Source organism: Gossypium raimondii, chromosome 5, assembly GCF_025698545.1.
Source record: "Gossypium raimondii isolate GPD5lz chromosome 5, ASM2569854v1, whole genome shotgun sequence".
NCBI lineage: Eukaryota > Viridiplantae > Streptophyta > Magnoliopsida > Malvales > Malvaceae > Gossypium > Gossypium raimondii.
This window is the reverse complement of record NC_068569.1, coordinates 33,213,978-33,286,066: the sequence shown is the minus strand read 5'-3', so window position 1 is coordinate 33,286,066 and position 72,089 is coordinate 33,213,978. Positions and strand designations below refer to the sequence as shown.

General features: G+C 31.9%; 4 protein-coding genes, 1 long non-coding RNA gene and 2 pseudogenes across 8 annotated transcripts in view; 4 read left to right on the top strand and 3 right to left on the bottom strand.

Annotated features, from left to right (window-relative positions):
• The window catches only part of LOC105771407 (protein S-acyltransferase 11), a 1,821-nt gene extending 1,408 nt beyond the window's left edge, over positions 1–413 (bottom strand). Inside the window, exon 1 of the mRNA XM_012592864.2 lies at positions 396–413. Within this exon, the coding sequence (XP_012448318.1) occupies positions 396–413 (18 nt within the window). The remainder of the gene's footprint in view (positions 1–395) is intronic.
• Positions 414–5,477: 5,064 nt separating this feature from the next.
• LOC128041281 (uncharacterized) lies at positions 5,478–6,451 on the top strand. The gene is made up of 2 exons (XR_008196020.1): positions 5,478–5,710; positions 6,036–6,451. It is a non-coding gene; the product is annotated as an uncharacterized LOC128041281 (long non-coding RNA).
• Positions 6,452–26,294: 19,843 nt separating this feature from the next.
• LOC105771405 (uncharacterized) lies at positions 26,295–28,291 on the top strand. 3 transcript variants are annotated; one of them, XM_052631570.1, is made up of 7 exons: positions 26,295–26,388; positions 26,483–26,616; positions 26,706–26,844; positions 27,027–27,214; positions 27,369–27,645; positions 27,723–27,919; positions 27,989–28,291. In XM_052631570.1, exons 2-7 carry the CDS (start codon positions 26,526–26,528, stop codon positions 28,168–28,170), a joined length of 1,074 nt encoding a protein of 357 aa, XP_052487530.1. In that variant the 5' UTR covers positions 26,295–26,388; positions 26,483–26,525; the 3' UTR covers positions 28,171–28,291. The 3 variants fall into 3 exon arrangements, with proteins under 3 accessions (XP_052487530.1, XP_012448315.1, XP_052487531.1); XM_012592861.2 differs by lacking the exon at positions 26,295–26,388 and having other exon boundaries at positions 26,395–26,616; XM_052631571.1 differs by lacking the exon at positions 26,295–26,388 and having other exon boundaries at positions 26,395–26,616; positions 27,972–28,124.
• A 59-nt stretch (positions 28,292–28,350) lies between these two features.
• On the bottom strand, positions 28,351–36,849 carry LOC105771404 (aconitate hydratase, cytoplasmic). The gene is made up of 20 exons (XM_012592860.2): positions 36,444–36,849; positions 35,936–36,040; positions 35,644–35,804; positions 35,427–35,519; positions 34,801–34,986; positions 34,426–34,587; positions 33,763–33,907; positions 33,522–33,664; positions 33,377–33,433; positions 33,154–33,233; positions 32,963–33,038; positions 32,131–32,316; positions 31,858–31,925; positions 31,624–31,742; positions 31,329–31,450; positions 30,902–31,000; positions 30,330–30,809; positions 30,001–30,099; positions 29,396–29,638; positions 28,351–28,731 (listed from the first exon to the last, which is right to left on the bottom strand). The coding sequence occupies exons 1-20, from the start codon at positions 36,721–36,723 to the stop codon at positions 28,663–28,665; spliced, it is 2,973 nt and encodes a 990-aa protein (XP_012448314.1). The 5' UTR covers positions 36,724–36,849; the 3' UTR covers positions 28,351–28,662.
• Positions 36,850–39,520: 2,671 nt separating this feature from the next.
• LOC128041036 (photosystem II D2 protein-like) lies at positions 39,521–48,222 on the bottom strand (annotated as a pseudogene).
• Positions 48,223–48,394: 172 nt separating this feature from the next.
• On the top strand, positions 48,395–59,043 carry LOC105771402 (choline/ethanolaminephosphotransferase 1). 2 transcript variants are annotated; one of them, XM_052631569.1, is made up of 20 exons: positions 48,395–48,541; positions 48,734–48,900; positions 49,124–49,133; positions 49,243–49,293; positions 49,462–49,539; positions 49,660–49,735; positions 49,836–49,858; positions 49,978–50,078; positions 50,661–50,755; positions 50,971–51,039; positions 56,340–56,409; positions 56,905–56,968; positions 57,058–57,098; positions 57,215–57,299; positions 57,569–57,631; positions 57,766–57,824; positions 58,026–58,078; positions 58,159–58,231; positions 58,609–58,641; positions 58,778–59,043. In XM_052631569.1, the coding sequence occupies exons 2-19, from the start codon at positions 48,764–48,766 to the stop codon at positions 58,628–58,630; spliced, it is 1,170 nt and encodes a 389-aa protein (XP_052487529.1). In that variant the 5' UTR covers positions 48,395–48,541; positions 48,734–48,763; the 3' UTR covers positions 58,631–58,641; positions 58,778–59,043. The 2 variants fall into 2 exon arrangements, with proteins under 2 accessions (XP_052487529.1, XP_052487528.1); XM_052631568.1 differs by lacking the exons at positions 48,395–48,541; positions 48,734–48,900; positions 49,124–49,133; positions 50,971–51,039 and having other exon boundaries at positions 49,152–49,293.
• Positions 59,044–69,840: 10,797 nt separating this feature from the next.
• On the top strand, positions 69,841–70,606 carry LOC105766977 (equilibrative nucleotide transporter 1-like; annotated as a pseudogene).
• The last annotated feature ends 1,483 nt before the right edge of the window (positions 70,607–72,089 follow it).

The following is a 72,089-nucleotide window of genomic DNA, read 5'->3' as shown; positions in this document are numbered from 1 at the left end:
TTCAACACAAATTTTTATGATCCATTTTACAACACAAAAAATTCTTGATTTATATAAGCCAAATCGGATGAATGTATCAAAATAGATGAAAAACATATCATGATTCTAACCTGATTATGTAATTTCTAGAAATAAAACAGATTCCTCAGTTTCTGCTTTTGTGAAATGTATATAACACACAATTAGGAATGTGTAATCCCAAAACAAAATCCCTGCCAGCTAAAATAAATCATAGTAGCTTAGCTTCTTTTTTATTAATGATTATATTATTTTTAACCTCATCAAATTCAAACCTAAATTAATAAGAATAAAAAAACAAACAAATAAATAAATACGATGAAAGGAAGACGAATGAGAAATAAAATAAAAAATGAAAAAGAAAGAATAAAACTCACCTTGCCCGATTCAGCCATCTTCTTCGGGCTTAATAATAATAATAATAATAATAATAATAATAATAATAATTATTATTATTATTATTATTATTATTATTATTATTATTAGACTCAATTTTAGCCGTGGGTATCCTTCATCTTACATTGAAACCTGAAATTTGAACCAGGAAAAATCGAAATTTTCGAAAAGGAAAATATTAGATTTGAATTTAGAATTCGAAGATTACAAAAAAAAAAAAAAAAACTAATAATTATTAAATTTTTATTTTCTAGTTTCAAGATCGGGTTTCTTTAGCCTTGGGCTTCACCCATATTATTTAGCATTGGCTCTTAAGCAACCAAATTTAATGTGTGTGTTTTCAGTGAAAATACAATATTAGAAATTTTGCTTGAGCGAAAATCACAAATTTAAAATATAATATGTGTATTTAAAATAATATATAATAAAAATAATGAAATATATAATTTTAAGTTATTTAATCATAATAACATATGAAATATGTACAATATTAAATATATAATTGATGAAACTAATAAAATGTACATAATAAAATAAAGTTTTACTTGAGTGTGTTAAAGTGTAAAGGACCTTAGCTGTTGAATTAGTTGTTAATCTGTTGCATTCAGGTGGTTATACTATTAGTAGAGTTGTTAGCAATAGCTAACTCATCTAATGTTTATAAATAGTTGTACAGATACTGAGTAAAGCAATAACAAGATTTCTCAATTTTCTCAGTTTATCTTTCTGTTTACCTCTATATTCTTGAGTGTTTATCATGGTATCAATCGCCTAATTCTTGGAGACCTGTCATCTTCCTGGCAAAGATCCCAAGTATGATCATCTACGAGTTTTTGGCTGCTGTTGTTTTCCGTATTTACGGCCGTTTTAGTCTCATAAGCTGGATTTTTTATCTCAGCCTTGCACGTTCTTGGGGTATAGTTCACAACATAAAGGGTATCAGCGTCTTACCCCTGATGGAAAAGTTATTCTATCTCGTCATGTTGTGTTTGATGAAAGTCGATTTTCTGAAGCTGTTGCAGAATCCTCGTTCAGGTCATATAACTCTACTTATGTGCCCGTTGTAAACAATTGGGTTGTTGTTTCATCACAGAAAAAGTTAGGCTTGTCGTCTGTTTTGGCTACATCTACAACTCCACCTGTTTCAGTTCCTTCTTCAGATAGTCCAAGGTCTTTGCCTCTGAGCACTGCTTCATCAACTTCAGTTACTTCTTTAGACAGTTCAGGACCTTTTCTCCGAGTCCTGTTCTTCAGCCATCTAATGTTTCTTCTATCTCTCCACCTGCTTCTTCTGCTATTTCGTCTGATTCTCTGCATCCGAGCAACTTGCATTCTATGGTTACTCGTTCCAAAGCTAGGATTTTCAAACCTAAAATTTTTTCTATTGAAGCTTCTAATTATGAGCTTCATGATATTGATGAAGCATTTGCCAGTATGGAATGACGTCAAGCTGCTCAAGCTGAATATGATGCTCTTCTTCAAAATTCTACTTGGGAACTCATTTCTTTGCCACCTGGTAGGAAGGTTATTGGTTGTAAGTGGATATTCAAAATTAAGAAAAATCCTGATGGGACTATTCCCGTCGAAAGGCCCGGTTAGTAGCAAAAGGTTGTTCTCAGGTTCCTAGATGTGGTTTTAAGGAGACGTTTAGCCCTATCGTCAAACTTGCGACTATTCGGGTCATACTGGCTCTAGCTGTCTCTAAAGGCTGGCGACTTCATCAAGTTGATATTAATAATGCATTTTTAAATGGAGATCTCACTGATGAGGTGTTTATGCGACAGCCTCCAGGATATGTTCAATATGGTCCTAATGGTGAACGGTTAGTGTGTCGCTTAACTAAAGCTTTATACGGTCTTCGTCAAGCTCCTCGTGCCTGGTTTGATAAATTGAAAGGTTTTCTTCTTTCGGTTGGCTTTGTCTTGTCTAAATCTGATGCTTCTTTGTTTGTCCGTGCTATATCTACTTCCATTTTGTATGTATCGGTTTATATGGATGATATTATTGTTACTGGAAGTGTGTCCAATGCTACTGATGATTTTGTTCAACAATTACATAGTGAATTTTTGCTGAAAGACATGGGTGATCTCCACTATTTTCTTGGAGTCGAAGTTACACGATCTTCCAATGGCAGTCTTCATTTATGTCAACGCAAGTACATTCGGGAGATTCTTACAAAAAGTGGCTTAGCTAATGGAAAAAAGTGTTCACACACCTATGGCCAGTTCTTCGATTTTATGAAAGGACGAGGGAGATCGTCTGAGTGATCCTACTAAATACAGGAGTCTTGCTGGGGCTTTACAGTATATAGTTCTGACTCGGCCTGATATTGCCTATGCTATAAAACTGAGTGTGTCAGTTTATGCATGCTCCGACTACCTTGCATATGGTTGCGTTAAAACGAATTTTGCGTTATCTACATGGCACTATTGATTTTGGAATAGTTTTTCGTCCTTCTGATTGGTTGTCTTTAGTGGGTTATGCCGATGCCAACTGGGGGTTAGATTTTGACAATCGATGGTCAACAACAGGGTATTGTGTGTATTTTAGATGTACGCCTGTCTCATTGTCCTCAAAGAAACAAAAAAAAGTGTCCCGGTCTACGGCTGAGGCTGAACATCGAAGCCTTGTCGCTGCTACCAGTGATGTCACTTGGTTAGTCTCGTTATTACAAGAACTACAGTTAAGGTCTATTGATCTACCTGCCATTTGGTGTGACAATTCTAGTGCAGTTGCTGTTGCAACCAATCCTGTTCTTCACTCCAAGTTCAAACATGTGGAACTCGATCTCTTCTTTGTTCGTGAAAAAGTTGCAAATGGGTCACTTATAGTTGGCGAAGTTTCGGCTTGTGATCAGGTGGCTGACATTTTCACCAAACCACTGTTTGCTTTGTCTTTTGTGCGCTTTAGAAATTGTCTTCAAGTCTTACTGATAGAGAAGTTGGGAGAATGTTAAGAGTGTAAAGGACCTTAGCTGTTGAATTAGTTGTTAATTTGTTACATTCAGGTGGTTATACTGTTAGTAGAGTTGTTAGCAATAGCTAACTCATCTAATGTTTATAAATAGTTGTACAGATACTCAGTAAAGCAATAACAAGATTTCTCAATTTTCTCAGTGTATCTTTCTGTTTACCTATATATTCTTGAGTGTTTATCAGAGTGGTAAATTAAAGATTTTACCAATGTAATTGGTTCAAGTTTAAATCCTATCATGTGCATATTTTTATTTGTTTTAAATAAAAAATTAAAGTACCCTCAAATGATATAATTTATTTTAATTATGAAAAAATATTTTCATATTTTTCTAACCGAATTAGTGATCCGGTCAAAAACGACACTAATTCAGAACTTAAATAATGATATAGATAATGTAATAATAAGAACATAATATTAGCTGATGTTGTAATCATAACCTCTGAATTTTTAATGATATGACTTGCTCGATACAGTATTCCATTCAATTTATTTTTGTTGAACTCTATTGATGCACAAATGTGGATTTGGTGGGTTCACTGAGTCGTATAAGTGGATGGAGGTCGGGAAAATCTCGAAGAAAGGGGGTTTATATAGCGTAAGTTTGGTTCAATGTAATGAATCACCCCAAATTTAATGAGCCTGTATCAAAACAAACGTTTGGTATGGTGTAATTGTTTATTGCAGGTCCTGTTGTCTCTTTATTCCATTAATCATCTAATAGGGGTTTAAACTTGAAATTAGATTTAATCATTGGTCGAGTCGAGTTTGATGTAAAATTTTAGGCCTATTTTTTAGGTTCGAGTCTAACTTGAAAAATAGGCATAAAATTTTACTCAAGTCTGCCCAGATAAAAAGATACTAAACTCGAGCTCGTCCTAACCCGTTAATATTAAATTTTTTTATATAAAAAAAATTAAAAAAATATAATATATCAAATACACTAAAAATATTAAAATAAATGTTTCCAACAAATTGTAAATACATTTTTAAAAAAGTTGTACAATATAAAAAAAATAACAACAAAATAGTAGCAATATATTAATAAAATGTCAGCAAAACAATAACAAAACAACAGTAGAAAAAAAAAATTTAGCCAAATTTCGGCCGGGACGAGCTAAACAATTCTTACCCGAGGCCTAACCTATTTGGAAAACGGATCTTATTCTATTTGGAAAACGGATCTTATTTTTTGTTCAATCTCATTTTTTGAACCTATATTTTTACTTAAACCGTTTAACTTTTCAGACAAACATTCGTACCTAAACAAGCGATCCATCCCATGATCACATCTAGTTGGAACCACTCTTCGGTTAGCTCATTCAGAGCAAAGTTTTACTTTCCATTTATTCATCATGTCTTGTTGTATTTTCCTATTCTCTTTTACACTTTGTTCTAATTTTCCCATTTCCTTTCATGTCTCCTCTTGAGAAAGGATTGTATGAAATTACGATATCATGTCATTTGTATCCCTTTCTAATAATTTAATGTTATTTTAGTATTTTCATCCTAAATTTCAGCACATTATGTTGGATTTAATTTTTTTTTCAAGATAAAAATGCTAAAATTTAGGATGAAAATGCTGAAATGGCATTAAATTATTGGAAAGAGATAGAAATGACATGGTACTCCAATTTCATATAATACTTTCTCCTCTTCCCTATCTGAGTTTGGGGGTGTTCAAATGGTTAATCGAACTAAATTAGTATTAATCAATTAATCGAATATTTTAATCATTTAATCATTAACCGAATCGAAATTTTTCTAAAAATAAAATTGAACAAGAATTTATATATTTTTGTTTGTTTCTGTTAAAATAAGTATAAAACATATCAAAAATAAATTGATAATATTTATTTGACCGAATTATTCAATTAAGCAAATTAAAATTACATATAATTTATATTATTAATTATTAAGTTCAGTTAATTACTTGATTGATAATTGAGCTTCAAAAAAATCATTAAGCAGCTTTCGATCGAATTAGATTGGTTAATAGACCGATTAACCAAATTAAATTGATTCAATCGATTAATTTAATTTTAACCGAAATTTGAATATCTCTTAGTTCCTTTGGTTTTTATGTCTTTTTATGCCCTGAATCCATTGTTGAGATATAATCTGCACTTTCAACTACAACCTTCGCATTCATTCCCTTCTCTATTTCCGAAGCCCTAAACACCAAATTCCCTTTCTTTCCTTAATGCATACACACTCATCGTTCTCACTGGCTCACCTTGAATAAGTATGCTTTTCTTTCTATTGCACCCAAAAAGAAAATGCGAGAAGAAGAAGAAAAAACAAAAGAGAACCCTTCCGACAAGTATGTCCTTCTTTCTATATTTCTTGCAGTATTCATTTTTTTTTATATATTTTGTTTAATTCGCTGCTCTCTCTAATTTTTATATCCAGTTAATTATATAGTTCCGGGGAGATTTGTTTATCATCTCTATTTTAACTTAAGATATATTGCTGTTCTTTAGTTTTCGTGTTCTTGGTTAACAGAAGAATTGGTAATGGTCAAGTTTTCAAAGGAAAATACCTTTTTCTCATGGGATTGGTTAACTTTCTGCCCTAACAAATGAATAATTGATTATGAATTGAATTTCTTATCTTAATTCTATTTGTTATTCGGTGTAAATTTGCAGGTTATTTGTAAGAAATACTAGTGGGAAGTCAAAATGCAGGCTTGCAATGGAGCTGCAATGATGGGTTCTCTACAACAGCTTATATGGGTCAAAGGGAATACAATTTTTCCTTTAAAGAGTACAATATTAAGCCTAACTTGTTAGAAAATATGACATCACATATTATTATTTATTATTATGATAGGTTAGCCTAAATTAAAAGTGATGTAATTTAGTTAAGGTTTATTGGGCTTTAATTATTAAATAAAGTATGAGTCAAATATGTGTATATACCTAGTAGCTAATTTCAAATTAATGATGGATTGATTAGGAATTAGGGTTAATGTGTCAAAGTTATATCCTAAATTACACACAATGTAACTTTTCTAATATCTCATTATGTGCTAATTTTGAATATCAAATCATTGACAATTTTTAGGAACTCATGGATTTAGGTACGCTTTTGCATCTAGTTCTGTTATCGTTTTATTCTTGATTATTTGGCATAATAGATCCTGATCTATGGTTCATTAAGTTTTATGTCATATCTTGATTTATGATTCTAACAAGTGACATTTGAGCCTCGTCATGTTAAATTATTGAGAATATATTGATGAATTTGATATTTTGATTTGGTATTCTAATTAAAGTATATGTTGAATTTTTTAAATTTATTTTTAAGTTTTTGGGTTTTGATTTTTATGAATTTGAAAATCAAAGGCGCAATAGATTCGACTTCTTCTGTTCTTTTTTGTTTTTGTTCCCTTTGCTGTTAATCTATTCTCAATTTAGGGTTTCATATGTTTCTTTTCATGTTGCAAATCTAACCTTTGTTCCCTGGTAGAGAAACAAGATAGGTGAACAGAAAGGGAAATCCTTCTTGTGTTGATAACTGATATCCTCTGGGTTTTGTTTTTTGTTTTTTTTTTTTTGAAAATTCAATTTTCTAATGCATTGGTGAACTAAAATTTCATTGATTCCCAGTGTTAATGTCAATGTTTATTGTTTAATTGGTCTTTTCAGTATGTAATTGCTAATTGCTTGCGTAATATCTGGAAATTAGCATAATTGGGTTGCACTTTCATGATTGAATTTTCATTATTTATTTATTTATCTATTATCATTTTTATTTTATTTCTTGCCATGCGGGATTATTGGTAATCATGGATTTAGAAGCTAGAGAATATTGAAAAACTACTGGTTGTCTCTTTTGCCAGTACTGTGAGAACAGAAGAAGATTTTATATTTATTAATTGTTGGCTATTTGAATGCTCGTATAGTCTCTTGTCTGTTCTATACCGAATGTTTTGATTAGTTTAATGTATAAATTGTCTGAATTAAACTCTATTGATTGAGTGTATGATTTATGAATTTTTATAGTTAAGATATGATGCATGTTATTTTGGAAAATTATATAAATATATATACACAATTATCTTTTATTTGATTGAAATATGAGATTGAGAGAAATATTTTGAAACAAATAAATTCAGATTTTGGCCTTTAATTAAGGATGTCTAATATTTTAAATAGATTAGTTGAATTAAAATGTTGTCAAAGTAACCTCTTTTGTATAGATTAGTTTATTTAAAATATTAAGATAATTATATGTTTTTATGATTCATGCGTTTATTAATTGACCTAAAGGTAAGTTAATATTTGGCAGAATTTCAACGACATCTGTGATGATAAATGTGTGACAATTTTAAGGTATTCTATGTGAGCAATAAGTTATTCCAAAGATTAATTAATTGTTTGACATAATTTATTGCCAATGTTTGATTGCTACAACAAGAATACCGCTTACTGTTAATATTACTCAAAGACTTAATATTAATGTTGTGTTTGGTATCTTGAGATGTGATTAGTCATTACCTTGAATTTATTGCTTACTTATGAATATTGATGTGAGCTTATTTTTATTTGCTATATATTCAGCTTGTTCATCTTCTGCTGCCACAATATCTGTTAATATAAATTCTATATCCATGCTTAATGAGACTAATTTTAAGAAATGGAAAAGACACTTACTTATAGTGATTGGTTGTATGGACATAGACCTTATATTAAGAGAAGAACAATCTGCACCTCTCATTGTGGAAAGCACCCTTGATGTTAAGAGGGATTTTGAGAGGTGGAATCGTTCAAATTGCATAAGTCTAATGATCATGAAACAAAACATTTCAGAAGCCTTTAGAGGCACAGAATCTGAAGAGATTACTCAGCCAATGGTTTCCTTAATGAAATTGAGAAACGTTTTGCTAAAAACGATAAGGTTGAGATGACATCACTTCTAACTTCTTTGATGTCTATAAAGTTTAAGGGTCAAGGAAACATAAGGGAGTACATTATGGAGATGTTCCATGTTGCTTCAAGATTTAAGGCACTTAAGATCAAGCTTTTTAAGGAATTGCTTGTTCTTATGGTTTTGGTATCACTTCCTGCACAATTCAATCAATTTAAATTTAGCTATAACTGTCAAAAGGAGAAATGGACTCTAAATGAGCTCATTTCTCATTTTGGGCATGAGGAAGAAAGGTTGAAGCGGATAAGTCTAAAAGTGCTCATTTGGCCAATACCCTTAAAGACAAGGGAAAGAAAAGAAAATATCATAATGAAGCTACTAAGAGTCCAGCTCAAAGGAAATAACAACAAGCTACAGATGGTTGTTTCTTTTGTAACAAGTCTGGACATATGAAGAAAGATTGTACCAAATATCATGTCTGGCGTGCAAAGAAAGGTGTTAGCTCTAGTTTTTCAAGTATTTTGATATAACAAAAAGTATATTAAAAATTCTCAACTTAAATTTGCAAAAATTGTTTATGAGTCCTTAAAAATATTTTCAAAGTGTTAGACAAGATAAATTTTTAAAAAGCCTTAAATTAACTTAATTTTTAACGAGTTTTGAAGTCTAAAGGATTTCTACTGATACTTAGGTGGAAAAATATCGGTAGAAATCAAGATGGAAAGACCTTGAAAGGGCTACAAAATTCTACCGGTAGAATTGAGAGTTCTACAATACAACTCTGGGTTCTACCGATACAACCTAGACTTTTATTGATAGCACGCGCTCTAATGTGCAAGGTAGTTTTGGCCTGGAATCTCTACCGATACCCTGGTCTGATCTACTAATACAACCAGAGTTCTACCGATACCTTGAGAACTTTTACCAAAACAAGTCAAGGTAGTAGCCAAAGTTTAGCCTTCTCTGTACTTCTACCGATACTCTGCTAGGTTCTACTGATACCAGTTGAAACCTTTAGAGTTCTACTGGTACAAGGGGACATCTACCGATACAACGAGCCCAACGATCATATTTTGAAAGGACTTTTACCGATACAAGTCCACTTCTATTGATACAACAAAGCTATAGACCGTATTTAATGCTAGTTTTTATGGCTGCAACGAATCTATTTTGTTTCTAATGGCTACAAATGTCCATAAGGTTGTTAGAGGACTTAAATACAAGGTCAATGTTTCTCATTAATATATAGAAACAAGTGCCTAAATTCCAAGAACTCAATTTTCCAATCTTTCTCAATCTTTTACTAAATATTTCTTGTACACACTTGTGAGTTAAGTTTTCTATCATTCTTTCAAGTGTTGTAACTTTGTGTGAGAGTGCTTAATTGTTGATTATCTATCTTTTAGAGGTATCATCTTAGCAATCGTTATATTATCTCATTTGTGAGGTGTTACTTAAGGTTTTGGGTAGAAAACCGTAAGGAGAAGTGGTTCTATCTTACCTTTGAAAAGATAAGAATTTGTAAGGTTAAACCTTGCTCTTAAAGGTTCAAATCTATTGGATTTGGGAAATCCTTAGTTGAGGAAAGTTAAGGTAGTGGAGGTAGGCAATTGTGGTCGAACCACTATAAATACTTGAGTCATTTTATTTTTTTCATTTCCCTAAAACGTTTTAATACACCAATTCAACCCCTCTTAGTGTATTTCGATCTCAGCAAAATGTATAACTCTTAATTTGGTCTATTTTGAGGTTAATTTAGCTTCAGTACCTAGAAACACTTGGTGGATAAATTTTGCTGCTACTACTCACATACTATGCAGGGTTGCCTGAGTTACCGAAAGCCAAGTGATGGTGAAAGGCACATATTCGTGGGCGATGGAAAATCGATAGAAGTAGAAGCGATTAGGCATTTTAGGTTGTTATTAGGAACTGGTTTTTATTTGGATTTAAAAGACACTTTTATTGTACTATCATTTAGATAGAATTTAGTTTATGTTTCTTCGTTGGACAAATTTGGATATCATTGCTCATTTAGAAACAATCAATTTAGTTTGTCTTTAAATTTGAATGTTGTTGGAACTGGTTATTTAAATACTTATGACTACCTTTATTTGCTAGAAACAGTTGCATCCTATAATGAAACCTTGCATGTGAAATCACGGGGTATTAAATGTAAATTAAATAAGAAAAATTTAGTATCATTATGGCATAAATGCTTAGGTCATATCTCAAAAGTTAGAGTTTAATGCCTTGTGCCTGATGGTATTTTAGGGTCCCTTGACTTCACAGACTTTAATGTCTATGTCGATTGCATTAAGGAAAACAGACAAAAACCTAGAGATTGGGTGTCAACAGATCTTCAAATGTCTTAGAATTAATTCATACAGAAATTTATGGGTAATTCCCTACAGCATCCTAGAATGGTCAACAATATTTCATAACATTCATAGACGACTACTCACGTTACGGGTACCTATATTTCATTCATGAAAAACCTCAATCTCTGGACGTGTTCAAAGCTTATAAATCTGAAGTTGAGAATCAACTCAACAAAAGGCTTAAAAACATCAGATCTGATCATGATGGTGAGTACTACGGTAGATATGATGGCTTAGGTGAACAATATTCAGGACCATTTGTGAAATTCCTAGAGGAATGCAGTATTGTCTCACAGTACACCATACCAGGATCACCTAGTATGAATGGTGTAGCTGAAAGACAAAACATGACTCTTAAAGATATGGTAAGGAGTATGATTGTTCATTCTATCTTACCTGAGTCCCTCTGGGGAGAAGCATTAAAGACATCAATTTACATTCTGAAAAGAGTACCCAATAAAGTAGTTGCAAAAACACCTTATGAGCTTTGGACAGGTTAAAAGCCTAGTCTAAAACACTTTTACATTTGAAGATGTTCAGCTGAAGTAAGGCCTTATAGGCCACATGAAAAGAAATTGGACTTCAAAACAGTGAGAAACTACTTTATTGGTTATTCAGAACAATCTAGGGGCTATAAGTTTTATGATCCCATAATTAGGAATATTTTTTAGACGAAAATTGCAACATTTTTTAAGAATGTTGAGTTTTGGGGAAGAGAAATAAGGTTAGAGACATTACTTTTGAGAAGGAATTAAATTCTAACTCAGTTCTTACTATCACTTTTGATGATATCCAATTTCTCATACCTTTCATTGATCAAGAAGTGAATCCAGAACCTCAACAAGACAATGTTGAACAACTTCCTAATCAAGATGAGGTAATTGTTTCAGAAGAACAAATTTATCAACCTCAAGAACAAGTGTCATTAAGGAGGTCCACAAGAGAAAGGAGAAATGTTATTCCAGACGATTATGTTGTATTTCTCCAAGAACACGAGGATGATAATAGAGATGGAAGATGATTCAATCAACTTTCATCAAGCCATGAAAAGTTCTAATTCTTAAAAGTGGATTTATGTCATGAAAGATGAGTATAAATCTATGCAAGATAATAAAGTTTGGAAACTTGTCCCATTACTTGAAGGTGCAAAACCAATTGGTTATAAATGGATATTTAAAACCAAGAGGGATGCAAATGGTAATATGGAGAGGTATAAGGTCCGTCTTGTAGCTAAAAGATATACTCAAAAAGAAAACATTGATTTTACAGATACTTTCTCTCTAGTTTCGTCGAAAGACTCTTTCAAGATAATCATGACGCTTGTTGCTCATTTTGATCTTGAGTTACATCAGATGAATGTCAAGACTATGTTTTTTAATAGCGACATTGAAGAAACAATTTATATGGTATAACCAGAAAACTTTGAAAGAAATATGGAGAGAATAAAGAACAAAGGAAATAAGAAAGCAATAGAGAATGTACTTTATTAATCAAAGGATTATTACAATGCTTCTATTTATAGGAATAAGAAGTATAAAAGAAGTAGAGATCTAATTCTAATAACTATTAGAATTTAAAGTACATTAAAACCTTATCTTGATCAGACTGACATCCACGTAATAAGATATTCATAACATCCCCCTTGGATGTCCATTGGAAGATAATATGCCTCATTAAAACCTTATTAGGAAAAACCTTGTGGGATAAAAACTTAATGAAGGAAAAATAGTACACAATCTATAATACGCATAATATGCTGCCTCATTAAAAACCTTACCAGGAAAACCCAATGGAACAAAACCTCAGTTAAGGGAAAAAGAGTGCAACGCGTGATACGAGTCACAAAGGCCCAACCCAAGCTCAAGAACGTGATGGGCTCAAATTACCACAAGGCCCAATAATGAGGTCAAAGGCCAGACAAATGTGTTCCAAACTAAATGGGACCATTCAGGAATTTGTTAGCAAGGCCTTAGATGCGTACACAAAAGAAAGAGAAAATCAAGATTCACTTTCTTGTTTTCAAGAAAATCAAGAAACCGAATCTTGGCCCAATTTTGCTGTTTGGAGCGATTTCAAGAATCAAGAAAATCAAGATTTCAAATCTTGGAAATCTTGGTCCAAGAAACTAAATCTTGCAGCCAAAGCGCACTGGATCTCTGTTACGAGCATCAAAGAACCAATTTCGGTAGGAGATGGACTACAAGCCCAAGTTCTTGAAGGCAAGGCCCAATAAGATGATTCCAAGCCCAACCAAGAAGTCAAACCATACTTAGTTGAAAATCAGGCCAAATTGTTAAAGTGGCCCAATTTATAAAAGATTTTAATTGTTTAAATATCTAGTTTAATTTTTAGACTTTAGGATTATTATTTGTCAAAATTCGGCCCAAGCAGCCCATTAAAATGCCTTGGCCGAATTTCCCTCTTAATTTATTAATTAGGTTTTTTTTTAAGTTTTCCTAATGAGATTAGAAAATAGATAGAAGGCCTATTAATAGGCATGGCCGGCCACCCTATTGGATACATTACAATTACATTGAAAATTTTAGATTTGCTTTGAGTGAAAATTCTCTTTGAGTTCTTTAAGAATTTTCTCTTGAGTTTTCTTTAGAAGTAGTTTTAACAATCTTTTTGATTGTGGGAGCCATCTTCAGCCTTCTTTTTGCCATTGTTCTTCATTTGAGGGCGGATTAGAGCCATTTGAAGGGATTTGTGAAATCTTTATCGATTTCAAGGCTTCTTAGGACTTTTTTTTATTCTTTTACTGTTCATTCTTCTTTATTAAATTCTGCTTGTGTCGTTTTGTTGAATAATTTGGGATTAATTGTTCTTGTTTAGTTTCAGCCATTCCAAACTTCAAGATCTGATTCGGCACTTCCTTGGACATAAAGAAAAGTTTTTGATTCACAAAAATCCCCCTTTTCTTGCCGTCCAATCCCTAGAACTAGTGTCCATTGATTTCGCAATCTGTTTTTATTTTAGTTGCTGTTTTGTGTTCTTTGATAGTTCCGGCTGATTGGAAGTTAATCTTGGGGCTTAATTTTGTGTTCTTGGCTTCCAAGAACATCTATTCATAAGTTTTTTGATTCTTGGTTGTTCTTTATTGATTTGGGAATTATTAGTTTCCAGATCTAATTGATTCTAATTAAGTTTTGTTGTTTCGTTTCAGATCCAAACGTTTAGAGTTTTAGTAGGAGTTTCCCGTGACCTGACAACTCGATCTTGGTCCGCACGCAACCCTCTATCATTTGGTATCAAATTTTGGGCGTTTTGGGTGTTCTTGGTTGATTTCTAAACTGATCTCTTTTTTTTAAACAACAAACAGCAGTTTTACCCAGAAAATTTTTTGGAAAAAAATTCATTCGAGTGGGTAAAAATTTTCAGAATAATCTTAAATTTTACATGCATATTTTTGGCACTGATATTGATTATAAAAAAATATTTCCCGCAAAAAAATCAGTCGAAAAAGTCAAAAAAATTGAAAAAGACAAAATCTAATAAAAATTAAAAAAATATTCAGCGGGTTGATTTTGGTGCCCAAAATTTCCAGATCAAAAATTAAATATTTAAGGACATTCCAGATTTAATTTCGTGATTTTTGGAGATCGGGAACACCTCAAACAAAGTTATCAAGTTACTCCGCAGTTTTTCGGGTTTTCGGGTTTCAGCAATTTTTATTGATTCTTAGCTGTAGGTTTTTTATTTGTTTTGCCTTTTATTATTCCTTTACACTATCTAACACCTTCTTGTTTCTTGTATTAGTAGGATTTAAAGTGTGCACAATTCTTCCTCGGTGCAACACAATTCAATTGGTGTCTCGTTAGTTTTTGAACTCCTAGTGCAAATTAGGATTCTTTGGTAGTTTCGGTTCATACACTTTATAATTGGTTGATATAGAATCTACTAAAGAACTCACGAGATTGAATTCTACCTCATTGAGAATTTGATTTTTCTTTTTGAGTGATTAACGATGAGGTTTGTTAATTTTCCTTTTTGAGTGTTGAGTGTTTGTTTTGTAGGTTTTTGAAAATGTTTAGGATTGGTCAAGGTGATAATGACCATAATGATGTCTATGACTCATTTACGAAATTCCAACAATAGTTAGAAGAACAGGCTGCCTTACTTCGAACATTAAGTGCTACTATCAATGAGGTGTGATTGAATCAAGAACCTCAGTATCGAGATCCAATTAAAGATGATGTGCATAACCAGCCTCGTGCTCATAGGCACGCTCCTAGACATGTCCCTAGAACTGACTATGACGTTCATGATCGCGGACAACCCTCTTTGGCAAAACCAAAGAGCGAGCAGCAACGAGAACATCTCTTTCATACTCGCTGCCATGTACAAGGTAAGGTTTGTAGAGTTATTATTGATGGTGAAAGTTGCTCGAACGTAGCCAGCACGACGATGGTGGAAAAGCTTTGCTTAACCACTACCAAGCATCCACGACCTTATCAACTACAAGGCCTTAGCAACGAAGGCCAATTTAAGGTTAGTCAACAAGTACGCATCGCCTTTTCTATCGACAAGTATCAAGACGAAGTCATGTGCGACGTAGTGCCTATTCAAGCCTGCCATTTGTTGCTAGGAGAACCATAGCAAAGGGATTGAAAGGTCACCCACGATGGTCGTACCAATAGGTATTATTTCAAGCATCAAGGAAGGAAAGTCACCTTAGTGCCGCTCACTCCGGAACAAGTCCATGAGGACCAAATCAAACTGAAAAATTCTGTTGTTAAAACAAGTGAAGAAAAAGAAAAAGGAGAAGAGAAAAATAAAAGTGAAAATGAAGAAAATGAAAATGAAAAAGGTGAAAAGGAAAGCGAGAGAGAAACAAAAGAAAATGTGAATGAAGTAAGTGAAAAAGAGAGAGAGCTTAAACAAGGAATGAGTGAAGAAGAAGAGAGTGCTCAAACACAAGGGAGGAATATTTTTGCTAACCCCCATTCGAAACTGCCTTGTGATTTCTCTTTGTTTCAGGTTTGTAAGATTCCACCCATGGATAGGTTCCAGCTTCATTACCCTTCTACCGAGAGACGTTTTCAATTGATTGAACAAGGTAAAACTGATCCTCGTTTTCCCACCTCTAATGGTAAGCAAGGTGAAGTTTCTTTATTCTCTAAACAACTTCATTCAACTCGTATTGATGACTTTGCTCATGACTTGAATTTTGAAAAGGTATTGTATGTTATTGTCGATAATTGCCATTCTTGGATTGATGACATTTTAATTTACTCAACAATATTAAATGATCATGTTTTCCATGTTAGAACGGGTTTAGACATTCTAAGAGCTGCAAAATTATTTGCCAACCTTTATAAATGCACATTTTGTTGTGATAAGCTAATATTTTTAGGTTTCATAATTAGTTCTCAAGGTATTCATGTCGATGAGGACAAAGTTAAGGCAATCAAGGAGTGGCCAACTCCTAAATCGATAACTGAGGTGAGATCTTTCCATGGTTTAGCTAGTTTTTATAGACTATTTGTGAAAGATTTCTCCACTATTGCTGAGTTGGTGAAATCCTTACAGGAGAAGGCTAGGCAGCAAATAGCCAAAACAGATGACATCAACACCAACAAAGCAAACAAGAGGCCCAAACGGGTTGTCTTTGAACCTGGAGATTGAGTTTGGGTCCATATGAGGAAAGAACGATTTCCTACAAAAAGAAAGACTAAGTTGGACCCAAGGGGCGATGGGCCTTTCCAAGTACTCGAGCGTATCAACGACAATGCCTATAAAATTGATCTACCTGGTGAGTACAATGTAAGTTCTACTTTTAATGTGGCTGACTTGTCCCCATTTGTTTTTTCAGATTTGAGGACGAACCTTTTTGAGGAAGGGGGAATGATACGAGTCACAAAGGCCCAACCCAAGCTCAAGAACGTGATAGGCTCAAATTACCACAAGGCCCAATAACGAGGTCAAAGGCCAGACAAATGCGTTCCAAACTAAATGGGACCATTCAGGAATTTGTTAGCAAGGCCTTAGATGCATACACAAAAGAAAGAGAAAATCAAGATTCACTTTCTTGTTTTCAAGAAAATCAAGAAACAGAATCTTGGCCCAATTTTGCTGTTTGGAGTGATTTCAAGAATCAAGAAAATCAAGATTTCAAATCTTGGAAATCTTGGTCCAAGAAACTGAATCTTGCAGCCAAAGCGCATTGGATCTCCGTTACGAGTATCAACGAACCAATTTCGGTAGGAGATGGACTACAAGCCCAAGTTCTTGAAGGCAAGGCCCAATAAGATGATTCCAAGCCCAACCAAGAAGTCAAACCATACTTAGTTGAAAATCAGGCCAAATTGTTAAAGTGGCCCAATTTGTAAAAGATTTTAATTGTTTAAATATCTAGTTTAATTTTTAGACTTTAGGTTTATTACTTGTCAAAATTCGGCCCAAGCAGCCCATTAAAATGCCTTGGCCGAATTTCCCTCTTAATTTATTAATTAGGTTTTTTTTAAGTTTTCCTAATGAGATTAGGAAATAGATAGAAGGCCTATTAATAGGCATGGCCGGCCACCCTATTGGATACATTACAATTACATTGAAAATTTCAGATTTGCTTTGAGTGAAAATTCTCTTTGAGTTCTTCAAGAATTTTCTCTTGAGTTTTCTTTAGAAGTAGTTTTAACAATCTTTTTTATTGTGGAAGCCATCTTCAGCCTTCTTCTTGCCATTTTTCTTTATTGGAGGGGAAATTAGAGCCGTTTGAAGGGATTTGTGGAATCTTTATCGATTTCAAGGCTTCTTAGGACTTTTTTTTATTCTTTTGATGTTCATTCTTCTTTATTAAATTCTGCTTGTGCCGTTTTGTTGAATAATTTGGGATTAATTGTTCTTGTTTCGTTTCAGCCATTCCAAACTTCAAGATCTGATTCGGCACTTCCTTAGACATAAAGAAACTTTTTTGATTGACAAAAATCCCCATTTTCTTGCCGTCCAATCCCTAGAACTAGTGTCCATTGATTTCGCAATCTGTTTTTATTTTAGTTGCTGTTTTGTGTTCTTTGATAGTTCTGGCTGATTGGAAGTTAATCTTGGGGCTTAATTTTGTGTTATTGGCTTCCAAGAACATCTATTCATAAGTGTTTTGATTCTTGGCTGTTCTTTATTGATTTGAGGATTTTTAGTTTCCAGATCTAATTGATTCTAATTAAGTTTTGCTGTTTCGTTTCAGATCCAAACGTTTAGAGTTTTCGTAGGAGTTTCCTGTGACTTGACAACTTGATCTTGGTCCGCGCACAACCTTCTATCAACACGTATTTACTCCCCCTCATGAAAACATCACATATTTTCTCATATTCTACGTAATCAATCTTGAATACTAGTTTTTTCAAATGACTATTTGAATGTATTTGATAAGCATTTATATTACTATTCTTTTAAAACTCATGAGTGGGGGAAAATTTTGGGGAAATATATTTTGATCTCTTCAAGAGTTTCAATAATAATCATAGCAAACTTTAAACACGATCCTTCTATAAAAATACAAATAGGTATTTTGGATCATTTTATAATCTTTTTTCAACTACTATTGACTAAGTCAAATTTACCACATATGTTTAATTATTTCAATTCATATAAATGAATAATTTCTTGAGAACTTCAATATACTTCTAGCATTCTAAATCCTTTAAGGATTTTAATATAAACTTTACTATTTAGTGATTTATAAAGGTTGTAACAACAACCATTAGACGCAAGTTAAATCTTTTATGAATTGTCAATTTAATAATATATCTAAATGTTATTGCATCCACCACAAAAGAATATTATATCTTTTCATAATCAATACCAGTACTTAGCGAAAAACTTTATATTTTTATTTCGCTTTTGTAAAACTACTTCATTTGCACCCTCACTAGCTTTATACCTTTAGATATTTGGACCAGTGGTCCAAAAACTCTACGAATTTAATTGTACTTTAGTTGCGTCTTTCTATTTTGATCAATTTATTCCATATCTATATTTCTCAATAGATTTATTCAAGATCCTTATTTTATTTCATTATTTCAATAACAATATTGCATGCAAAATCATTGTCGACCACTTTTATTATTCGGTTCCACATTTTCTCGAATTGACATAACTTATCGAGATCTCTTATTTTCATTATTTTAAAATTTAGTTTCAGGTACCTAAATCCCTTTTAGAGTTTTACTTATTAGTTATGTCTTGGGTTTCTTCTGGAACCCCCGCCTCCACTATATGATCATCTTGAATGTTTGCTCCTTTACTTTTACCAGAATTTTTATCTTTAGAACCGATCGGTCTTCCACGCTTCAAGCATGGATTACTTTCTTTTACACTAACAGTTTGCCCTATTAGGACATCAATTCGTATTGAAACATTTTCAACTGGTATGTGAGATTTAATGAATCTGGCAGTTGATTTGTAAAATGAATTATCTGTTGAACTTCTGGTTCACATTGTTTTGTACGAGGATTTTAGACATTGATAATTCATTTCAAGTACTTTATTAATCCAGTTTTTTATTCTCTCCCCCTAATGTTGAGAAAACTGACAACTCATGTCATAACTAAATATCAAATTAATAGCTCAAAAATATTATAAGGAGATTTATATAAATATACATTCTCAATCTCTTATTATGACCCATCTTTGTACATTGTGGTGGAGCAATTGGAACATATACCGCACATCCAAAAATTGTAAGATGGGAAATATTTGGTTCTTGACCAAAAATCAATTGTAATGGAGATTATTTATAATTTATTGGCTTGATGTGTACAACATGTAAATCAATACAATCTCATGCTGAAATAGAAAGTTTTTGTCTCATAAGTAATGATTTAGCTATTAGTTGGAGGCATTTGATAAACAATTCAACTAAATCATTTTGTGTGTGAACATGAGCTACAAGGTATTCAACTTTTATCCCAATTGACATGCAATAATCATTGAAAACCTGGGTGTAAACTCACCAACATTATCAAGATGAATTGTTTTAATTGCATAATCTAAAATTAATCATTTAAACAAGCAATCTCGCAAACGAAGTTGCAAGTTCATAACGCATGTGATTATTTTGTAGATGCATCTACTAAAATCATATATTATCAAAACCATCCACATGGTGGATGAATGAGCACATATTTATTTCAGAAATGCAAGACATTAAATCTTAACTTTAGATAGTGAGTTTTTAAGAATCAATTTTCATTAAGAACAAGTAACAAATGAGAATTTTTTAAATTAAAGAAGCTTCTGATTCTTTAATGAATGTCCATATGAATTCTCAATTAATTTTCGCATATCATATATTATCCAGGATGGTCTAACTGGTCACGCCAAGTAGTAAATGCATTTGTATTAGTAAACTTCGGTTTACTTTAACATGTGTTTCAATTGTATTGAATTGTAACAAATTGATAATTTTATTATCATTTCTTTTAATTTGTATCCATATATAAGTACTATTGTGACATTTACTATTGAAAATATCTAAATCAATGTGAAGTCTATAATGTCACTAAGCCAATAAATATAATTTCCAAATAATTATATGCAGTATTAGCTTCAGGAAATATGCCAAAATCTTCAAATGCCCAAAAATCTATTAATATCAAACTTTAAGAGCAGATCTTATTTTCCGTGTACAATAGGTATATAACCAATGACTTTTCATACATAAGTTTTCTCTTTTGCAAGTTCTCATTAGTAATATTTTACCACGTAATTTTAATTGAGAACTTATTCTGAAAACTGTAGAGTTATACTCACAGCTTTTAAAAACCTTGCAACTTTAGGTGCATCCAACCATAATAAGTTTTAGATAGAATTATCACATTCTATTACTCATAAGTAAATCTTTCACAGTCAAATATTTTACTTTCAACCCTTTAATGGGGATGATGACAAAAGAATGTCACAAATATTATAAAATAAATATAAATTAATACCTCAATCCCTTTTATTTATTTATATGAAATATAATATTTTCTCATTCACAATCTCAATATGAGATCCATTATAAATATCTTTTAAAAGTATGCATTAACTATTACAAATTTTGTGCTTTTTAGATAGTATATATTAGCTCTTCGGAGATTTCAACTAATTTTGTACTATCAAATATTGAAATAATATTTGTTTGTTTCAGTACCAAATAAGATAAATATTTTCTATCCGTAATGATAGAATTCATTACTACATTTTCATATCATTCCTCAAAGAATATTAACAAAACAAAATATTTGGGCATACGCCACATATGTGGTCAACAATCTTTCATATCACATTGATAACATAAGTTATCTTTACCCTTTGAAAAGTTATCTTGAGAACTTTCATTGTTATCTTATTTATTACCATGTTCTCACTTTTAGTGGTCCATGAGTATATATTTTATTTTCTTTATGTTTACATTTACTTGTGGAATGCAATAGATTTACTAGGACGAACTTATAAATGTTCCAATAGATTCTTTATTTCATAATCACCACAGCAAACATGCATGAATTTTAAATTAGAATCTATCTATTCATGTTGTCATGATTAGTCTCCAATTATAATAAACATGATATAGTAAATAAAATATAGTAAAATATACCTAAAGATCTTTAACATCATCATCATCACCTTGAAAAATCTATTCTTTACCCATGCTTGTACAATTATAAATCAAATATCGGGAATAAGAACTACAATCCATTCTGAGATTGAATCTTTCAACATCTTAAAGATGAAGTTGTAAGGGAGAAAGTTTAAGGTGAAAAGGAATTTGATCTGTGGGACAACTTCGAAAGATTTTGAAAAAAATAGAGAATTATCGTGCTAACAACGTGTTATAAAATAAAGAAAGATGGAGAGAATAAAGAACAAAGAAAATATGAAAGCAATAGAGAATGTACTTTATTAATAAGAAAGGATTATCACAATGCTTCATCAGAGTCTCTATTTATAGGCATAAGAAGTATAAAAGAAGTAGAGATCTAATTCTAATAACTATTAGAATTTAAAATATATTAAAACTTTATCTTGATCAGATGGACATCCACTTAATAAGATATTCATAACAATATTAATCATTTTAAGAACATTTTATAAAATTTGAGTTATTTAGTTTTATACAAAAATCTGTAAAGGTTATATTTGCTCCTTACACATTTTTCAAGTCTTTCTTTCCTCCAACCAAGCACATGAATATCATTACCATATCAATTCAATTTCACCTAACTAAACTATTTTTATGTTAATTCAATTATATTACAACCTTATTCCATTCCCACGAAAAGATTATAACATTATAGTTCCTTTTCATTTCAGTGCTTTATTTCATTTTAGTGAACCAAACGTGTATACGAAACCTAAAAATCAATTTGAAAACAATTCATAAAAACAAATAAAATTTTAACAATTCATAACCAATCATCATTCATGGCATCCATACTAAAACGAGCTTTAAATCGAGTATACGAAACCTAAAAATCAATTTGAAAACAATTTAAGACTAAACTGAAACAAAATAGAAAAATGTAGGAAAAATTGAAAACAAGGGTCACACGGCCATGTGGCCAGGCCGTGTGGCCAGACCATGTACAATTCGAAAATAGGGTCACACGGTCGTGTCACCAGGTAACAACCTGTAACCGTGTATGGCACACGACCATGTGACAAATCATGTCCTAGGCCGTGTGCACCTAAAATGACTTCTAAAACAAGGCAAATGATCACCCATTTCTTAGGTTCCAAGCCAAACCAATTTCAACCATTTTCATACATCCAAAACACATTCAAAAATGCTTAAATCATACCAAAACATTCAACCTAAGTGCCTAACCAATATGCCCTCATTGGCACCACAACTCAAAATCAATCTAAACTCACATTTAATAATCACAAGTTCTTACTTATAATCATACCAAACATGCCATTTCATTCCTTTCATTCACATTTATTTTACCAAATTGTCAACCAATTTCAATAAAAACATGAACCAAATACCAAAAGCACTTATATGGACATATATAAGCCAAAACCAAATATATATACACCTCCACAAGTATACTTAAACCAAATTTTAAACAACATTATCTTACAAAAGAACTTAAAAGCTCCTAGTACATGTCATTCATAACCCAACTTCAAAATGATTAAACTTCTATTGAGTTGAAGAAAGGATAGTGTGAATGCTTCGACTTGCTTCCAACCAACCGAGATTTTTGATGATCTACAAGGAAAGAAAACAACTAACTTAAGCAACTAGTACTTAGTAAGCTCGTATAATGTAAACTTAAAGTTACCAAATATGGATTTATTAAACCATTCATGCATAGATTTATTCATCAGATCATGAGCATATATTTCTTTCCTATTCAACACAAACCTCATAAGGTTAGCAAGTACAACAATGAAACATATAATCTCAACTTATCATGGAACATGTAATAGTAAACATGACAAATATACATTTCATTCATCACATCTCCAATAAGCATCACTCTTTCATTTCAAAGCATTCATGCCAACACTTTCCATTTCATCTATCAAGATCATATAACATTTCATATAAACATATTCATTCGTTTAAGCCTTTATTACCCGTTGAACCAAATAAAACAACATCAGATACTTGGGAAAATGCTCACACAAGCCATGACTATAACCGTATGTGCTCACACAAGTTGTGAAATGTGTCTACTCACACGAGCTGTGGGTTGAGATGTTAGGCTACACGATGTTGCTCACATGAGCTATGGAGAATTCACAACAAATGCAGGACCTCAACCAGCCAAAACTGTAAATAATCCCTAATGACATGTCATTTGTATCCTAAGCATTCGTGGGGTTCATACGGGTCACTTTTCATTTCCAAACTATTTAACTTTATACATATTATACTTTCTCAACTCACATCTATATAGTTCTTATTGTTCAAATCCATCCATCAATTTAGCCTTTAATGCAATTTGATCCAAATTACCAATTATCACATAACATTCATTTTAAAACTATACATAAGATAGATGTTTATTAACATTTCATCCAAAACAACAACTTAATAAATTTAATTATTATACGAACTTACCTAAACAAAAACGGCTACGAACACGATGCCGACGACTATTCCGCTAACTTCGCTTTCCCACAAATCATGCATGAAGGACAAGGCTTGGTCGAATGCTCTTTATGCTACAATGGTGATTTTCGGTCAAAACAATGAAAGGAAGAAGATGATAGCATTTTGCCTATTTGATTATGTAATAATTTAATTAATTACCAATTTGCCCTTAATAATTAACTTAACAATTAACAAAACAATGTCCATAATTGTCCACTATCTATATATATGGTATATTTACCATCTAAGTCCATTAATTCACATTTCCATATCCATTTAACGCCTTTAGCTAATAGAAACTAACTTTTGTAGCTTTTACGATTTAGTCCTTTTACTTAATTAACTATCTAAACGTTAAAATTTTCTAGTCAAATTTTCATACGACCTTATAATAATACTACAAATAATAAATAATAAAATACTGACTCACTTGTTGAAATTGTGGTCCCAAATCACTGCTTCCAACACTACTTAAAATGGATTGTTACACTCACTAACATTACTTAAATCATATTCAAACTCTTTCTTTTTTAATTTATTTTATAAATAATAATTTTTATACATCTAGCATTCTTCCTCATCAAATTTTTATTTTATTAGCATTCATATTAGTCATCGTTAAATTTGTCAAGCGTTGACACTATTTTACCCACAACCATCTGCATCAATAATCTTTATTCCGAACTTTAAGAGTAATTTACCTTTTAAAAAGGCCATAGAATAACTTTGAATAACAATAAAAATAAAAATAAGATTTTATATTTTATATTTTATTCTAGCTACTAATTGAATGAAAAATACTTAAATGTTGAATATTAATACATATATTTTATGGTGATAAGTTTTAGTTTTATATTATTGAAATATTAATAACATGGATACAAAGTGTAATTAAATTTAACAAATGTTTTTCTAATATTAAAATAAAATATTGCACTAACCTCAATATAATAATATGATAAATAATAAAATGTATTTTGACAATTCAAATTTTTTTCCAAAATGAACTTATATATTACGAGTTAATTGCACTATACATCTTCAAATTATAACCTTCATTTTATATCGGTCCCTAAATTTTAAAATATTTTAATTACATTCTCAAATTATTGAGGTTATATTAATAAGGTCCTTTCATCACTAAAATCATTAATTTAACCGTCAAATAATATGTCAAATATCATGGCATACTTTAAAATAAAAATTTAAAGAAAAATATATATTGTAAAAATCTTGGTTTTGAGGTTTTCGAAAATTGAAGTATCTAATTGATATAACATCGATAGTATGAGGACGTAATTAGACAGCTTTTAAAGTTTAAAGGCTAATTTAGAATGAGGTTCATAGTTTGAAGATATTTGGTACAATAAACTCATATATTATAGTAATCTATGCTATACTTAAAGTTCCTTGTTTAATTGGTACCACGAGTCTATAGGGTAACTAAAATAAAAAAATTACTAAAAAATCATTATTTTTACAAAATAAAATATATTATTATGAGATTTTTTTTATATATTTTTATATAAAATCAATAAAACTCGGAACTCAAAATACAAAGGCAAAAAGGTTACATTATTGCTAAAAATTCTTTAGCTTTCCTTTTTGTCACGTTGGTCAATTCAAGAAGTAGATATCACCCGGGATTAGCTTCTATGACCAATGTATGGAAATGAGCTTTTTCCTCATGATGTTCTGAATTGTTTAGTCATTCACACCAATGCTACCAAAATGCATGTTAGGTTAACACTATTATGATCTTTTAGATATTTAATATTATTATTTTAACCAAAATTTCATTTAATTTTTAAATAATTTTTCAATAAATGATTTTTTTATATATTTTCTCTATACATTACGAGTGCTATAATTTAATAGAATCTATTAAATTATATAGATAAATTATAGACGGAGAGTATTAATATATTGCTAATTTGCAAAAAAGAAGAAGAAATTATTGTTTTGATGATGTTTTTCTTTGTTTCTTTGTCATTTCAATATTATGTTGTTATTATTTAAATATTGTATAACTCTTATTTTACTGTTAAATTTACTACTATTTTAGAGACATTTGCTTGCTAAGTTACACATATCTTAGTGTTATTTAAGTATAAAATTTTTAATTTATTTTAAATTTGTTAGGAAACATTTATTTTAATATTTTTACTATTTTTGATGTATTATATTTTTAATTTTTATATAAAATAAAAAATTTAATACTGGATCGAGCTCCAGTTTAATATCTATAATCTAAGTCAGATTTGGATAAAAATTTAAGTCCATTTTTCAAATTGAGTCGAGCACAACTTTATTAAATGAACCTAAAATTTTATTAGGACTCATGTACAGTTGTAATCATCACAATAGATAATGTGAATTTGATAAATATTTGTAAATTTGGATAACTTTCTGTAAGAGATTCGAAAATTAATACTCAAAACATCTATAATTTAAATTGGTTTTAATTTTGGAAATGAGGTATTGAGATTCACAATCCGCTTTTGCAGATAATGGTTTGGTTGGCTATTTTAATTTTTATTTGGAATATTAAAAATTAATGGAGAAAATGAAAAGAAATATTTTTATTGACAGAAGCAATAAACACATGGCTGATGCATTTCCTCTGAAATGGAGAAAAGGATAATCTATATCTTCAAGTTTGTAAGAACTTTTCCAGACCAAGATTTAAGAATATACTTTTCATTATTTATGAATTAACTTTCTCTTTTTCTTTTCAATGACTTTGAAATCGTAGATGGGATATTAAAACCAATGTTCAAATAACCTTCTTTTTTTTAATGGCTACTACTATCTCGAACCAAACACCCAAATCCAATCCTGCAACAGCAAATGAGCCGGCCAAGGTGGCGGCGCCTGAGGAAACGAAAGGTAACCCAATATATGATTTTATTGAATTACAAAACCGGATACGTAATTTATGGATGAATAATCAATAATGTGCAAGTTTTGTATATCAGATGATGAAATAGCAGTGACGTGGAGAGAAGAAGAACCCGCACATTACATATTACAAATCCAATCGCTTCCGTTTCTTTTGGAAAACCTTTCAGAACCTCATGTCGCATTTGAAGCATTTGAAGCTTGTGGCTACAAATGGTGAGTCCCTTCAATCAAGTTTTACTCTGAAAGATTCAACTCATTTTGAGAATAGTTTAGACTCGATTTACGGGTTTTTCAAATCAAGTGTTAAACTCATTTGATTGTTTTATTTACACTTTAAAAGGATTCATACTTGGTGTTTTCCAGATAATAAATCAGAGTTGATTATTTTTTTGCAGGAGTTTGATATTGTACCGGGTATCCGAAAATGGAGATGTCTACCGGGAATCCGAAAATGGAGATGTCTACCTCTCTCCTTACTTACGAATTATGGACATTCAACATCTTGGCCATAATGGGAAGATTGATGCTCTTATAAATTTTTTTGTATATCATCAAGAAATGAATCGATACATCACCATTCAAGGTAATATGGTTAAGTCTGTTCATGAGTAGGAACAGATCTAATGGGTCGAGTGATTCATATATATAAATATTGATTATAAAATATTTTAAATTTGGACCGTAGTGTCATACTGATTCCCAAGTCTGTTTTGGTTTCCAAATTAAAATGAATATAGATGGGAAAGTGAAACGATTCAGTGCAAATAAGCAAGAAAGTGGATTTTCTCGACTAATGCTTCCCCCTAAATTCATCGATCGGCTGAATCTCAAAGAAAACACCTGCAAATTTGGAGTTGAGGTTTTTGTTGTAAACCCAGAAAAGGAAAAAGGGGAATGTTGTTGTTCCATCCTAGACCTCCACCTTGAAGAAAACCCTGTTACTTGGCTCATCGGCAACTTCTCCAACTTATCTGGACTCAAATGCTTCGAGTTTATGATGGCGAATTCTAAATGGTACGTTTACCACCTTTTTTTTTTTTTTTTTTTGGAATCAGAAAGGTGTTGAATAAATATTATGATTATTTGTTTAGGGAATTACAACTTTATCTCAGAGGTGTTCCGGAGGTGAAGAGCAAATATTTATCCATTTACCTTAACCTAAAACACTCGAAAGAGGTTGAAAGTGGAAACAAATTGCATGTGCAATTGAAGCTGCGAATTAAGTCAAACAGTCCAAGCAATCCCAGAGGAGGTGAATCTAAATACGATCCAACAAAACCCAGAACAGGTGATCACTGAATACTAGTTGCAAGGCTTGATTTACATACTATTAAACAAAGTGTAAATTGTGATGTAGGTAATGCATGGTTTAGCAGTTCTCAGAGGTGTTGGGGGTTCCCGTACTTTATGAAGTTGGCAGATCTAAAACAGACGCCTGGCCTTATTGATAATGACCATTTGACTGTTGAAGCCGAATTTAGTTCCATTTTCGTTATCCAAGACCTTGCCCCTGAACCACACGCCGCCAATTCAGACTAACTTGTTCCATCTAAACATCATCATAAAATTACTCACTGTATTTATTTCTTAATTTGCAGATTGTGGTCTTGAATAGAACTAAAAAATAATATTTAAATTACATAAACACATTTCGTTTGCATTGTGAATTTAACAATAGTAAAATAGTGGACCTAGATGTAATTTATGTATTCAACAGAATTTGAAAACGCAAAATTGCAATCATAATTTAATATTGTGGTTGTGATCTCCGAGTAAATGACATTGAATAATTACACAGTTGTGAAAGAGCTAAACATGCAATAAACCCCACCAAGGCCGATTAAAATAATTTACTAAATTTCTCGAAAAAGGTTGTTCGTCCATCAACGGACAATGCCTATCGGTAAAAAAACTAATACAAAGCCCCATTAATGGGAGGGTATCGATCAGTGATTGATAGCATTTATTTGCGTCACACATTTTACAATTGTCGGGAATCTAGAAATGGTTGGAGGCTCCGGGCCAATGCATTTATTGCTTAATCAAGTTTCTAATAACATATGGAAGTATGCCGCCATTGTTGAAGTAGGCCAATTCAACCTGCAATTTTAAACACCCGTCAGTTCTGCTTTTATTCACCTCATCTTCAATAACTTCAAATAGGCAGCTTTTAGAAGTTTAAAATATGCTTATGTCAAATATGTATTCATATCCAACACTCGCACCTCCAAATAACATAAAGGACTAGATTCTGTGTGAACATAAACCTAAGGTATAACTTCAAATTATTCTCGTGAAGGACCCATACAAAAACATAGAAAACTTACAATGTATCTATGCCAAACATATATTTGAAACGCAAACCCGAATCCAAATATCGTAAATTGACACTTTCAAACCGAGTCAATTTAGATATTTGCAAATAACCATGTCAAGGACTAAGGAGTAGCATATTTAGACCTATATTGTTTTGACTCTTTATTTTTTTAACTATTCATGTTTGACATTTTTAGACATGTTATAAAAATATGACCCTCCAAATATATATGAAAACCTAGGAAATCTGAATTACCCGTGTTAGAACCAGTCGAATCTGACACTTATATCTGAGTCCAAAAAGTCAATAATGTAGATTCAAACAAGGGGAGCATTTTTCATAAATAAAACTGTTAGTGCAGGGATAGTCACGTGATAGCAGATGATAAAACACAATGTATACTGCACTATTTCCGCACAAAAAGAAATATTTGAAACAATTCTGTACCTCAGTGTCGAAGCGGACAGTGCAGGTGAAAGACTTCCCATTATCCGTCGTGACAGTCACATCTTGACCGGGTCTTATATCGGTTATTTTGCTTGGGAGATCTATGGTATAACGCTCATGACCGGTTAAACCTAGTGTGTCGGCGTCCTCCCCAGACTTAAAACAAAGTGGAATGATGCCCATTCCTACCAAATTACTTCGATGGATTCTCTCAAAACTTTTGGCAATTACTGCTTTTACTCCCTGTCATGCAACAAAGTTACTCAGGTGAACAAAACAGCAAGCATGCAAGCTACTCCAGTTGGACTCACCAAAAAGAAAAAAGAACTAAACTGTCTCTTTCATTGTTGAGTCAAGCTTGAGCAGCTTGGGCTATGGAGCTCAATTTTTTACTGGATATATAAGTTGAACTAAACTGAATTCGTTCTGTTCTTTTTAGTCTTGAAGCAAGCTCAATTGAGTTTTAACCAAGCTTCAAGACTCAAATTCTGAATGGAGCTCAAGCGTGTTAAAGTTTTAGTTCGACCTGGCTTAATTACACCTGTACACAAAGCACATAAAAAGACCAATACGAATTTCTTCACAGCGGCCAAATCAAGACTTACCAATAGCATTGGACCTTTCGCAGCCCAATCTCGGGAGCTACCACTTCCATATTCAGCTCCAGCCAAAACAATGGTGTCATATCCTGCATCCTTGTACCTCTGAAATTACAGATTGATTGTTCAGCTAACTATGCGTATAATTTGACAGCATATATAATCTCATATTGCATTTAAAACAAATCAAAACCAATGATTTGATTGTAGAATTTACATTTATTGGAAACAACAAATCTATAACGAAAGTAGTACTAAATCAAGATTTGTTGTGTAATAAGGTAACAAATTGGTTTTATATGAAGTGTGATAGACTTCAACATTGAAGAACTCACCATTGCTGCATCAAATACATAGAGTTTCTCTCCTGTAGGGACATGTACCGTTTTTGGGCCAACTTCCCCATTCAACAGCTTGTTCACAAGGCGAATGTTAGCAAAAGTTCCACGTGCCATCACTTCATCGTTACCGCGACGACTTCCATAAGAGTTGAAGTCCTTGCGCTCCACCCCACGGTCAAGTAGGAATTTTGCAGCAGGACTGTCTTTATGGATGCTTCCTGCAGGAGAAATGTGATCTGTTGTGATACTGTCACCAAAGTTCAATAAGCAGTAAGCATCTTTCACGCCATGGGCTCCAGGAGGCTCCATGGTCATGTTCTTGAAGTATGGAGGCTCATGAATGTAGGTTGAGTTGGGGTCCCATGAGTACATAGTGGAAGAAGGCACTGATAGCTGATTCCACATGGGATTGCCCTTTGTAATAGCCTCGTAAGTACTTTTGAACATCTCTGGCAAGACACTGGATTGGACAGCCTAAAACAGCAGAAAAGTTCAAGCTTATAAGTTTCATGCTTAAACACGTGAAATTTGCAATTTTAAGCAAACTGCAAGTTTAGGGTGTCTACCTCTGCAATTTCTGCAGTAGAAGGCCAGATGTCCTTGAAATAGACACTCTTACCATCCTTCCCAGTTCCAATTGGCTCCTTGTCAAAGTCAATATCAACCTGAAAAGTCCCCATAGTTACTGATCATAAAAAATGATACTGCAAAAGCTACTAGTCCATCAAAAAAATGAAATGCACTGATCTAAGAGACTCAATTCTAAAACATATATTATTGAATAAATCTTATTGAAAAGCACCTGACATTTTTTTCCAAGGAAATTAAATCTAAATGCACAAGAATTAACTAATTTAGAAGATAACCACCATTGAACTCTCCAACATTCTGAGTTAACATCAGATTATATATGGGTTATATATATGATAACATTAATCTTGGTAAATATTTAACAAACATAAGCATAACCAGTAAATAATTAGGTATATGTACCGTGCCAGCAAGGGCATAAGCAACCACTAAAGGAGGTGAAGCAAGGTAGTTGGCTCTTGTTAAGGCATGAACACGACCCTCAAAATTCCGGTTCCCAGAAAGTACAGCGGACGCTACAATGTCTGTGTAGAATATTCAAAATATTTTAGATTAGCCAGTTAAAAACTGAACATTAAATTTGGCAAGGAATAAGATTGACATGTTAAAGTGTAACACAATATTTGAGTATTTACACGCATACATCATGCAAATTATGAATCCCAAAATCTTTTACAGTTAGAATTTTCAATGGTACCGTTTTCTGAAATAGCAGAGGCAACTGATTCATCCAATTCTCCTGAATTTCCAATACAAGTTGTGCAGCCATATCCAACAATATGGAAGCCCTGCTTATTCAAATATTCTTGCAACCCACTACATCATATAAACCAAAATTAGTGACATATTTCTTATGATTATATAGAAATATTTTATAAAAAGGATTTTCACTCCAAATCCATTTCAGATGCAAGTAGAAATTAAGGAATACCTCTGCAGTAAATATTTTGTAACAACTCCTGAACCTGGTGCAAGACTTGTCTTTATCCAAGGCTTGACCTGTAGAACAATTATACAAGAAAAATTCACTTATTCACATAAATATTAGTATTCATATAGTTCAAGGAAAGGAAAGGAAGTATGAATACATTGAAAAGGGGTTTTTAAGAAGAAAGTGAAGGTGCAGGATGAGAAGAAAAGATAGTAGGAGATATTGCAGAGAAGGAAAGAGCAGCAGAAACATAAAAATGGAAAAATGCCAAACCTGTAAACCAAGTTCACAAGCCTTTTTTGCAACAAGACCTGCCCCAAGCATGACACTAGGATTTGATGTATTGGTGCAGCTCGTAATAGCAGCAATCACAACACTGCCATGCCTAAGCTCTGCTGGCTGTCCGTGGAACGAAAATTTTGCCACTTTGTCCTGTGCCTCTTTTGGCACAGCAAAGCCCTACAACATATGGTAAGACATTCAGCAGAATGTTTAAAAGTTTCAAAAGAAAATAATTCTAATAAATTTACACCTTGAAGGGAAGAAGTTCTGATCAAACTTGGTCTATTTCATTTCCTACCTAATCATATTATTTTTATCCTTTAGTTTTCTACAGTGTGATTCTGTTACTTGAGTCACCCACTTCTTAGAAAAGCAGTACATGGATTAAGGTCTAGATGGTAAGAGGGGTAAAAGTCTAGAAACAGGGAAAAAGAAGAGAGAGAATTGTCCACATAATGATTCAAATGAACATGTCATAAGTGAAGAGGCTTTCTTTTTCCATGTTTCAGATTCATGATTGAATATTTAACACTATTACAAGTTAGGTGCCAGATTATGGTCATGATTTTTTTGAAAGTTATGCTACACACAGAGTATGTAATCAAAGGTATTTGGCTTTAAGGTTTGAGCCAGGTAAATATTACTTTATTGATCATCATACTTCAATATCAAATCGTTAGTGCTTTGTTTAACTAACCGAAGGAAAGTTAAAGAAACAAATTGTCAATTAATTCATGGTAAATAATTGTTTACGTAAAACAGACAATGTGCAGTAGTGAGGACATAGACAACAACAAAGATGTGGAGCACATTCAAGACTCACCTTGAAACCAGCTTTATTATTAAGACAAGAATTCCAATCGCTCTTCATTTCTCTCAAAGGAACCCGATCATGAGGTCTGGAAAGAATAGCAGCAGTTAACATCGAAATAGTACAACAAATCATATTTAATATTTAAGAAAGAAGCTAATTCCCTGACAAAACAAACAAGAAAAGTGGCAGAAAAGAAAAACCTCTTTGGTCCTGATATACAGGGTTCAACTTCAGCAAGGTTTAATTCTAGATATGATGAGTACACTCTTTCTTGTTGGGGCTGAACATATCAAGACCAGGTTGGGGAGCAAGCACAAGTAGAAAAGGAAAGAATTAGACTAATTATACTGAATACAAGTTAAACAACCGGAATCTGACAAGCATAAAGGACAAGTAAAATGAAAAAGGAAGAAAAGTTCTTGCCTCATTGTAGTCGACGAACATTTTATTTGCACGGAGATATGATTCTATCATTGCCACCTGAATTTGAGGACAAAGATGTCATCTAGTGCTTCAGTTTCAGTAATTGCAGATTATTGGCTGTTATAGGATGAAGTAGAAAACTCACAGTTTCATCACTTCGGCCGGTCAATTTCAGATACTGCAAAGTAACATGGTCTACAGGGAAGAATCCCATGGTTGCACCATACTCAGGAGACATATTAGCAATGGTAGCCCTGTCAGCCAATGAAAGTTCACTCATACCGTCCCCTATAAATTCATACAGAATAAAAAGGTTATAAAATATTTGATAGCCAGACATTAAGAAACTAAGAGTAACTTGCAACAACCCTATGAAAAGTAATTACCATAAAACTCAACGAATTTGCCAACAACACCGTGCTTCCTCAGTATTTGTGTGACAGTTAGAACCAAGTCTGTAGCTGTCACACCATTTCTTAATTTTCCAGATAACTTGAATCCAACAACACCAGGCAAAACCATGCTCATAGGCTTTCAATTTCAAAATCATTAATGTTAGGAAAAAAGGATAGAAGAGATGCATATTCAAGCAAGTGAACAAGAACACGAACAGTATGGTTTAAAAAAAAGAGTAAAAAAAGAAAAGTTGGATAGTATATAGTGTAACAGAATCACAAACAATTATTGTCAAAGTCAGTTGAAGTATCATCATCATCTTATTCTGTTATAACGTTTGACACAAAAACAAAAGAAGCCAAAAATGGTTGATAAAGATGAAAAATAATTAATGTGAGATACAGATCACATGCACACATCAAATTATGTGGCAACTGTAGTTAAAAGAGGCTTCACAAATCCTTCGTTGAAAGTTCAGGCTCATTTTTCACTTTTATTTTAGCATGTCATATAGAAACATGAACTGGCAATTATTAAATAGAAAAGAACTGTGTTGTACTCATCATTGAGGGGTTTAACTAGAAACTACTGAAATCATCGCCAAACAAACCACCAAAATTTGGGGAAAAATATAGTTCTATGGAAATACCTACCTGACCAAGCATGGCTGCCTCAGCTTCAATACCACCAACTCCCCAGCCAGCTACTCCAAGACCATCTATCATAGTTGTATGGGAATCAGTTCCAACCACACTATCAGGGTAAAGCATGCCGTTGGTGTTGAAAACTACTCGTCCAAGATATTCAAGATTAACCTAAAATTTTACAGTGTCAGCTCAATTTGCCACCATATTTACATGGATTAACTGTCTATGAAAAATTCAAATTAGTGAAAAATGTAAGCTTATTTGTTCATTACTTTTCATCAGTTAGTAAAAACTTTTCTGCACATAGATCATTAAGGATATGTCTACTATTATGTTAAAAAGTGTTGATTGCACTTTGCACTCTGTTTCCATATCACATACCTGATGCACAATACCAGAACCGGGAGGAACAACAAGCATATTATGGAAGGCAGTAGATCCCCATTTAAGGAAAGAAAACCTTTCCTTGTTCCTCTGAAACTCAAGTTCCATGTTTGCCTGCACTGCATTTTCTGATCTTGTTACATCAACTTGAACTGAATGATCAATGACAAGATCTACCGGAACCTGAGTATTTTCAGCAACACACCGTAAGGATAGAGTAAACAATAACTTTATTGCACAATAGTCAGGCATGTTGTAACAGGACCTGTGGCATTTGAAAGTTCATGTTTTTGAACTGATATCAAATAGAAAATTCTATATGACTTCCCATAAATCATCCACAGCAGCCAACAGGATCAAAAATTGAAAAGAAAGATATCTCACATTGAGAATACAAGACAAATGGTGGTTGAAGATGATTTTGCACTAACTATGACATTAATAAGGCATGGAGAAAATTTCTCAAGATCCACAACCTTAGTAAGGCAACAATATGAAAATATTGCAATCTTAAACTATGGCATCTAGAAACCGTCCATCCCTCCAAAAATAATAAATGTTTGAAGATACTCCAGAACTCTCATCACAGTAAATATTCATGTAATTGATATAAACAATCGCACCAAAGGATTAATCTTGTTTGTATCACTGCCAAGCTTGTGCATAGCATCACGCATACAAGCAAGGTCGACCACAGCAGGCACTCCAGTGAAATCCTAGCCAAACAAAAAAGGAAAGAAAGGAAAAAGAATGATTTAAGATAAACAAAGCATCAACTGTTTCTTTTGGTAAAGATGTGCATTTATGCACATACAGACATAAACTAGGTTTATCAAATACCTGCAAGAGCACACGAGCTGGCTTGAAGGGGATTTCTACTTGCTTTGGTGATGTATTTTGCCAATCAATAATTTTCTCAACATCCTCCTCCTTGACTTGGAAGTTGTCACAGTTACGAACCGCAGATTCAAGAAGGATTCTGATAGAGTAGGGCAGCTTATCTATTATATATAGAACAGAAACAAGGAATAGATATGATCAATCACACAATGAAACTGGAGACAGGCATGAAGTAATACATCAAATTCATCAAGTGAATAGATATAAATTTAATTTCCATGAGAAAATTTACCAATCCTTGGATCATTCAGGGCAGGCAAGCTATAGAACTTTCCAAACTCGCCACCACCTGGCTTTGGAAGACTGGTCAGGACTGCCTTAAAAGGATGTTCAGCAGCTGAAAATCATAAAAATAGTTGAACGATAAAATTTATCACCTGATAGTTTTTCAGTTTAGTTATCAACTTCAACGTACTTCACATGATTAAAATCTCGAGGGAAAAAAAACAGCTATATACATATATAGGTATACTCATAAACATAACAATCTTTATACTGATTTCATAATACAATTCATCCCTTTTATCCTGTAATTAGTAATGAAATATTAGTTAAATTGAATCCGATGAATAAAATTTTAAATCTGAGGCTTATCATTAATTGGACCCGATCAAGCAACCTAAGATTTTGACTAGAGTCTGAGACCTTAAACTAATCTAAACTACATCAGTAAATAAAATGTTGAATTTAAGATGGGATAAAAAAAATCCATCAAAATAAACAAAGCTATATAGCAGTACCCATAGTGGAAAACTTCCTCTCGAGCCGTTCGATGACAGGATTAACAGCTCTGATCTGAGCACGAAGGCTAAAAGGAGATCTCCAATCGAGTCGGTGGCTCCATCGCGGAACAGAGCAATGGAAGGAACGAACGGCGGCGGAGGCAAGAGATCGTTGGTGATTGAGAAGCGAAGGAGAGCTTGGACTGAGATTCCGAAACGAAGAATGAAAGAACCGAGTTCGAGAGTATAAAGACGCTGCTCTTAAGAGAGAGGAAGAAGCTGAAGATGAGACCGCCATCAAAGATCGCAGGATTTAACGTAAAAAAATGGCAGTAACCAGTTAGCAGAAGAAATTCATGTCCAAGTTCTGGCTCTTTTTTCTTTTTGAGAAAGGCGTGTGGAGAGTGAGCGCATCTGATTACCTAGCGCTTAAATTAGATATTTGTATCCGATGACTATTGCAGTTCTGTTAAAAGGAAAAGGGTAAACTATCAAAATAGTCACTTTTGTTTACCTTAGGTTACATTTTAGTCACTTTTGTTTGAAATGTTACGTTTTAGTCACTTACGTTATCGTGTTGTAACATTTTAGTCCCTGAGTCATTAATTGCCGACAATGGTGTAACGATAAGCTGATGTGGCACGTTAAATCATCATTTCAAACAAAAAATTTAGGTTAAATTCTACAATTGGTCCCTATATTTTTTTCATTTTCTACAATTTAAAAATTTTCTTTTATGTTCTTCTAACTTTTTTTTCCATTCTCTTATGCTTCTCCCTCTATTTTCCTCCCTTCTTCATTTCTTTTAACATAGTTTTTCTATGTTTTCCATTTGTAACTAGTCCACAAACTCGCCTCACTCCAAAAAATTAAATTGCTCAAAAAAATAAAACATAGAAAAACTACGTTGAAAGAAATGGAGAAGGGAGGAAAACAAAGGGAGAAGCATAAGAGAATGGAAAAGAAAGAAAGTTAAAAAAACATAAAAGAAAAAAATTAAATTGCTCCAAATGAAAAAATATGGGGACCGATTGTATAAACTAACCTAGAATTTTTGTTTGAAATGATGATTTAACGTGCCACAGAAACTAACAGCTCAGTGACTAAAATGTTACAACGTGATAACATAAGTGACTAAAACGTAACATTTCAAACATAAGTGACTAAAATGTAACATGAGCCAAACAAAAGTGACTATTTTAGTATTTTATCCAAAGGAAAATTGTTCCATTTATCACTATTATTTTTTAATTCACTACTTTGTTTTTATTTTAACCAATAATTTTATCACAAATATATTCATAAGAGTTTGATGTAAATAAACAGTAAAATTTGAGTTTAAAGTGACATAAATTGAGAATATTTTTATTTTTTAATTAAATTAATATTCAAATAACGAATCACACAATTCATAAAAAAAGTTTACCATATTTAATTTCATTTTTAAGAAAATTCAACCATTGGTTAATGCAATCATGAATGAGTTGTTAAATTATTTCTTTATAATTAATTATTATCATGAAACAAAAGCCATGTGATGTGGTCTGTGCAAAGTTGTATCGAATTGTTAGGAGCTTTTGAACTTTCGCAAAGGAGATGTCAAATCAACGGTTACGATTTGCCAGGAGATTGGATTCGTTATGGAAAAGAAATATCTGCTTTGCAAATTGGGGTATGACTTTTTCTTGTGGGGACAAGCACACGTTGACGTCAACTATTCCTTTACCTTTTCATTTAGTCACCCACCTAGTTACTATATTTTAATTACTAATCCGTTAATTATGGTGTATTGAAAAACTGAGGTAGCATCTTATATCATCTTTTTGGATGAAAATATTAGGCCAATTTGGTATAGCTAATACTTATAGTTTTCTTTTTGAATAATTTAGGCTTTGTTTTTCTAAAATATTTCCTCTTTTCATTTTCATTTTCATTTCTATTTTTAAAATTTTTAAAAGAAATAGAAACAAAAATAGATAACTATTTTTCTACATGAGAAAAAAAATAAAAATTTACATTTATATAGATTCAATATCATATTTAATATTTGAAAATTGTTAAAAGAAAAATGAAAATAACTTTTTATTATTTTCTAATTGTTTATATATTTTATTTTCATTTTTCAAAAATCATTTTTAAAATTTTCAACACTTTTCTTCAATGCTTTCCTTCTCTAATAAACCGAAAATAAATTTAGTTTATTTTTCCTGAGCCTTAATTTTTTTTCTTTTTAACTTTATTTTTCTTTTTCCTTTTTGTTTACTTCTCCCTTTCATAACTCTAGCTATTTCTCCATATTTCTTCTTCTTTTTCTTTTCTAGCTGCTCTTTTGGTTGTTGATTCATACTTCAAGGAATTTGGGGCATGGGTTTGTAATCTTTTCCATGGTTTTAAGTAATTTCAAATGGGTTTTGTTAATGTCAATTTTATTTACCAGGCACCAGCTACAACGTTATTTGCAACATGTAGAATAACTGGCAATAGACTAAAGCTTGCTTTATCTATAGGCATATATATTTTTTACCTAAACTACTTGGACATTTGTTTAACGGATCTTGGAGTTCTTTTCAACCACCCATTAGCAAAGCTTAAATGTGCAAGAATCAAACTAAGCAAGATGGAATTAAGTACTTTCAATACAATCCAAGTTACCATGCGGAGATACTCTAAAGAAGTTTACATGTGATTGTAATTGTTTGTAACTTAACAAGATTTTTTTAACTCTTCTTTAGACTAGAAGTATGTATTAGGGGATTTTATACAAATAATACTAAAAAATAATTAAATAAAAAAATATATGGGAAACAAATTAATTACGAAAATGGGATGTTTTCTACAGTGCATTTCGATGCCACTTGACTGTTGACGACATCACCTAATTTTTTCTCCAGTAATCATGCAATCATATCATTTAAAAAGTAATTTTTTTATTAGTGTCACTTGATACAGTGGCAGCATTAGTATGTATTCTTTAAAAATACATGTTTTTCATAAGTATATACACCGACGGCACCGCTTTAAATTTTTTTTTAAATGACTTGTCAAAAAGAAAAAAAAAACTAAAAAAAAAGGGTTAAGTTAAGTTGGGGAGCCCCCAATAGTTTACCGGATAAATTGATAAGCCGGGCATTCCCAGCCCACCAAGCGAAACCGGTGGTTTCTTGGTCACGACCGGCTAAAGCTAAAATTCCATTAAAGAGCGTTTCCACGGGGTAGAAACTCCTCAGGGAATTTATGGTTTTCATGAGGCTGATCTTGAGCCGCCATCCAAGCACGAATACCTTCGTTTAAAAGAATATTTTTGGTGGTGTAGAAGGTCTCAAATTCAGGATCTTCTGCTGCACGGATTTCTTGGGAAACGAAGTCATAGGCACGTAGGTTCGAGCCGACCGACTACTCCAAGAGCACTCATCCATAAACCGTTCTTGGTACAAATAACATAAAGAAATGTAACCAACGTTTATTGGAAAAAGCAACTCCAAAGATTTGGGACCAAAAGCGGTTAACGGTGACCATTGAATAAGTTTCTTCGGCTTGAGTTGGGTTAAAAGCACGGAATGTATTTGCACCATCACCATCTTCAAATAAAGTATTCTCTACGGTAGCACCATGAATAACGCATAGCAGAGCCGCGCCCAATACACTGGGAGGTCATATCAGCCAACAGAGTTAAAATAAAAAGTAAAAGAAAAAAATATATTTTTTAAATATATTTATTTTTCCATACTCTTATACATCAATTGTTGCAGCTCATGGGTTAAAGTTGTACTCAAAAATCAATTTTTATCTATTCAACCGATTTTTCCCTCTTTTAAATGTTTTTCTTTCAATGATTTATTAAGATTAGTGGTTCCTTTTAAACTAAAAATTATAAGATTCATTAATTAGGTGCCATTTTCATTCAATTTCCATTTATTGATTCGATTCAAACAAAATATCAAACCCACTAAGATCATGCTTTCAAATTATTTAATTTAAATTGAAACAATAAATCAACAAATCCATTTAAATATGTTCTTACACGTTGAACAATTTTCAAAATTAGAATGGCTAAAATTTCTCAATAAATAAAATTTCAAATTTGATAAAAATGCGAAAAATATAAAATTATTCATCTTTAGGGAAGGTTGAGTTTGAGTATATATATACTAGCTTTTTTTATCTCGTGTATTAGTTGTATGTATTGATTAGAAAATTAATGTAGTTCGTAAACTAACTAAAAATTCAACAAAGGCAAGTGTATCTATCAATTAATATTATAATTACAATGAGCACATATATCGTTCCTATGAAGACTAAAAGTATTAATAATTGTCATCTTTCTATTATTTAACCGACAATTTGGAGTGATTGATTAAAACTAAAATTAACTAAATTAATTAACTAAAGAACACGACAAAGAGCAAATCAATAAAATAAACGATTAACAACCAAGAAGCGATACAATACCCAGGAAGGAATCCACTTAAACTTCATCTGTCATTATCAATCTATATTACATAATTTCTTCACTTAGTATCTTGATCTGTAGAAATCTTTAAATTATGCTAATATCTCTCTTCAAGACTAAGAGCAACTGACTATAGGTTGATTAATTGAAATTTATTTCTAATTAAAACCCCTATTATCACATTAAATCGATTTATGGATTCCCCTATTATATTTCACTCTAACTCGGTAGATTTATGTCGTTCTATTTCTAGGATTGCATGCAACTCCACTCAATTATTCTAGATCTTCTTTTAAACAGGGCTTATTCCTCCTCTGATTCAAGCACATCAAACATGGATTAATAATCTAGAAATATGAAACCAAAACTTAAGCACACATTATTGAGAACAATATCCAAGTATTTATTACGTAAAAATAGAAATCAAATAATAGAATCCATCCTAGGGTTCATCTCCCTAGGTATTTGGGAAATTAGTTCATGATAGAAAATAAAAACTTCCCAAAGACAATATATCTACAAGAAACAAAGAAACTCATAATAAACTTCAAAGAAATCAAAAGGAGATATTCAATCTTGATAGAAAAATCTGCTTTCGAGTCGACTTTAATGTGTTTTCCAAGTTATTTTCTTGAATATTCTATGACGACTCTCTCTCATCTTCTTATTTTTGTCATATATAGGTCTTACAAATGCCCAGAAAACCTAAAATTGCGTTTTTTTACGTGTTTGAGTGCAAATCGTGATTTTGACACTATTTGGCACACATCCATGTGGCCCCTGTACATTACTCCGATTTTTGCTCTTTTTGCTTTCAAATGCTCTTCTAAGTATAGAAACATGAGTTTAAAGGATTAGGAGTGTAAAAATAGAATGTCGGTAATGACAATATATCACAAAGAAAAAAAAGAAATAAAAAAAGAACACACGGATTTTACGTGGAAACCCTTTCGGGAAACCACAGGCAGAGGAGAAGAAAATTCACTATGTCGAATTTGAATGATTACAAGAGAAGTAGACTATGTCTATTTATAGACTTGTAAAACCATATTCTAATAGGAGTGTAGTAAGATTGAAACACCTTATTCTAATCAATATCAAATAGATGGAGTTTAATAAGGTTTAAAAAACCTTATTCTAAAAATAACATAAAAGAAGTATAATTTTATAGGGATTTTACTTTTATTTTATTTTACCACTGTATTTGATTTAAATAAGGATTCGGGTCAATTAATTCTAACAATCTCCACCTTGACACGAATTCTTAATGAACAAGTTCTTCAATGCGAACTCTCAATGAACAAGTTTTCCACCTCTTCCATAAAACCCCTTAAGGGTTTAACTTCAACAATGAACGTCAACCAAGTCTAAACAATGCTCAAACTTGGTTATATGAAGTGAATTAGTCATCATATCTGCAGGATTTTCATGAGTATACTAATTTTGCTCACAACAATATCACCACGAGCAATAATATCACGAACAAAATGATATCGAACATCAATGTGTTTTGTTCTCTCATGAAACATTTGATCTTTTGTAAGAAAGATGGCACTCTAACTGTCACAAAATACTGTATTGATTTAAAGGTCTTCATTGAGTTCACTAAAGAGCCCCTTCAACTAAATAGCTTCTTTACAAACCTCAGTAATCACCATGTACTCAGTTTCAGAGGTAGACAAAGCGACTGTAGTTTGCAAAGTGGTTTTTCAACTGATTGCACAACCTCCGATTGTAAAGGCATAACCTGTGAGAGATCTTTTTCTATCGAGGTCTTCAGTAAAATCAGCATCAACATACCTAATGACTCCATCTCTAGTTCTTCCAAACTATAAGAAAACATTAGTAGTACCTCGTAAGTATCTTAAAACCCACTGAATTGTTTTCCAATGTTCTTTTTCGGGATTCGCCATGTATCTGCTAACTGCACTGACTGCATATGATAAATCTAGACGTGAACAAACCATGGCATACATGAGAGATCCCACTACACTAGAGTATGGAACATGTGACATGTACTCAATCTTATCATTAGATTGTAGAGACAAAATCGATGAAAGTCTGAAATGAGTTGCTAAAAGAGTACTAACAGTCTTAGCATTCTGCATATTGAATATGCAAAGAACTTTCTCAGTGTACCCCTTCTGAATTAGGTACATTTTACTTGTTTTCCTATCTCTGAGAATCTCTATATCAAGTATCTTCTTTGCTGGTCCCAAATCTTTCATCTCAAATTCTTCACTCAGTTGGGTTTTGACCTTTCTTATCTCTCATTTATCTTTCGCTGCTATCAACATGCCATCAACATAAATGAGTAGATGCACAAAAGAACCATCACTATTTTTCTTAAAGTAAACACCATTGTCAAAGATACTTCTTTTAAAATTATGAGAAGTCATAAATGAATCAAACCTCTTGTACCACTACCTTGGTGACTGTTTCAAACCGTCAAGGGACTTTTTCAGCAAACAAACATAGTCCTCTTTTTCTGAGACTATAAAACCCTCTGGTTGTTGCATGTAAATATCCTCCTCAAGTTCTCCATGCAAAAATATAGTTTTTACATCTAACTGCTCAAGCTCCAAATCATGCATGGCTACAATACCAAGCAAAGCTCGAATCGAACTATGCTTCACAACTGAAGAGAACACATCTGTGAAGTCTACTCCTAGAATTTCACCGTAAACCTTTGCAACAAGCCTTGCTTTATATCTGGGTTCTTCAACTCATGGAGTCCCCTCTTTCTTCTTAAACACCTATTTATAACAAACAACATTTTTACCTTTAGGAAATTTCACAAGATCCCATGTTTCATTTTTGTTTAGTGATTCCATCTTCTCTTACATAGCAAACATCCATTTTTCTGAGTTTTTACAACTAACCGCCTCAGAATAATTAGATGGCTCATAGTTTGCATCTATATCTTCAGCCACATTTAAAGTATAAGCAACTAGATCAGCCTCGACATACTTCTTTGGAGGTTTAATTTCTCTTCTAGTTCTATTTTTGACAATAGAGTGTTGTGGTGAAGAAGCAACTCTATTTTGAATTTTTGTACTGGCTTCAGTAGTCAACTTTGTTGTAGATTCTGGATTAATCTGATGCTCCACCTATTTTTTATTTTCTTTATTGGAAGAGTCTTTAAGAGATAAGTTAGGTAACATAGCAGTTTCATCAAAAACAACATCTCTACTAATTACAACTTTTCTATTTTCAGGACACCATAACTTATACCCTTTTACACCAGTTTTATAACCAAGAAAAACACACTTAATGGATCTCGGTTCCAATTTTTCATTATCAGCATGAGCATATGCAGGACAACCAAAGAGCTTTAAATCAGAATAGTCAGCAGGATTACCAGACCATACCTCTTGTGGAGTCTTTTTCTCAATGGCAACGGATGGAGATCAGTTGATCAAAAAAATGCAGTAGGGGCTGCTTCAGCTCAAAATGACTTTGGTAAGTTGGCATTTGACAACGTACATCGAACCTTCTCCATGATCATTCTGTTCATTCGTTCTGCAACGCCGTTTTGCTATGGAGTATGACGAACTGTCAAGTGTCTTATGATCCCTTCTGACTTGCACAGTTTATTAAACTCATCAAAACAGAACTCTAAGCCATTATCTTTGCGGAGATTTTTTATTTGCTTTCCTGTTTGTTTTTTAATCATGGTCTTCCAAAACTTAAATGCAGAAAACACATCGTTTTTCTGCTTCAGGAAGAATGCCCACACTTTTTTGGAAAAATAATTAATAAAAGTTAGCATATAATTAGCTCCACCTTTCGAATGCACTCTGGATGGAACGTAGTGCTTACAGAACTTCAGTTTGCAAATTCCTGCCCATCAAGAAGTCATTTTTTGCTTATCATATTGAACCTCCATGGCCTCCAAATTTGAGAGAATTTCTTTAAACACTGTCAAGTGTTCGTGTACAGACGCACCTTCCTCCAAACGATGAGCATAAAGACGATGCTTCATATGTAGCTTACTAGTTAGAGTTTTCGACACACATATTTGTTCCAACCTCTTCTATAATCCAGCGGCGGTCTTCTCCTTCATCACATCCTGTAAAATTTTGTTAGACAAATGTAGATGTAATTGTGTTAACGCCTTTCGATCCTTGCGCTTCTTCTCTTCCTCCGTCAATGTTGAAGGCATCTTATCTACCTCTAACAGGGCTTCCTCTAAGTCCATCTGTGCAATAACTACCTATATCTTTATCTGTCACAACGCGAATCTGGTGTTGCGATCTAACAACGAAATTTCATACTTCAAAGACACCATTACCGTGATTGAGATAAACAACCCGGAAGCTCGGATACCAATTTGTAAAAATAGAATGTCGGTAATGACAATATATCATAAAGAAAAAAAATAAAAAAAATAAAGAACACACAGATTTTACGTGGAAACACTTTCGGGAAAAAAACCATGGGCAGAGGAGAAGAAAATTCACTATGTCGAATTCGAATGATTACAAGAGGCGTAGACTATGTCTATTTATATGCTTGTAAAACCATATTCTAATAGGAGTGTAATAAGATTGAAACACCTTATTCTAATCAATATCAAATAGATGAAGTTTAATAAGGTTTAAAAAACCTTATTCTAAAAATAAAATAAAAGAAGTATAATTCTATAGGGATTTTACTTTTATTTTATTTTACCACTGTATTTTATTTAAATAAGGATTCGGGTCACTTAATTCTAACAAGGATCATAAAATTCACCATTTTAAATCAAATAATCATCCAAAACAATTAAGAATAAGACTAAAACATGGGTCTTAAATGGTCATGGAAACACATAAAAACTCATGAATGGAACTGAAAAAGAGATGTAACTTCAGTTCCTTCAGAAATGGTAAGATATTTGGCGCAAGAAGAAGGGGCTGATCCGTATCATCTTGACTTGGTTTTAATTTCTCTATTTTTTTAAGAATACCGCTTCTCCTACTTGTATCGAATAGAACATGCTGAGGCAAACCTTCTTTATGTAAAATCTTCTTGATTTAGATCGAAAGAATCGCACAGTTGTATGAAACCATTTGTATATGGCTTGAATTTGTAGTCAATCATATTTCTAATAGGAGCAGTTGACATTGGAATCAACTTTTTCCATTATTTTCGTATCCGTAATAGTGCGAAAGGAAATCCTAGCTCCAAGTTGTTCAAGAATAGTGACATTGTTGAGTTTCTCGATCCTTAGACTTAGGATTAATCAATTCTATTTCTTGATGGGGGCAATGAAGGAATATAAATCAGCAGTAGAGTGTCACCTTGACGTAGTGGAAGTCATCAATTCAAGCCTGATTATCCCTAAACCCAATATCAGTTTTTCTATTTTGCCTTTCCCCCCGCCGTGATCAAATAAGAATGGATAAGAGACTTGTGGGATTGATGTGAGGGGGTAGGGGCTATATTTCTGGAAGCGAATTCCAGACGAATATGAAGCGCATGGATACAAGTTATACATTGGAATGAAAGACAATTCCGAACTGACTTTGTCTACGAACAAGGAAGCCTTTTTGGCATTTATCAAAAATATTAAATTTATTTATAAAATTTATACATTTTCACACAAAAATATAAAATAATGCATTCCAAATGTTGTTTAAAATATTGTATATTGTAAGGTACTTAAATATTACATTTTAATATTGTAAAAATATTTATACTGTACACTATAAATTTTTAAAATTGTATAAATATTGTTTAAATTTTGAGAAAAAATATAAATAATGAATTATAAATTCCATATAAAATTTTTAATTTTAATTAGTTAATATGTTTTTAAATTTTTAAATTATTTTAATAATTATTATAAATAAATAATTTTATACCAATTATGAGCTTAAAATTATTTCAATGAAAAGTAAATGTTTTATATTTTAAAAATATTATAAGTAAATTTTTATATTATGAGCTTTACCATAATTAAAGGATAAATTCAAAAGACAAACTTTACATTTAATTAAAGTGGTGTCATCGGTATGTTAAGCGACATCAATAAAAAATATATATTTTTCTTTTTTTAGATCACTGTTATACTCATGAAAATACACATATTTTAAAAAAAATATATTCCGATATCGCCCGCCACTGTGTCAGACAATACCAACAAAAATAATCATTTTTTTAAACAATATGATTGCATGATAATTAAGGAAAAAGTGAGGTGGTACCGTTAACCAGTCAAACAGCACCAAAATGCACAATAAAAAAAATCTCATTTTCATAATTAATTAATTTACCAATCCATTTTGCATTTAATTATTTTTTAGTATTATTTTTATAACTGTAAAACGTTTATGAACCTGCAGTTCTTTCTATTCAACATCTAAAAAGACTTGGGAATGGAAAATCTTGAGAATCAAGAATCCAAATAATATGAACTATTCTTACCAAGGCCAATACACAATATCTTTATTTTATAGTTTATGTTCGAGATTCGTGATTTTTAATTCTAATAATATTATTTTCAAAATTTAAACTTGTATCTCTCCATGAAAATACAATATGCCTTTCCATTGCGTGAAACACAATTTAATCTTTGAATAAATCTATAAGCCCTATGGCCTTCCACGATGGACAGCTGTCCATTTTTTTTCTTTTTTTTGTTGTTGACTTGAGAACATTATGAGTAAATTTCAATCACATTCTTTCTATTTTTCAGATTATAAGAATGGTTAAATTTTAATTTTATCTCTATATTTCACTCAAATTTGAGATTTAAATTATATACTTTAATTTTAATATAATTTGATACCTAACTTTTATAATACCATTAGTTAGTCTAAATAGTTTATTCTAATTAAAATGATTATGTGAATTTTTAAGAACTATTAGCACCATTAAATTTTTTATTAAATTCAAGTTCTTTACCATGTTTTTTTGTTACATGTATATTAATTTTTTTTCAAAATATTACACCAACCAAAAAATTTCTACCCGTGTTAATGAATGAACATAACTTTATAAATTTAAAAAGTAAAAAAATAAAAATACGAAGATTAAATTCTAAATATATAAATAATACAAAAACTTTCGACTATAAAAGATAAATAATTAACTCAATAAAAAGCATTAAAAGATCCAAAACTCTAAAAGGATTTGCGTAGCCAATCATGGTTTGGGTAAGATTTTTGCCCTTTTGGTTAATTTTAAAAAGTAAATCCGACCTTTGCATAGTTGCGGGGAAACAGAAGAAAGGGGACCAAAGTCCGCCTTGTCTTTAGGTTTTTAACCTTAAAAAGGTTTGTACCTATCAAGCTCCAAGATCTCAAGCATTCCTTGCGCGCCTTCCCCCTCCTCATAGAACCACTGATGCCGTCGCTCCATGGTCTGGATTTTCCATTATATAAGAGAGATTTGAAAACCATTACTTATAACTATTTTCTCTTCGAATAATAAGTATTAGTTTTTTCACACAAAATGGAACTAATATATTTTATGAAACAGACAAATTACAACTCAAAATTGTCTGCACCACTCTTTATCCCACTCTTGCACCCTTATCCATCGTTGTGAAACTGACAAATTAAGCCTAAAATCCCACCAATCGTTGAAAGCAGACCACCACTATAAACTCTTTCACTATTCTTCTTCAAGTCTCTGCATAGATTTCGTTTCAAGCCTCAATTCTTTTTAATGATTTATGGTAAACATTTATTTATACTATGTTTTAAATATTTTCTATGATTTGTTAAGCTTTCACTTAGTGAAAACCATAATTCATAAAAATTCAACATGCTCACCGAAGAATTTGAGATTTTTCAAGTCTTGAGACATTTTCATAAACACCCAATTGCTTGAATTATTGAAACTGATTAAATAACTCAGTTTTTAGCAGGTTATAGAAATTCTATAACAAGGGGCTAGGATGGGGTATATAGGTGCACATGGAATAGCAGCCTTGCACAAATACAAATACAGTGGAGAGGATCACTCTTACCTTGCTAAATATGTATTGCAGCCCTTTTGGAGCCGCCTTGTCAACTTCTTCCCTCTATGGATGCCGTAAACTTCTTTCACTTTTTTTCATTTGCTTTGAATTTCATAGTTTATTTATTGCTTGCTTTTCTGATAGCTTTTTACGTCTTTTTATTTGTTTAAAAGTTTTTTAAGTTTTAATCACACTGTATCATATGCTTTAGTTCATTTTCTAATGATATTTTTCTGGCACTGATGTATTTAAATTTGTACATGTTTATGCATGCCTCCTGCTCGGTATTTTCTCCAGACCAAACATGGTATGCAATGCTTACTACTCCAAATTGCCATTTTCATTGAACATATTGAAACCCCTAGAGTGCATATGCATGTATTGCTTACTAACTTGTTATGCTTTTGTCTCTTAAGATAACACTTACAGGATTTATGTTCTTGGTTATATCAGCACTGCTTGCCTATGTGAGTCTCAAACTCTGTCCTTATTTTGTTCAATGTTATTTTTTTTTTCATTTTTGAATTCTGGTATCAAACAAATAGCCATATCCAACACTCATCTAAGGCTAAGTAACATAATGGTATTTTGGAAGGCTTAGGAGAATGATACATATTCCTTTTCTACCGTTTCAGATTTATTCACCTCACTGTGATTCAGCCCCACCAAGATGGGTACATTTTGTTCATGGATTACTTCTATTTTTATATCAGGTTTACACCTCTTCCTAGTTGGCAATTCATTCAAAATCCTCTCTTCTTCTTCCCTTGGTGTGATTCACTTTCATTTTCAGTATGAGTTCTGTTTGACATTTCATCAGTTAACCTTGCTAGACATTTGATGCCATCGATGGGAAACAAGCCCGAAGAACAAACTCCTCTAGTCCACTTGGAGAACTTTTTGATCATGGTAGCCTCAACTTTTATCATGTAATTTTCTTCATTTGCTTATATCTTAGAACAAACTCTGATCGAACAATAATTTCATGGCGGACCTGAAATATTTACAGGGTGCGATGCGCTCGCATGTGCGGTATGTATTTAACTCACATAATGTAACCTGGATTGCCATTAGTAGCGAAACTAAAGTATCTAAACATAATAATGGGTAGTAAAAACCCTCAAAACTACAAGATTGATTCATATTTGCAGCTTGTAATCATGGCCGTTGGGAGCACTGCCATATGTGAAAGGGACACTTTCTGGTTCTGGGTAATCTCAGCTATTCCATTTTATGGAGCTACATGGGAACAGTAAGTCAAAAATGTAATTTGCTTTTCGTCTTTTGTTTCCCTTGTAAGAAACCAGTCCATGCATCATGAATTTTTTTTCCTATATTGGCCATACAATATTTATGTGATTCATGCTCATATCTTATACTTGCACTGAAATTTGACTAACATAGAATTCAACGGACACTTGGATTACTTTATAAGAGAGTAAAAGTATCGTGGAAGCAGAAGTCAGATAGCATTTTGTCCCATTTACTCAAAAAATGAGTAAATTAGTCCTTGTCGTTAAATCAAAGAGCAAACTAGTCCTTTCAATTAAAATTTCTATCCATTTCTATTGTTAAAAATTGGTGTGGCTAACGGAATAACCAGACAGTTGCATATGACGTGCCACATGTATCTCATGTTAATGTACATGAACCAGTTTTTAATAGTAGAAATATATGAAATTTTTAATAGAAGGACCAGTTTTCTCTTTAATCTAAAGTACCGAAATTAATTTACTCATTCTTTGTAGTAAAGGAGACAAAATACAATTTAACTCATAATACAAGGTAGTGTATTGCACTGATTCATATGTTGTTTTTCATATCTTCCATGCAGCTATTTCACCAATACGCTTATCCTTCCTGTAATTAATGGGCCTACAGAGGGAATTGCCCTCATAAATACATGCCACATTTTTACAGCAATTGTTGGTATGTTTCCTCATTTTTGAGAATGTGTTTAATATGAATATATTCAATATTTTCTAGTTTTTTTTCATATCCTTAACCCATGTTCGGATATACATTGAATAATTTTGTTTAAAAAATATAGTTAGGAGTAATCTAAAGTTTTATCTTATACCTTTCTTCTCAATTCTTTTTTTTTTTTTCACTTTTCCAATTTTTTTTTAAAATTTCCCTCCAAGGTGCCCAGTGGTGGGCTCAGAAATTTGAGAAATCCATTCCTTTGTTCAGTTGGGTACCTTTCATCAATGGTAAGTTTTTAATTAAGTTAGCATCAAGTGTGGTATCGATGCATCAACGGCCATATGTTATATATTTTTCTTGGTCATTTCTATTTCTATTACAAGCTATCATGTATTTGAAAGTTTTAAGAGAGCACTTAATAAAATTGTTTTGAATTTTATTAACTAAAGACTTGAACTTAAATAGAGAAAAGAGTCATAATTTAATTGGGAAAATAATTCCCTTCTCATAAAATAAAATAATCTTAGAAAATCTCAAATGATTTATTCTAAGATTTATATACCTAAATAAATTTAAAATATATCCCCAAAATATATCACATATTTCAACACCCTCCTTCAAGTTGGTGCATATATATCAATCATGCCCAACTTGCTTACAAGAAAATTAAATCTTGTCTTAGAGAGCCCTTTGCTGAGCATGTCAGCAATCTGTTATTTTGAAGGAACAATTGGCATGCACACTTGGCCTTCTTCAATCTTCTCCTTGATAAAGTGTTTATCAATCTTAACATATTTAGTTTTGTTATGCTGGACTGAGTTGTGACAAATACTAATGGCAGCTTTGCTATCACAGTACAACTTCATTGGTGAAGTTATTGGTTTCCTTAGCTCTTCCATAATTCTTTTTAACCACATCATTTCAAAAATTCCTTGAGCCACTAATTTAAACTTAGCCTCTGCACTACTTCTTGCTACAACACTTTTTTTTTTTACTTTGCCAAGTCACAAGGTTTCCCCAAACAAATGTACAGTATCCTGATGTATATCTTCTATTTGCTATTGAGCCCGCCTAGTATGCATCTGTATAAGCTTCAATTTCTCTTTGCTCGGATTTCTTGAAGAATAAGCCCTTTCCAGGTGAACTCTTCAATCTCAGAATCCGAAACACTTCTTATTCATATTCCTCTATTGGGGAGTGCATAAATTGACTAACTAAGCTCACTGCAAAAGCTATGTTTCGCCTTGTATGTGATAAGTAAATTAACTTACCAACTAATCGTTGGTACTGCCCTTTATCAACTAATCAAGCTTCTTTATTTTCGAATTTCACATTTGGATCAATTGGTGTGTCAGTTGGGCGGCAACCACTCATCCCAGCCTCTTTTAAAATATCAATCACATATTTTTTTTGAGAGACCACAAGACCCTTCTTTGATCAAAACTTCCATTCCAAGAAAGTATTTCAAATGACCCAAATCTTTGATCTCAAACTCTAATGCTAGATGCTCCTTGAGACGCCTTATTTTATCCACATCATCTCCTGTAAGAATGATATCATCGACATAAACTATAATAACTGCTATTCTACCTCTTTGTGAGTGTCGATAGAACATTGTGTGATCAACTTGTCCTTGTGAGTAACCTTATTTTTTAACAACTTGAGTGAATCATTCAAACCAAGCTCGAAGATACTGCTTTGGACCATACAAAGATTTCTTAAACTTACATACTCGAGTTCCAAATTTATCTTCAAAACCTGGAGGAGGATCCATGTAAACTTCTTCTTCAAGTTTCCTATTTAGGAAAGCATTCTTCACATCTAACTGCTGTAAAAACCAATCAAGATTAACAACAATTATAAAAGAATTCTAACAGAATTTAATTTGGCTACTGGAGCAAATGTTTCAAGATAACTATCCCGTATGTTTGAGTGTACCATTTAGCCACTAGCAAATGTTTCAACAGGTAATTCCATTGTTTCCTATGTACCTATTTTTTCAAGAGCGCGCTGTAAGGCATCTTTCACATTTTTAGGCATTTTCACAGTATCAAGACACAAAACAAAGATTGAGAATGTCGAAGACAAGGCTTTCTAGGACACAAAGTTAGACATGGGATATTTGACAACATTTCTAACACCTTTTCTTTTAGCAATTGGAATATCTAAATCAGAAAATTCATTGGCTGGATTATGAGCTTTACTTGGACTTTTGACAAGATCTTGCGGGTTGGATTCTTGGTGATGAATCTGGTGAATTTCACTTTCTTGATTTTGGTTTCTTCTTGAATAAATAATTGACTCCTTTGTTTGTTCTTTATTCTCATGATCAGAATCTACACCTTCATACTCTTTTTTATTAACAACATTAACATCATTAATTTATGTGTTAATCATAAATTCGTCTTCTCCATTATTAGAATCCCTATGTTGTATATTCCTAGTCTTTTCTTGATCAATTATAGAATCTTTTTTACTATAATCACCTCCCTGAAGATTAGAATTAAAATAAGATTGCGTTTCAACAAATGTGACATCTATGGTAACAATAATCTTCCTATTAATTGGATTATAACATTTGTAACCCTTTTTATTAGAAGCATAGCCAACAAAGACATTTTTTTTTGCTCTAGGATCTAGTTTACCTTGGTTGTGAATATGAACAAAAACACTACACCCAAAAACTCAGAGGGATAAATCTGCGATCAATTTAGAGTTAGGAAAATTATATTTAAAGAGACGAAAATGAGTTCTATAGTTTAGAGTTTTACTAGGCATTCTATTAATAAGATATGCAGCTATTAACAAGGCTTCACCCCAAAGATAACGTGGTATCTGACTAGTGAACATCAAGGCTCTAGTTACTTCCAAAAGATGTTGGTTTTTTCTTTCTGCAATCCCATTTTGTTGTGGTGTATTTGTACAAGAGTTTTGGTGGACTATTCCATGTTTGGTTAAGAAAACACCTAATTGGTCACTAAAAAAATTCCCCACCATTGTCACTCTGAAATACTTTTATTCTCACACCAAATTGTGTTTTCACTATAGCATAAAAAAGATTGAAACACATTTTCAACTTCAGACTTATCTTTTAATAAAAACACCCAACAAATGCAAGTATGATCATCAATAAATGTGGCAAACCAACGTTTTCTTAAAAATTTGAGACTCTTGAAGGTCCCCAAACATCACTATGAATTAATGAAAAAGGTTTGGAAGCTTTATATTTTTTAGGTGGAAAGAATGACATATGATGTTTAGCCAATTCACAAAATTCACAGTGATATGAAGAAGGACTTTTATTTTTAAATAGATCAAGTAACAAATATCTTAAATAGTAAAAATTAGGATGTCCAAGCCTATAATGCCAAATAATAACCTTATCAAAACTAGAAACAAAAGTTAAATATAAAGTAGTTGTTGGTTGACTTAGATGGTCGTAGTCAAGAAAGTAAATTTCACCAGATTCTTTAGCATTGCCAATCATTATCCGTCCTGAAATTTACACATAGAGGAGTCAAATATAACATGACAATTTGAGGAATGAGATAATTTACTAACTGATATGAGATTACAAGCTAGATTTGACACATGTAAAACATCATGTAAAACCAAGGAAGACGAAATTTTAACAACGCCTTTCTTGGCTATCGCAGAGAATGACCCATCTACTACTTTGATCTTTTTGTTTCTTGCACAAGATGTGTAAGTTGAGAAAAGAAAATGACTACTAGTCATATGATCATTAGCTCCAGAATCAACGATCCACGTGTTTGTTTTACAAGGCTTGACATTGAAAAAAATAAAAAAAATAGTACCTAATTGGGCAAAGGAGGAAGAATGATTATTGGATGAGTTAGGAACAGAAAAGTTCATTCGAAATTGTGGTGATGGACAAAGCTTGTGTAGATGCTCTAATTGTTCCTTAGTGAATGGAGACCCTTCCAGAGAACTTTGGCCCTCATAATTTTCATTAGTTGTTTGGAAAGCTCTACTATCCCCTGATTGTGAACCACGACCATTGCCACTTCTTTTTTTCCATTCGTCAGTTTTCCATGGAGCTTCCTACACGTTTCTCGAGTGTGCCAATATTTTTTACAATGATCGCACCAATGTTTTTTTTCTTTTTCACTATCATCATTATTTTTAATAGTTACAAGAGCAGCATTATCATCATTAGCTTCAAACTTTGACCTTAACATTACTTTTCTCATTGTCTCATCTCTTCAAACCGTAGAAAAAATCTCACGGAGTCTTCGAAGTGGTTCTTTTTCCTAAGATCCGAGATCTCACTTCTTCAAATTCTTTATTTAAACCAACCAGAAACAATTAAGCTCGTTCATTCTCTTCTTTTTTCATAGCTTTTACACCATCTCTGGGACACTCCCATTCATCATTATAACACTGATCCAGTTCTTGCCAAAGAGACATCATCTCGTTATAACAAAAAGTAACTTCCTTTTCCCCTTGTCTAGCTTTACAGAGTTTTATTTTTAACTCAAAGATCTGTGAAGCGTTTTCTAAATCTGAATAGGTGTCTTTCATAGCGTCCCAAACATCTTTAACAGTCGGGAGAAAAAGAAAAGGTTTACCTATGGATACTTCCATGGAATTAATAAGCCACACAATTATCATATAATTTTCTAACCTCCACTTGCTCATCTTTGGATCGCCCACCTGTGGTTGCTTGACGTCTCCAGTCAAATGACCTAGCTTGCCGCACCCATCAATTGTTAACTTTACGGATTGCGACCATTCTAGATAATTCTTGCCATTCAGCTTGTGAGATGTCAGCTAAAAAGAAAGGTGAGACACTTCTGTCCCTTGAGTCATTGTACTTTCGGTAGTTGTGTCAATGGTAGAACTTTCTACCTCTGTTTGATTGCTGGATCTCTTATCTCCAGTGAAGGCTATTTTAACCATGATATTATTGGAGATTTAACCAAGCTCATATGCCATGAAAGTTTTCAAGAGAGCATTTAATAAAACTGTTCTGAATTTTATTAACTAAAGAACTGAACTTAAATAGAGAAAAAGTGATAACCTAATTGGGAAAATAATTCCTTATTCTAATAAACTACTAAAAGATAAAGGAAAATAATTTCCTTATTCTAATAAACTACTAAAAGATAAAATAAAATAATTCTAGAATATCTCAAATGATTTATTTTAAGATTTATCTACCTAAATAAATTTAAAATATATCCCCAAAATATATGAGTTTCACATATTTCAACAGTATCTTGTATTTCAAGTTATCCATATTTGGATGTAGGTATCAAGTACAAATATGTCTCTAATACGAATATCTTCAACATCTTTTTATGTTTTTTTACGGAGGATCATATTCTCATACCTATACCGAAATATACATTGGATATTAAAATAAAAAACAGCTCACATTTCAAGTATCTGTATTTATGTTGCAAAAACCCAAGTTATAAATGATGGATTGTATATTTTATTAATCATTAGCAACTAATGGTATTGTCTGTATAATTATCTTATCTTAAACAAATATAAGTCAAGCTTTTAGCCGTTCTTTTCTTTAACTACTTATTTACTCTTTTTGTTTGTTTGGCTTTAGAAATTCCAACATACAGAGCTACACTGTATTTGATGACAGTATTTGGTGTTATACCTACCGTAGCTTGCAAGTAAGAAGTCATTCGCATTAATTGTATGCTTATATTTAGCTAGTTTTAGTCTCGTAGGCTGTTCTAATTCTTTATTTTTTTTAAGTACTCAGATTTAACACTTATTTTCGGTGTAGGATTCAAATATGGGTGTAAAAATAGGACATTCTAAGAATCTTTAAATACAAGAAAAAAGTTTTTAAAATTTGAACACACTTGTATAGGATACATACTCATACTTGACATTGATACCTCAGTCAAAATAAGATAGGGTTCTTTCTTTTGTTGATTCTGCACCTCAGTATTTATCTTGCTCTGATTTTTTTTTTCTAAAGTACGCATGTCTAACACTTGTATTTCATGTATATCTGAACGTATATATAGGAACACGATTCTTTAAAAATATTTCAAATACATGAAAGTTTTGAACTTGAACTTACTCATGTTAGACCTCACCATCGAATTCAAGTAACATAAGTTAACCTTCACTTCTCTCACGTTGTACTTTTTTTGCAGCATAGGCAATGTCCATAAGGTCATTCAAGCAAAAAAAGGAAGCATGTTACTTGCATTAGCAATGGTAATTCTCTAACCCTTTTTTTTGGGTTCTTTCATCCTTTCATATGCTTTCAATCCTTAATTGATGTTTTCTCTGTTCTTTATTATCAGCTTCACCCTTTTATATTACTCATAGGAGGAGTGCTTGTTTGGTAAATTGTTTTTTTCTTTTTTTTTTAAAAAAAAAAGGAAAAATAGCAAGGTTTGGTGTTTATTTTGGTACATATTATCCTTGAATTAACTTAATTATTTTTTTATTATTGTGAAGGGATTATCTTTCGCCCTCTGATATTATCAGAAATCATCCACATTTACTTATACTAGGAGCTGGGCTTGCATTTGGGTTCCTTGTGGTAAGCTTTGCTTGTTTCTAATTGTACTAATACTATCCCTTTTTTAAGTGCCTAAAATATATTTGATTTTAGTCCAAGTAAAATAACAGAGAGTAAGTCTAATATGTTTTCCCCACTATCTTAACCCATATTCAATACTTAATCCAATGTATACTTGGACATCCATTCTCCCCGAGTCGAGATAATATAGCCTTTTTCACTCAATAGTGAATCCTAGGAAGACAAAATATTATTAACTTGGTTATTGAAGGGAAGTTGTTTATCTACAGGGAAGGATGATTTTGGCTCACTTGTGTGATGAACCCAAGGGATTGAAAACAAACATGTGCATGGTATGTAGGCATTCTTACTCATGTGTCAATTCACTTACAAGATCAGTAAATTTTGTCTTAAACGGGGGAAATGTTACTTTTTGATGGATTTGATTACATGGTTAAAATATAAATTTCATATGTTTTATTGTCAGCCACTCTTGTATCTTCCTTTGGCAATTGCAAATGCTCTTACAGCTAGACGGAATGAAGGGTATGTTTGTGTATTAGATTTTGGTTTTTCTATCCCCATGCAGTGCCAAAGACACGATAAAAATGAAAAGAAATATACCAAAGTGTTGAAATTTATATAAATAAATTACATGAAAAAATAAAGAGTAATACATGAATGATAAGTGTAATTGTGATGGACTGACATGAATGCTAATTGTTGTATTCCCCTCTTCTTCTGCAGTGTTCCTTTAGTTGATGAGTTCTGGGTTGTTCTTGGTTACTGTGTATTCACAGGTATGACTAAAAAAGAGAAATCTCTCAAATAAATTCACCTGTGTTATATTTTTCCTGACAAATCACTTTTTGTGAAACAGCATTACTTTACTTGCACTTTGCCATAATAGTCACTCATGAAATTACAACAGCTTTGGGAATTTATTGCTTCAGGTAAGGTGGTTGATTGTGCTGTTTTCTGAATAATAATAATAATAATGTGATTTGTGTATATAATTATGATGGGGGTTCATTTTTTTAAAGCTTTTCATACATTTGGTGTTATTTCCATATTTGATCTTTAGAAAAAGAATGATAAGTGTAGATAAGATAGGTGCCCTTTTAATCCCCCAATTATTACCCTCTGCTCCCTGCATTTCTTTCTTTGCTGTAATGTGTTGGGTCTAGACATGAGAGCTGTTTAGGTTAACTAACTGGTTTGGTTAAGGTTGCAAGAAGGGATATTTGGTTCTTTAGACAAGTTTTAAGTTCTAGGCTTTTACTACTCTTTTTTTCTTCTAATCATTAATATCCATTGATTAAAATGACAGGATATCAAGGAAACAGGCTTGAACCTTGCTAGGGTATGTTTTCAGCTTGGAGTATCGGATACATATGTATATTCAGCACCTTAATTTAAATAATAAAAAAATATTAATCTCGACTTAGCTCGATCCATGTACACTTCTAGTTTTTATATATGTTTTGAAATTCTTACAGGTCTCCTCGGCATGAAATCGAGAAGCATTGGTATTGCGGGAAATTCTTATCTAATCCGCAGTCATCTGTTATACATATTTTCTTGAGCTTAGTTTCCACTGAATAATTTTATTGGAAAATGGAAGCTTATGAGGACAAATGACTAAAATATATCAAGTGGTTTGGAGTCAAAATAGATAATATGTCGTAAATTGTGTAACAATGGGATGAGCTTTAAATTGCAGTTATTTGGTGACTAATAAAGACGATACCATATTTGCATTGCAGTGATTGGTGAGGGATTAAATTCAAAGCTGTCTTTCTACAATTCTTATAGCAGGGCAGCCATTGGTTGCTTTTTCTTTTATTTTTTGCTCATTAGATGTCATGTTAAATGGAAAACGAATTTAGGCACCTTATATTAGCCGACAATGCAGCTTTTTGTTTGGGATCATGGAGGTATCAACACATATCCTTTTTGTTTATGCTTTAAATTTTATAAGCATCAATCACACGTTGCCGCTATGTTTTTCCTTTTCTTTCTTAAACTAATCAAAACTATGAGTATAATATTTCCTTTTCGTCTTTTTTTCTTGCTTTTCATGCTGAGGGGACAAGGGAAAGATGCTGCCTTTATTCCTGTATACTAATTATAGTTATGTATTTAATTCTGTTTTTAAAGTATTTTTACATAAAGTTATCATCATATTTAAATTACACATTAATTTCATATTTTATGTTTTAAATTTTATATATTTTTAAACATTTCTATTTTTTTTAAATTTATATTTGTCACGTAGCATACTGAGAGGTTACCACATGACACCATGTGATGGGCTAGCAGTGTCATGTCAACACAAACTAACAATGTTAGTGTGGAAGTACCACTTGGTTGACGGAATACAAATTCAAGTACCGATTAGGTCCAAAAAAAAATTGGCAACTACTTAAGTGCAAATGAACAAATTTAGGGGCCAAAATATAGCTTTAAATAAATATGAGTTTTAAAAAATTTAAAAACAATTTCTCAAATTTTGAAAAAAAATTATGTGTAACACATCTTTAATTTAATAACAAAATAAAAATGTTTTAATTTTTATAGATTATTTACTATCTAAAATACTTATTATAGTATTTTACTTTTAATATTTTGAAATAGAAAACTTTTTATATGGGAGGTATCTATTTATCTTGATGTAAAATTTTCAACTGTTAAATATATTAACATAGACAATAGTATATTTAGATCAATATGATAGAAAAATCATATCAATTTAGAAATTTACATGCATGAAAAATACAAATATCGTGATAAATTCAATGATTGGATTGTTAAAAGATTAATCACATCAAAAGTTTCAAAAGAGAGTAAAACTACTTAAGTTTTACACCTTTGTAGGTGGATCATTCCCTTTTAATATTATAGAAAACAATTATTTTAAAATTCTATTAATTATGTTCTAAAATGTTTTAATTATATTTTAACAATTCATAATTTGTTGCAGTAAATTCTAATTGTAAAAGATTTATTTTTAATAATTTCAATTAAAAATTTTAATATTTAAAACAATTTTACCACTGGTTTTTTAAAATTTTAAAAATATGGATTTACCAAGTCTTTAAAACTTTTAGTTTAATTACGAATTAAAATTATTTATTTTAAAACATTCTTGAAACTTTTTTATTTTTATTTTAAATTTAAGTAATTTTTAAAAATTAATATAAAATTTTTAACGTTTTTAAGTAAATAATTTTTTTAATAATTGGGCACATAGCTGATTGAGTTTTAATTCGATTGGCATGGACATTGTTGCTAATGTAGGAGGACGTGGGTTCGAGTGCGCTGAAGTGCTATGAGTAATTCTCGACATTGGATAAAAAAGAACAGATATAATCAAAACTTATAATGAAATTGTTAAAAAAATATAATTAGTCAAAATTTGATGCTTCCTTGTAGTATTATTTAATGATTTGCTAATTATCATATATAAATATAAAATATATATATATATATATATATGTATATATGATATATGTTGTATGCAAATTGTTTAAAAAGTTAAACATGTAACATATCTGGATAAATGAATTAAATGTAAAAGAATAAATTAAAGTAAAGAATTTGTAGAAACTAAAATTTAAGATTAAGGAGCTAATTATAGAAATCAGAATTGGCCTTAGGTATTAAATCAAATAAACTAAGCCGTTAGAGATTAAATTGAAAAGAAGAAGAAAAAAAAAGCGTAGGGTTAAACTAGATAAAATTGAAATTGGTAATAACCCAAAATGAAATATATCTTGTTTATAAAATTCAAAAAGTGAAAATGACGTAACACCTTAAATTATAAAGGAATAAATAAAAGAAACTGGGCTCACATAAATTCATAATAATAAGGTGTTGATGTATCCATCACAGACTGCGTCATTTGTTGAAAACTTAAAATTCCTACATAAAAAACTTTATACCTCTTCCATGTAAACTCTAATCAATTACAGCTTGTTTGGTTTGGTGTATTGGCTTATCGGTGGGGCCCACCTAATACCAATCTAAGACGCCGTTTGGTTGAGCGTATTGCTAATACGCGTGTATCCCCTTACTTCCCTAATCGGTGAAAAGCACCGATTTCTATTCCCCCCCTTCTTCCCAGATTAGATGACCCTACCCTAAACCTTCCCTCTTTTACCCCTAATCGATCCCCTCTGTTTCTCTTCCGTTTCCCACCTTCATCCGAATTGCTTCCTTGTTTCATTGCTTTTTCCCAGTATTATTTTCTTCCCTTTTCTGCCGATTTGCTCCCCCGATTATTTTCTTTTCTATTTCGGCCGATTTGCTCACAGTTTCTGCCGATTTGAGTCATCGGTTAGTCTATGTTTCCCGATAGATTAATATCCTTTGCTATTGTAGATGAAAACCAATACTTTCGAGGTAAATATGATCTATTGTTTTTATCTAATCGGTTTCCCCTTTTGCTTTTTTCAGGTTCTTCTTCATTGTGCCCCGATTTGCTAATAGGTTAGTTTTAGCCAATTTTATTCTGTTTGTATTGCATGTTGAATTGAAATGTGTTTTCTGTTGTTGGTTAGGCTTAAGAAATGCATGCCGTTCGAAGTTGTTCTCTCTTCTCTGCTAATCTTCGATTTTTGTTTGTTCTGTTGTAATTTTGAGTCCTTTTCGATCTCCAAAACCATGAATGAGATTTCTTCCAATGTTTGTTTGTTTAAGTGCACGGCGAGTAGCAAAAATAGGTAAGATCATTGAGTTCTTTTGGTCCTCTGAAAGTAGCAAAATAGGTAAGATTTGCAGATTCGAGTTCTTTTGTTTGTTTGTTCATTGTAATTTGGTCCTCTGAAAGTAGCAAAAATAGGTAAGATGAAAATGTTAGATGATAACGAATGTTCAAAACAATTTATAATGTTAAGAATATTGAATTTCATGCTGAGTGCAGATCAGTGAAAGTAGAAGCTGTTAGATGCAATTTGTGTAGTCTGGCTTTGGGGTTTAGGGTGAAGATACTGATACTGGTACTTAGAGGTCTTTCATGTATTCCATTTTTTCTAAATAGTTAATTAGGATGAACAGAAATATGATTTTTTTAAGATATTAAACATTTTGGAATTTGATGACTTGTTATTGATTGAATAGGATGTTTTATATGAGTAAGAATTTCTATTTTCTTTTGTGTTTTAATCTATGAATTTGGGCAAGATATGAATTTGAGTCATATGTATATAACTACTTTGTTGTAAATTAAGAATAAAATTTGATATTTTCAGCCTTTGATAAACAGAAAAGCAATGATGAGTTGGATTTTCCAATACTGTAATATGATTTTTTCTTCTAACCAAGCTATCTATATGTTTATGTTTAATTGTAGGTCCAAAGTTCTGAATTCTATAGTCAAACTTCTAATGTTTCATCGGAACTTTTTAAAAAGCAATAATATTTTTGCAAAATTCCCTACAACTACCTTTTATCAACTTGTTACAGTCATTAAGTTCTATTGTTGGTTTTTGAACTTATCAAAGTACATTGTGTTTGGATCATTTATTAAACATAATTATGTATTTTCTGCTAGTAATATCACAAGATTTTGTTGGTTTGTTCTGGACATTGTTTTGATAGTCTGCTGGAAAATGTTATTTTAGTTTGTTAGTGAGTATAAGATGAAATTGTTGTGGAAGATGAAATGTTATTTTAGTCTGCTGGACCTTGTTCTTGATTTGTTAGTCAATAGAATTTGTTATTTTAGTTCTTTTGGACCTTGTCTGCTGGAAAATTTTGATTTGTTCTTGATTGGGACGAGTATAGGATTTGAAGAGCATGTGTTTTGAACATAGGCCATGATAATACAATGGAAAAAGTCAGCCATTAAAACAAGCAAGTAATTACTTTCAGTTTCAAATAGCATTCAAAATAAGCTTTCCTCATTTATATCTTTTAGTCTGCTGATGTTCTTGAAAAAACTTGTAAAAGCAAGTAATTAATTTCATTAAAATACCTTACCTTTCAAGCATCACTTTTCATGCCCTTCCTGATGTTTTAGGGTGAAAGTTTGTAATCTATTTACCAAAGCTAAATTATAATTATATCTTTCTTTATATGACATTTCACCGACCAAAGTAAGCTAATTTAATGTGATTAATTGCTCTCTTTTTATTATGGTTTACGTCACTATCGCTCAAACCATATTAATTTCGTTTACTTTTGTCTCTACTTTTTTTACATTGGTATTTAAATTATTTATCGATTACTATTTTTAGTCAAATAATTTAACGAGTTTAAAAATAAATACTCCATCCGATTATTATTTTATTCATATTTAACAATCTTAAGATTTGCTTACCTAGTTTATTACTTGTATAATATTTGTCATGAGAGCAATTTTAAGTTAAACTTGTCACTTAATCCAATTTAACAAAGTAAAAGGATTAAATTTTAAAATTATAAATAAATAAATTAAATTTTAAATGTGTAAAAATATAGAGACGAAAGAATAATTAAACCAAAAATGGGGCTTGTGACCTAATCTATCAAAAAAAATTCTTCATGCGCAAAGGTTGTTATTATTTAAAATAGTACAGGTAATTTATTATAAATTTGATGTTTAATTAAATTATAAATATTATGATACTAATAATGAGAACATTATTAATAACATAAATATAATTGTAATTATTATAATTTTTATCTTCAATATTAATAATTTGAAATTAATAATAAACATGAAACCTGTTTGTTAAGTATTAATGTTGATATAATTATTATAATTTTTATCTTTAATATTAATAATTTGAAATTAATAATAAACATGAAACCTGTTTGTTAAGTATTAATGTTGATATAATTTTATGTGGAGAGAATTATATTTTATATTAATTAATAAAATTATCATATATATCTAAAATATACGTAAAATTAAAAGATTATACATACACCAACAATGTTTTTAGGGTAAATAACATTAAACCAACAATTATACATACACCAACAATGTTTTTAGGGTAAATAACATTAAACCAACAATTATACATACACCAACAATGTTTTTAGGGACAATAACATTAAACCAACAAGTAATTTTAGGTCAATTATACATACACCAACAATTAATTTTAGGTCAATTATACATGCTTTATAATTTCTTTATTGTTTGGGTGATTCATAAAGAAATGAAATTAAAGTTGCAACGTTGTCATTTAGTATCAACTATTTTGCTTCGTGTGTTCTAAATTTGTATTGTTTATTTTTATTTTATAATGTGTAATTGCAACTTCAATTCATTGATAGTGTGTGTTATAATTTTAATATGTTGCAGTAATGGCTCGTCTACCTTTAATTGCACAAAGTGTGAGGCGTAAAAGAATTGGTCTTGCTTTGACATTATGGTTGGAAATCTGTAGAATTGCGATTTGGTTCTTGTTTAGAATGGGTGCCACCTTAGCCTCTGGACTTATCAACCAAGGATTAGGTCCTACACCTTAGATTTTTATGCAAAAGCGGGATTATGTGAAGAGGCTTGTATATGCTAGTGACGAGACTTGTATTGAACAAGTTAGGATGAATAGAAGCGCCTTTTGTAAACTATGTGAGATGTTAGAATCGATAGGGGATTGAAGTCATCAAGGTTCATGCTTGTTGATGAGCAAGTAGCAATGTTTTTACATATCATCTCCCATCACCGAAAAATCGAGTTATCAAGCATCACTTTAGAAGGTCCGGGGAAACTGTAAGCAGAGCATTTCATAGTGTTTTAGATGCTGTCATACGCTTACAAGATGTCTTATTTAAAAAGCCGGAGCCAATTACAGCCGACTCTTCTGACACAAGGTGGAAATGGTTTAAGGTAGTAGACTGAGTTTTAGATATAGCTTGTACAACATTTAGTTGACTTAGATTTAAATTAGTATTCTAACACAAGGTTTTATTGATTTGTGATATAGAATTGCTTAGGTGCTCTTGATGGAACCCACATAAAGATTAGGGTGCCAACAGCTGATAAACCTAGATATCGAACCCGAAAAGGTGACATAGCAACAAATATGCTAGGTGTTTGTACACCTGATATGCAATTTGTTTATGTTCTTCTGGTTGGGAAGGTTCGATTCTCGATGGACGGGTGCTCGAGATGCCATCGAGAAGACATGGACTTAAAGTTCCTCATGGTACAGTGTATACTTAGAGGAATTTGAATTACTCATTAAGATCAAACTTTGTTTGCTAAATTAATCATTTTTTAGCCAATTTATTTTATAGGTTGTTATTATCTAGTTGATCTTGGATACACAAATTGTGAGGATTTCTTGCACCATTTAGAGGACGATGATATCATCGAACGAGTGGCGTCGGGTTATCACCAAGTTCTCCGCAAGAGTTTTTAATATGAAACATGCCTCAAAGACGTAATGTCATTGAAAGATGCTTTGGCTTATTAAAACTTAGATGGAGAATACTTAGGAGTCCATCGTTTTATCCTGTAAGGGTGCACAATAGAATTATTATTGCATGTTGTTTGCTCCATAATTTTATTCGAACCCATATGAGTATTGATCCCATTGAAGCGGAGGTGGGAGAAGGATTACCTACTAATGTGGTGGATGACGATGAACCGAATATCACAAATATTCATCCATCGGATGCTTGGGCAACTTGGAGGATGGAACTAGCCAACCAAATGTTCGATGAATGGCAAGCATCTAGAAATTAGTTAGGTTTAGGGACAAATTCAGTTTGAATTGATTTGTTGATGTTTTTTTATGTATAAACTTTGTGAAACTTTGGTGGTCTTTATGAAACTTTATGAAACTTTGTTGAATTATAATGTAATTATCTTTTCATTAAGCATGTGTTATAAATTTAAATTTAGTATTGAACTACGATATAATATTATAAACTGTTCACCCAACAATTAAATGATATTCAAAATAGTAAATAATGTTAATTTGTATTTTTTTTAAGAACAATATGTCAGGTGTTCCACCAACGGTGCTTCTTCTCAAGCTTCTCGAGGAAGCAAAAGAAAATGGGTTCGAGAGGAGGATGCGCCTTGGTTTCTTGCATGGTGGATTTGCACAATGTAGGAACATTTAATGTCGATAGGGTTCAAAGCGGTTATTTGAACGAGCTAGAGAAAATGCTAGAAAAGGCTTTACCAAGAGCAATGTTGAAGGCGAAACCAAATATTGAATCTCGGATTAGGTGCCTAAAAGGAATGGTCGATCGTCTACGACATGCTTAAAGGCCAAAACAATGATGGTTTTGGTTGGGACGAGCATAAATGACTCGTTGTTCTTGAAGATGCGATTTGGGAATCCTATGTAAAGGTAAAATGTATTTCAAGTATTTATTTGTTTTTTACAAAACTTATAACTAATATGATTTCCTCATTTTTTAGAGTCACAAAGAAGCCTCTCGATTCGGACATCGTTCTTTCCCTTACTACAACCGACTTCATTGCGATATACGCAAGAGATCGGCGATCGGGAAAGACGCTCAAACAACTACGATGTTCTTGAAGAAATACATCTTGAGGATGAACGTACTCTGAGATATGAATGAAGAGAGAAACACATTCTATGATCACAAGTCGACGTCTCTTTAGACGACATGGATGTTTCGCATGATTAGCGTGGAGATAGAGACCAAGGGGTTCCTCATCTTCAAACAAGAGAAAGAAGAAATCGATGCTCGTGATAATGTGTATTCTTCATTTGAGGAGGCTGCCACTTTGTTGGGGGAAAAAATCCAGGCCGTTGGCGATCAAATCAGTAGGACTATGGCCTCCGAGGTGGTAGTTCAGCAGAAGTCAGAGGAAAGGATGGAAGAGAAAGCTTCAAATTTATATTCAGCCTTATGGTCAATTGAAGGTTTAACCGACGATCAGCGGTATGATGCTTTGAGTAAAATTCCCGATCATCCAACTCAAATGATCGTTTTCTTTAGTTTACCTTATATTGCCCGATTGGAATGGGTCAGAAGATTTCTTTCTCACCATTAAATATCAATGTTCAAACTTTTTGATGTTGTAAAACTATATAACGTATGGATTATGATGTACAATTTCATTTTCATCTAACTTTTCTTAGTATAAGTTAATTATGTTTATGCGAAAATAATTCTCAAGTTATATTATGATTTTAGTAAATTCATAAGGACATTTTATGAAATTATATTTAATAATAATTATTTTAAATCGTATTAAATCATATATTTTAATTAAAATATATTTAATATTAATTATTTCAAATTTTCATTTAGTATCATATATTATGATTTGAGTAAATTCATATAAGAATATGAATTATTAAGAATTTTATTAAATTATATACTAAAATTATAATGTATTTAAAAATAATTATGTTTAAATATGATTAAATGATTTATTATTGATATTAATAATCTTATTAAAATTTAAATAACAATAACAAATTTCGCTAATTATAAGAATTTTATTAAATTATATATTTTAATTAAAATATATTTAATAAAAATTATGTTTAAATATGATTAAAATATTTATTATCGATAATAATAATGTTATTAAAATTTAAATAACATTAACAATAATCATTTACCAAAATAATTTTACGCTAATTATAAGAATTTTATTAAATTATATATTTTAATTAAAATATATTTAATTATAATTATGTTTAAATATGATTAAAATATTTATTATCGATAATAATAATCTTATTAAAATTTAAATAATAATAACAATAATCATTTACCAACACAATTTTATGCTAAGGGTATTCTAGTCATTTTAGTTTTTTTCCATTATGCTATTACACCTCTATTCCATTCAACCAAACACAAGATTACTATTACGCCTCTATTCCATTACATTCAACCAAACAGTGGATTAGCTATTACACCTCTAATCCAATACACCTCTAATCCAATACAGCGAACCAAACGCACCCTTACACTGTGTTTGGTTCAATGTATTAGGTAATCCATTACTGACCGATTACGCGCCTATTACATTACGCCCCTAATCCGGCGTTTGGTTCGCTGTAATAGGTATTACGCGCGTAATACAATCCCGACCTAATCCCCAAATTCCCTGCTTTTCTAATCCCTTCCCAAATCGAGTAATAGGTATTACGTCTGGCTTCCCTCCCCAACTCTCTATTTTACCCTCCCTCCCTACCCGACCCTCTCCTCTTCTGTCCCAAATCCGCAATCGACGGAGGCCCGGAACCCGACTCTGAATCCGCCCTCCTCCTCCGCACATTCCTAAAACCAGAAGACAAATTCAATTTGGGCTACATCATCTACTTCACTTTGGGCGTTGGCTTTCTCCTCCCATGGAATAGCTTCATCACTACTGTCGATTTAGGATGTTCATGAGCGATATCGTACAGAGTCCCATTCTGAAGCTGCTGGGCGCTTTAATGAACGTTTTTTGTTATCTCTTGCATCATGCAAAGCCTGTGTGGTCATGGATGATGAGCTAAATATATTACCAATTTCATCTCATATAAAATCAATAACCCCGATTCGATTAATGAGGTATCTATCGACTTCTTTATTGAGTATGGGTCGATTGGAAATGTTCGGTGTTTTGTCTGTGTATCATGATTCTAGAAACTATAAACATTTTTTGTAGTCTTTGAGGAAACTTTAATTTAACCTTTTGTTTACAACCACATTTTCCAACATTCAATAGAAAAGTTACAGAGAATGTGAGTGCAGTAGAAATCTTTGAAGTAAGCTGCTTCTCGGCAACCACATTTCATCAACATAAGTTAGGAAAGTCACTTGGGAATGTGAAGGCATTTTTATGCTCGTAACTTTTTCGACTCGATTGGCAAAAGGACCTCAAGGGTCGAGAATCTGGCGGGACCTAAAGAATTTAAAACAAGAACTAAGTGAGGATTTTCTGTTGGTCCTTTGATAAAGAAGTGTTGTACCTTTGGATCGTAGGAACTGTATCTCCTTTACTATTTTCGCATGTGGCTAACAAATTTGGCTAACTTTTGCTGGAATATTTGATGGGTATATTTTTTTTCTAGGGAAAAGCTGTTGTTACATTTCTTGATGCAATTTTGGACAAGAGCTTATGAGACCTGGTTGCTTTTGCTTTGCTTTCGTGGTCGTGGGAAATCACCCCTTTTCGGCTTAGCGATCATTGGTGCTATTCTTCTTTGGGTAAGATGAATTTATGTTATGAAAATCTTTTACCTTTTATATAATTTCCTTTTCTTGTTTCCATTTCATCTTTGTTCAATCTAATGAGAGAACTTATTCTAATAGGTACTTAAAGGAGTCATTAGTACTTGAAAGTTGCCTTGATTCGCCAGGTATGTAATAAAGCTCTTGATGACACTATGAACTCTGAATATTGAACCACTTGTAACATTTTTCCTCTACCACACATGGTCTATGGCTATGCTTTTTATATGGTGTAATAGAAATTAAACCATAGTTACTATTAGTACCCATGTGGTCGTAGTTTCACTTGAATATTCTCGGATACAAAATTCATTTCTTTCATTTTTATCTTTTGTATTGAATCATATTATATGAAGAACTGCTTGCTTCCTCGTCTAATGAAATTTTAATTTGTCAAATTGTTGGTATGAGGGTCCTTGTTTCAATGCTAAGGATCCTAACCAAAGTCGTATTTCCACAATGTCTTGATGGCTTGAGAAAGAGTGCCTACCTTTACTTTTTACTAGCATTGTGTTTATGGTCATATGCATAGTCTTGTACAATGTGGCACACAAACTTCCGATTATGCAAGACTATGAGGAGTTAAAGGTCGAGGTCATTAAGGAGGAAAAAGGAGAAAAGTCCCATGACCGGCCTGTTTGGAGAGCAACCTTGTAGAATATAGTAGGAACAGTCAAGTGGTATGGATTTAGGATCGTCCTCATATATGTTGTGACTTTATCAATATTTCCAGGATACATCACAGAGGATGTGCACTCATTGGTTCTCAAGGACTGTATCTGGTCCTCCTTATAACGAGCTACAATGTGTTTGACTGGTTGGCAAATCGTTGATCGCAGTCTATCTCCTTGAAAATGCAAAGGTTGCTATTTCCGCTTGTGTTGTGAGGTTCTTGTTCTTTCCTCTCTTCATAGGTTGCTTGCACGGCCCTCGGCTCTTCCAACGAGTTTCGGTCTCATTCTTGACTTGCCTTCTAAGTCTAACTAATGGCTACTTGACAAGTGTGTTAATGATCATGGCTCCCAAAGCGTCCGGATACAACACGCAGAGACTTCGCATCGTTATGGTGTTGTTTCTAGTAGTTGGTCCGCATCGGATCGATCATAGCTTGGTTCGGGTCATCGATCATCGACCAAGATCTCTCCAACAGTGGCCGCTATGAATTTCGCTAATGATGTTTTTACCTTTGTAAAGTTTATCTAAAAGCCGTTGTTTGTAGCAGTGTTTTCTTCAAATTGTATGATGAATCATGTGCTGAAGTGTGCATATCTGCTTTCAATGTATGCTGTATCTTAAAAACATGAAAAGAAAAAATGGAAACATTTGGCTATTATCGCTTTTAGTCTAGTTTGCTTCCATTGGATGTTGCAAACAAATATAGTTATAGAGTTTAAATAGGAAAATTGGAGTGAGCTACGGTATTGAATTTCTATGATGTTGCAAGCAAATATAGTTATAATATATTTAATAATAATTATGTTAATTTATATTTTACAGTATCATATATTATGATTTGAGCAAATTCATATAAGAATATTAATTATTAAGAATTTTATTAAATTATATATTTTAATTAAAATATATTTAATAATAATTATGTTTAAATATGATTAAATTATTTATTATTGATATTAATAATCTTATTAAATTTTAAATAACAATAACAATAATAATTTACCAAAACAAATTTCGCTAATTATTAAGAATTTTATTAAATTATATATTTTAATTAAAATATATTTAATAATAATTATGTTTAAATATGATTAAATTATTTATTATTGATAATAATAATCTTATTAAAATTTAAATAACAATAACAATAATCATTTACCAAAACAAATTTATGCTAAGGGTATTCTAGTCATTTTAGTTTTTCCATTATGCTATTACACCTCTATTCCATTCAACCAAACACAAGATTACTATTACGCCTCTATTCCATTACATTCAACCAAACATTTGATTTGCTATTACACCTCTATTCTATTACACCTCTAATCCATTACACCTCTAATCCAATACACCTCTAATCCAATACAGCGAACCAAACGTGCTCTTAGTATTAAAAATTTGTATGCAAATTGCTAGAGACATGATGATATCCGTTGGGAAACACCTACTTGAAAAATTCCAGAAATGATTAGGTAAATCTAGGAGACTAGCAAGGCCTTAAAATAGAAAATTACTAGTTAGACCCTTTAAAAAATTTAAATTAATAAATGTAAAATTATACTTTAGACTCTTCAAAAATTATAAAAAAATTGATTTAATTCTTTACAATTTATAAAATTATAGACTACAAAAAATTAAAATTCTATTTCCCCTCTAAAAAATTATTCTCACTTTGCTACCACGTGATACAAATAAAATTTCAAAACTAAATTTCAAATAGTAGTGTGGTAGCCGCTATTTCACGGGGACAACAGACACAATAGAAATTAGGGTTTTTATTGGCAAACAAGAATAAATAAAAAAAAGGAATGAAATTGGAAAATGAGGTATATATATTAGTAATTTATTGGATAGAAAAGTAATGATAACACAATTCGTTTTAATTTTAAAATATAAGGATTAGATAAAATCTAATTTTGATTTTTAAACTAATCATTCTAATATTTTAAACAACTTACGTTAATAGTAAAATTTTCTCAT

Excerpts from the sequence above, each read along its gene's own strand:
- LOC105771404 (XM_012592860.2), bottom strand. The coding sequence starts at position 36,723 with ATGGCGGTCTCATCTTCAGCTTCTTCCTCTCTCTTAAGAGCAGCGTCT. Across the intron at positions 32,317-32,962 it reads ATAATAAAGCTGGTTTCAAG|GGCTTTGCTGTGCCAAAAGA; the intron begins GTGAGTCTTGAA and ends CATATGTTGTAG. Across the intron at positions 31,001-31,328 it reads CTTATGCCCTTGCTGGCACG|GTTGATATTGACTTTGACAA; the intron begins GTACATATACCT and ends GGGACTTTTCAG.
- LOC105771405 (XM_052631570.1), top strand. The coding sequence starts at position 26,526 with ATGGCTACTACTATCTCGAACCAAACACCCAAATCCAATCCTGCAACA. Across the intron at positions 26,845-27,026 it reads GAAGCTTGTGGCTACAAATG|GAGTTTGATATTGTACCGGG; the intron begins GTGAGTCCCTTC and ends ATTTTTTTGCAG. Across the intron at positions 27,215-27,368 it reads TCGATACATCACCATTCAAG|ATGGGAAAGTGAAACGATTC; the intron begins GTAATATGGTTA and ends AAATGAATATAG.
- LOC105771402 (XM_052631569.1), top strand. The coding sequence starts at position 48,764 with ATGGGGTATATAGGTGCACATGGAATAGCAGCCTTGCACAAATACAAA. Across the intron at positions 50,079-50,660 it reads TATGGAGCTACATGGGAACA|CTATTTCACCAATACGCTTA; the intron begins GTAAGTCAAAAA and ends TCTTCCATGCAG. Across the intron at positions 57,632-57,765 it reads TGAAAACAAACATGTGCATG|CCACTCTTGTATCTTCCTTT; the intron begins GTATGTAGGCAT and ends TTTTATTGTCAG.